This window comes from Crassostrea angulata, chromosome 2 (genome assembly GCF_025612915.1).
Source record: "Crassostrea angulata isolate pt1a10 chromosome 2, ASM2561291v2, whole genome shotgun sequence".
Classification (NCBI taxonomy): Eukaryota; Metazoa; Mollusca; class Bivalvia; order Ostreida; family Ostreidae; genus Magallana; species Magallana angulata.
The window spans coordinates 23,073,447-23,145,535 of NC_069112.1; the positions used below are offsets into that span (position 1 = coordinate 23,073,447).

Here is a 72,089-nt window from a genome sequence, read left to right on the forward strand (position 1 = left end):
TTTGCTAGTTGATTGACTGAACAAAATAGCATTTTTTTTGTAAATTCTATATGTTTTACTTCAAGGACCTCCTAGTATGTATGTAACGGTGTGGTGTTTGCACGTAAATATAATCTAGATTTTTATTGATTCTATGATCAATAAGTGATAAACTCTGCCGTGTCATATATTTGTAGGACTTTGTACTAAGACATTCGTAACGGGAAATTATAGTTACTTGTCGCGCATGATGAAGCGATACCACGCAAATGGTGTAAAAAAAGAGTTTATATAATTAGACTATGATTTTTAATAGCTTGTCAACGTTAACTTATTAGTTCCACTACAGCGCGATACTAAATCACCTCGGCCACGGATTTCGTTCATTGGTTTCTTGCACATTGTAGATTAATTAGTGTTTTTCGTTTATTGCCTAGTTGGGAAGGATTGACTTTTCTTACAATATAGAACACAGGCAAAAGAAAAACAGATGAAAGTATTGAATGATTAAAAATTAAAAGAAAGGAAAATACACCTAATGATCAAAGGGTTAATGTCTTGTTGTAACATTCTTTGAATTAAACATTTCTTAACTGCTTCGGTAATTCAATAGTTTATGTTTTGATAATATTTGAGACCAAAATTAGATAAGTATAAATTTTACAAGCACGGTTAAACATTCGGAAATTCTTTTAAAAACGTTTTCCATTGCACAGGTTCTTTGCTTATGAATGTGTTTTGTATATTATTATTAGAATAAAGAGTTTTTGATAATTTTGGATTTTTTGTGCGTTTTTTTATGTAAGTAAAACATCAATGCTTTATTTTGGGCAAAGTTTAATAGTTTAATTTTGATATGGCTCCTACTTGAAAAAAAAGGTACAAGTCAGGGTTACTGGAGTATCGACTTGCTTTGAGATATCTGCAGAACTGTAGTTATACCAGAGTTCCGTGTTGGCGGACTGTATAGCTACAGTTCTATCCATCCAAAATATGCATACTTATTGAGCACAACATGTTGCGCATGGTTTTGTACTTATAAACCAAATTTAGGAATATTTTGTGTCAAAATGTTAATGCTACCAATGCCTGAGACATTTTTTTTATTTTTTTGAGTCATTACTTTCCTTGCAATTGTATATCTTTAAGACCAAAAATCTGAAATGGTTTGTATCGAATACAGGTAAAGAAGGCGACTCTTGAACCCGACGTGAATTTAACAATTTCTCTTTTTCCAAGGTTGGTAAGGGTGTTCAGTTCAAACTGCAATTTAAATCCGATTCATGGTATAGTTATATTTTATACATTTAGAATTGCAATTTGTAAGAAAAAAGTATTTGATTATTCATTGACATGTTGACCTGAGTCTTAATTTTTTTTTATTATCCTGGACCCATATTGTATTGCTATTTACCGTCAGTGTGACTTAAATCGTTACACAACATTGTAACGCAGTATACCATATTATTGCAATTCAATGGAATTACGTAACATTGATGTGTTTTTTATATTGCGTAATACTAATACCATTTGAATAGTAGTTTATTATTATGTACAAATGTACGTATTATTAATTGGCTTTATTTAAAAAAAAACTGAAATAGAAATATTGGTTAGGTATTAAGGTCAAACAAATTCCTTTTGGTCTGAAAATTTCACATATTGTTATAAAAGAGTGACTAGGGTAATCAGATTAGTTAAATGACGGCACCAACATTACATGACCGAAAATACCACTTACTTGAGTCTTGAGTGTATATATTGCAATTAACATGAAGTAGACTGATTAGGAAAGATATCAAACGAATATCCTAGACATTAAATATGTTATAATATTATGATATAAATCTCATTTATATCGGAGTGCCAGATGTAATTTAATAAACATTTACTTATTCTTATCGCAAACGTGTGGTGTATACTAGCCATGTGATAAACCTTTGCTTTATTAAACAAGTGATGCTTTATCAAATACTTCCGGTCCTAACTATTTTTGACACAGCCCTTCGGTTCAACGCTTCAGTGACCTATTTTCGAAAATGTCCTAGTATTTTCTGCATTAATATATCTACAACCAAAAATTGATTTAGTTCCATTTCATGAAAAAAATAGTTGGTTAAGCTCTAAAAAAATATTCAAAGGTAAAAAAAAATTCAAGGTTTATTTTAAAAAAATGTTACATTAAAACAGTTAGATTTATCTCCAAAATGACGTACTATATTGTTCTCCGCAAGGTCATATGCACATTATCAGAATAACACAACGTTGCATCATCCTTTAATCTTTGACGAAAAAAAAAACAATTTATAAAGGGTCTGTCTGAAAAGCTTCATAACATAAATCGTATTGTATGAGATAAATATAATATCTAAAGCTCGTTGAAATGGTTATATCGCTCTGCAAGCCTCGCGAATATATTCATCATTTCAACTTGTTGGATAAAGCAAATATAAAATTACACAATATAGATATCCTCTATACATGTATATACAATAATTTTAATGGAAACATACATAGTCGAGTTTAATCTCAACCGAATTCACGGGATGGAAGCTTCATGATAGTTGGTTAACTGGCCCAGTCTACCTGCTTATAAGAATTTATACCATTAAATGTTTCAAGGAACACAAGCCACATTTGTATATCTTGCTTTATTTTGATGGAAACTCTACGTTTGTGATAAGGCTTGCTAAGCCCTGCAGTGGCATCATACAAGCCTTACGAATGCTGGGCCTGCTGGAATAGCTCTAATGCAGAAATTAAATAGGCCAGTTAGTGATTGGATTTTATTAAGGGTCACCTTTTTACGCTATAGAAAATAGTTAAGTTGATGACGTAATCGACCCAGTTTGTCTGAGGGAAAACTAACCGTCTCTACAACTGTATCGATTTCGAGACCTAAAAACACTAACTTTATTGTAGGACCCAAGGTTATGTACTGGGTTACTGGAACTCCTAGTTAAAAAAAACGGTTAATTTTGACACTAGACAATAAAATTCTTGAGTCCCAAAAAAGCTAGTAGAAAATCATCAAAGTAGTACACTACATTATAAGATTGACACAGGGTTTTTAATACTCATTCCAAAAAAGAAGCAAATTTTTCAAATTTTGCACAACTTACTAGGCATGGAATACACTTGTCAGTATAAATTATTCTTGTAACCCAGTAGCTGAAAATAAGATGAATGAACCAGAAGTAAGAGAAACGCACTCTTGACGTCCAAAGCACCTGCGCCTATCTTTTCTAACATTTAAAGGGCTTCGTCAAATGGGGGTATAAACAATATTTGTGATCAATATATAACTGGGTAATACAAATGATGAATTAGGCGGAATGTATCATCCTTCTTTGACACAATAGCTATCGTGGAAAGTATAAAGTTATGAAGTGGAGAGTAAGGAAAAAGGCGAGCAGCCCTGCCCATATTTATTTCTTTGTTAATTAATTGCATGGCCTCTGTAGTAAGTAACTTAAGGGTGTTACAGGTGTATGGCCGTCTAGGACTGTCATAACATAATTTAAAACCAAATTGTAACCCCTCTAGTAATTTCAGGGCATTTTCCCTATTAGGGCATTTTGCCAAATATTTGAATATTGCTGGGGGTTCGGTTGAGTCAAGCAACGTTACTGCCTTCTAGTAGGCAAGGGAAGGGGGGCTCTGTTACTGATTTTGCTGGTATGGCTGTTGACTGAGGAGGCCAGGTTGACTGGAAGTTTCCAGATCTAAAAACCAAGGAATTTCTAGTAGAGTTTCTACACAGAGTGTATGGGTTGGGCTGTGAAAATAATATACACAAATTGCTTTAATGACAATTTTGCCTTGCACATGAGCCCCTGTAATTGAAACTAAAGCATTTAAGAGGCTGGGGTTGGTGTACCAAATGCTGTGGGTACGGTGTTGTACACGTAAAGCAGCCATAGCTCCTGATCCACTATAGCAACTGAAATTGAAAGATTGTACTATTTATTAAGTCTGAATTGGATATTGTAATCGCGCCACCCTAAACCATTGACCCAACTTGCCTCAAGCCGTAGTGTGTGAACATATTAAACAGGGCTGTGCGGTGATCCAAAGCAAAGATGCATAAACAAGGAAAGCATCCGTAAAGACCTGAATATTAGTGATGGGCCTTAATTTGGATTTAGATAGAGCCAAGCTATCAATGTGAAGTGAGAAATACTTTGTATCATCATTTGGGTCAGTTCCGGTTTATTGTTCATCAAAAATGTCAAATTTACATATTCGCGTTTAAAGATATTAATTTTGATATTGTTTGGTGCATAATGTCTTAATTTATCATCGGAACTGGCTACACGTGCATTCAAAAGTTCAAAACCAGACTGAGATATACCTTCTTCCTGATACTGAAGACCCCCTCTGTCTTTTAAGATGACAGATAGCCGATCCGCCAGGTCTTGCAGTTGGTGAGGAGGTTGCGGCTCCACGGGGTAAATTTCCTGTGCACTCTAAGTGTAAGAAGGACAAGGGATGGATTGGGACAGTTCAGGTGCCAGATTCATCTGAACTTCGCAAGGATCCGTAGTCGAAGGGGCTGAAGGAGGCTCTAGGAGAGACGGTTGCTTCACTGATCGTTTCCGAGGTTGATAGGGTTGGCTCTCGCCGCTCTGTTTTTATCTTCACCATTTCTTTTCTCAAAATTATAAATTTAAGATACCAATCAGTTATAATGAGCAATCACCCAATCAAATGTACATAAAACTATTATAGTATCATGCGAACTTAAAAATGTTGGTGCACAGCATAGACAACCCCAATCATAACCAAACACATTCACAAACATTCTGCGCATCGACAACAAAACAAATTTTTAAAAATATTGGTTAACAAAACGTTATAAATTTGTGATTTTCCAAAAAAAAAAATTGGCCTTTATTTATAGGAATGCTAAAGTCGTCTCCACGTCAGGGCGAATTTTAATATGACGTTTTGGCGAAAATTACGCTGTACCCTATCGTGTCTCTACGAAAGCCGAGAAGGATCATTCGAGATTCGAAATTCGAAATACGAGATTCGAAATACAAGATTCGAGATTCGAAATTCGAGATTCAATATCTAAATTAACCAATCAAATCAAGGATCTGAAAATATGTATCCTAGCGACATCAAACTGTTCTAAATAAAAATCATACGTACATGCTCTTATATACAAATAAATGCTATGTTCACTTCTCCCTACCTAACTAAATAATTATTTGTATTTACTTTTACACAGAATATCTAAGTAGACTAGTAATAATGCAGTGTGCTTCGCGGATCTAAGTGATTTTGTTTGCCCTGGTGCATTTCCACCTGATGCGTTTGAACCCTAAGGTATTTCACCACCAGTAATAGTTTAAAACCCGGGTTTATTCACCCCTTTTGTGTAAAAATGCGGTTATGGTAGAGAACTTCATAAGCGTAGCTAATTTTGTCTGTAGGGGGTCCTAGGCCAATTTAAAAAAAATTTACTATGTAAATTTAATAAGCTCCGATTTTACCGAGGAGGGGGTCCAGATCCCCTGACCCCTCCTTTCTAGATCCCCGCATAAAGATTAGTACATGTATCTAAATAATCTAAATATAAATAATTTGTCCTGTTTCACTAATAAATATAAGCATTACTTATCGTTTTTATGTATGCATACAGTGATACACTAGTACTATGATTATAAACAAATCATTGAGATATTATCACATCATACGGAATTATTAATAAATACAATTTTTTTTTCCCTTTTCCTCAGTAAACAACTTATTATGAGTCTTACTTTTGGAATTGTTTTCAATATAGAAGGATACCTACTCTCTACAATTAAAGGTAGGGATGATAGGGTGCCAATTTGTTCACATTGCCGATTTCTTGTGCAGAGGACAGTAAAACCCTTTATTTAATTGTGCATGAATATTTCAAAATTAATTGTTGTACATATATTTTGTTATAATTCATTCATTGATATATCAACAAGAAAGAATAAAAGCATATGTTTCACAGCCAAGTTAAGTTTCTCTGTAATTGTCCTACCCCCCTACGCACCAAAATTGACAATAATTACATATAAGTCATACAAATGTTTACTTTTTTTGTAAGTAGATCTCTAAAGATGTAAATAAGCACTGCAAACAAAGATGTGTGTATTTAATGTGTGTATTTAATACATTACACTTAGCCAGATAAAATGTAATCAGGATGAAGCTACAAGGGGTGAGTGGTGCAAATTTACCAATTTGTCGCCATAAACACAGAACACCAAATAAAGAAACTGTGAGTGGTGTGTGGAATGCATAAAAGATGGCGGCAAATTATCTCAAATAATCAGTGCAAAAACCCACAAATAGGCTGTTATTTGTTACATATCCTGCAAAAACATTGATTAAAAATGTTATCGTCCCATAACATAGCCGATTAAGTTAATGTGCACATATGGTCAACGTACATATAATTCTAATATACAAGAAGGCGGACGTATCGGGCGGGGATCCAGAAAATCAAATTTCAAAAATGATCGGTTGAATTACATCAAATGCTTTGAAAATTGTTTTAAACTATCGCACGGGTCAAAATGCGTGATAGAAGCTATGTACAGTGTAATTGGAAACTTTCATTTTATATCAATATGTAGTATTACCTATTATAACAAATGAGAGTATAGCACAACTGCCACAAGCAATACATGTCCTTTACCGGCTCCACCTCCCTCCCCATAAAAAAATGAAACAATTGTCGTTTTATTTGCTAAAATGTGTGTGGTTCAAGATTTTTCTAAAGGACATACCCGATTAGAATTGAAAAAAAGAGTCGTACGTTTAAAACTAATTTTGTCAAAACTTTTAGATTCATTTGGTTATATTTTGGTCCATTTGGGTAAATATATGCACCAGCGCAGCTCTAATTTATATATAATCAGGCCATAAATTCAAAATATTTTCAAAAATTAATAGCTTTAAATCCAGTGGATGAAAGAAAAGGAAAGCAAGTCGAACTTGATTAGTGCTAATACCTGTGTTGAATGAATGGTACAGTAGGATATGCGCAAAAAAGTCCCGTCTACTCTTTCCTACCCTATAATTATTGGAATATTAAATCCGATTATAAGAGTCATATTAAAAATCAAGTACGGATATGTACCTGTTTATCAAAAGTAAAACTACTCATAATTTATCTACAGTGCATCGTTATGGAGCTACACAGAAAGTTTTGCCGAGCCAAATAAAAAAAAAACCTGGAAAACGAAGTGGGGACAGATTAACTGACAAATTAATTAGGACTATATAGCTGCCCCCCCCCCCCCCTCCCTTGAAATGTATATACTGAAAACAGATTATTGGCGTATAACATCCGCACACAATTTAAAGAAAATTTCATGGTTTTTTATCATTTTCGCTAGCTAATGTAAGACATCACAAATACCCCAAGCCCCCTCACGGAAAAGGAAATGCTGGGTGATGAGAGAGAGAGAGAGAGAGAGAGAGAGAGAGAGAGAGAGAGAGAGAGAGAGAGAGAGAGAGAGAGAGAACGAGAGAGAGAGAGAGAGTCGATGTAAATCACAGGTGCGCTAACACCGTTAAAATTAAAGCTTGCTAGTTGGTCTGCCCTACGCTAGCTACCTCCTCTCTTTTCTCGTTTTAGAGGCTTAATTATTGTCTATATATGCTTGTAACAAATCAAATTAATTTCAAATTCTAAATCAAACTGAATTTGACACTACAAAACTCTCTCTGTGTCTGTCTGTCTGTCTGTCTGTCTGTCTGCCTGCCTGCCTGCCTGCCTGCCTGCCTGTCTGTCTCTCTCTCTCTCTCTCTCTCTCTCTCTCTCTCTCTCTCTCTCTCTCTCTCTCTCTCTCATATCGACAATGGCATTGCCATACCCTACAATACCCTATTCTTATCTGGATTTTTGTCTTTGAGGTTGTAAATCATTATATCTTCTATGGTTTAAAACTTTATCATAACCTATATTTTGACATGTCGATTATTTTTTTGAGTTTCGTTTCATAGCGAAAACATTTAGATTAAACAGATCTTTCTTCGCGAGCCGATTTTTACACAGTTGGGGCGAATACACTTCGGGTTAAAATTGTTCGGGGGGAAATACATACAGGGCAAACAAAACCACTTAGATTTGCAAAGCCAACAGTGTTATTTCTAATTTAATTGTTTATACTGTGTGGGGTTAATTCATCAATGTTAATTTAACCATTTTATAACCACTATATAAGAGCTATTAAAACATTTATTTGTAGGAAATAGCATGTACGAATGATCTTTATTTAGAACAGTTTGATGTTGCTAGGATACAGGTTTCAGATCCATGATTTGATTGGTTAATTTAGATATTGAATCTCGAATTTCGAATCTCGTATTTCGAATCTCGTATTTTGAATCTCGAATCTCGAATGATCCTTCTCGGCTTTCGTATGTCTCTCATTAAATATATCAAAATGACTAGCGTAGACTAAGTTTGATCTAAAATCGGACCAGCAGTAACAATAATTTAATAATGAATAAAAATATAGCTCCAATAAGAACTTTGAATTCATTTTCCCTAAGGGATAATAATTTTTAGAGAAATATATATATACACTGTAAATTAACCGTGCTTAACGTTAAAATCTTCTGTTTTGACTGATGTTGTAAATGCGTACTATAATGACGTCAGTAATTCATGATGTTCTGACTTATTTTTGCGCACAAAGTCATTAAAGCTCAAATAACAAATATGGTTTGTTTACTTTGATAAATTGATGTAACCTTAAACGTCGAAATTCCCGTGATAAAGTAATCGGTCTTGACACGCGGCAATTTACATTTCAAAATTATACCAGTTATGCAACAACCTTGTAAATATGCAGACAGAATTAGCACAATGCTAGCAACAAAGCAAAATTCAGGAACATGTTAAAGGGACATGAACAAAAGCGCCGAACACATTTAGTTGAAATAATGTTATAGGACAAACAAATAATATGATAAAACAAAGCGAGTTCTGTCATATGAATAAAAACGGTCACCTAACCAATCTGATTGATTTGTAAAAAGGAAAATGTACTCTTAGGGAAATTTTGTCAATGGCATATATCCCGACTTTTACATAATGCACATCGTCTTTTAAGGCTAACCTTTACTAATATTAATGAACTCCAGTATCATGAAAATAAACTTTTACTCTAAATTATAACCAACTCGATGCCTGATAAAACTATACCTGGTTATTTTATCATGTGAAAAACACAATGCTCATACCTTTGTTGTGTATAGTTTGTACTTCTCATAGCTAAACCATTATTCCATTACCCTGTTCTTTAAAACCGTTTTTCTATATCAACTTATCAAAAATGCTTTATAAAAAAAGCTGAAATGTCAAAAATATGTGCACATTTGGTGGAGAGTAACACTAAAGAGGAATCTGAAAGAATGGCGGCCACATATCTAATTAAAAGTTAACTGTGTTCGTAAATTAAACAAAAAGTATCAGATAGGAATGTTTCTACGCTAAAATCTGGTGGACATTTATAGTGTTTTAAAGTCGCATGAATGGTAAAGGGGGTTTAGAAACGAAACTAGCGATATTGATGGTTAAATGCTCATCAAGTGTTGCTTCTTCAAAATCTACAACGAACGTAATTCTTGGAATTGTACGTCTAAACGAACAGTTTTGTCTGTATGAAATATATTTCATAACCTACCATTTCCTGTAAATCATTCATTTAAGCGCAGGGGATTACAATAAAGGAATTCTCTAAATTTTAAGTAAAGCAGATGTTTCTGCAAAAAATATTGTTTAAAAAATGGACCAGTCCATGTACATCAAACAAATAGTGCAGGGGGAAAAAATCTGTAAATCAAACCAATTACAATTGGGGATTGCAGTAAGGGAATTCTCTGACTTATTAGTAATACATTTTTTTGTTTGAAATATTGTACCATTCCCTGTACATCAATCAAATCAGTGCAGAGAAATGGAATAAAAATATCTTTACATCATAGAAATTAGCGCAATCCGTGTACATCAATCAAAATAGCGCAGTTTATTGCATTAAAAATATCTGTAAATCAATTAAATCACCAGAGGGGAATGCAATAAAGAAAAAAATTGTGTTTTAAGGAAAACGAAAATGTGTTTTCTGTATAAAATATTCATTTAAAATGTATCGCTTCGTGAAAATGAATCAAATAAATCACTATTGATGCAAATGACGTCAATGAAATAATTAATTTCAAATAAATAGTCGTATGTTTCTTGTACATTAAGGATTGTGCTTTAAAATTAAAATATATACAGAAGTGAACATTTTGTATGTGTCCATAAGATTTTGTTATTCAATACACAATAATGAAAGCTTCCATCCAAACAAGAAACCAATTAAAATTTAAAAGATTGATTTCTCAATTTTTGTGGCGCGTTGTTGAGGTCTATATTGCTGATATTAGAATGTGATAGGAAATCAATAATCTGTATTGTATAATTGGAGAACACCCCAAGTTTTAACATGTTTTAATAAGCATCAACAGTAATCGTTTTGCCTCCAATGTTTATACCGAAAAACAGGCTGGCTCGCCAGGGTGAGGAAAAGATATGTTTACACTTTGAGAAGGTCAACGCCAGATGTCTAGTTTAAAAACAAATAAGACCAATATATTAAATATAGCATTATACAAAGTCGGTATGATACATAGATGGGCTATATATTGACAACTGTACAATTGGTACATGTATTTATTAACAAACCCGAACTGTCTCTTTTGGGTTAATACAATTACACGCAACGCTTACTTTTGAAAACCACTGAGAGTTTTGTAAAGCAACGAACCGTGTTATGTTCAAAACTTAGAGGAAGCATAAGATTTATTATTTAAAGCATAAATTATTTACATTTTGAAATTATCTTTCTGAAAAGAAATATGGGAATGGCACTCAATAACAAGAATGAAATTTATCAGGATCTTATAGACCAAACAAAAAGTTGGGATATGCACGTGTTCGGACCTATGAAAGTTGGGCTTGCACATCTCCAGATCTAGACTTATCGTAAAGATCTAGTAGTTTTGAGATTATATGCATGTAAGCATTTATTATGGTTTGATAACGTTAACGTTTATGATATATGTCGACGAATGGCCACGAATAGTCAGCCAGGAACATGAAGGGGAATTTATCATATATAATAGCTTTTCTGTGAGGGCAATCTGGCTATGAAAAGGGAAAGTCCAAATATTCAGTTTCTTTCCATCGAAAAAATCGTTTATAAAGCTGTTGTTACGGTGTAGGTGAAATTGATTTAAAATTATTTACCTGAGAATGACTGGGGACATAATCAGTTTACAACGCCGTTTATCATGAAGAAGTTTGTTTTCATCTTTTCCTCACATACATAGTTATTTCGCGACAAATTAATATAAACGTATATTTTGGTAAGCGCATTACATTCAGCCTTGCATTCTATAAAAGGCTGCTGGTTCCAACTCTATATCAAATTTAATACACAATTTAAAACGATGGCTTTATTCATTAGGTGGAAACACGTAAATATAATATGCATTAAAGTCATTTTCGCAGTCATTTACATACAACCAATATTGGGATGGGAAAACGATATTCGGTTGTTTTTTTTTAACAAAACATCCTTAACATAAAAGAGTAACTTATTGTCTGCTCCTTATAAAGATACGCCATCGATTCCGAAGCCGGTATGATTGTACCAAGACTTTGGCATAAGCTATAGATAATGGATATTAGTTTTTTGTTTTTTCTAAATATATGGCAAACTAGACATAAACATGTGTAATCTTTAAGTAAATAATCTTTCTGAAGTTTATTGTGTTTACAATCTACATCAGATGCGGGCAAAACAATCCCAAGCAATCGGATATGTAACCAAACGTTACCCCTTCTATAACACACCCATATTGCAATGGCTTTGTTCTTATATCTTTGTTCCTATAAATATATGTATTTTTTACTTACTTTAAATATTTCAATTTATGAATAGATACCGATTCTGCTGCTGAAAATAGGTTATCAATAACATATCTAAATTTTAAAAGATAATTAGTTTCTTTTCAAAATTAGTTTGTACAATAATTGAAGTACTACAAAAATCGGACCAATTAGCATTTAGCGTTTCTAATTTGTTGACTTATTTGTTGAAAGTCAGTATCTGCTAAATGTAATAGCGTAAATAATAATCTAACACCTACAATGTGATTTGCTTGACTTAAAAAATGTTCAATGTACATATTTAAGAAAATATATATAACGACAGTAAACGAAATCGGTTGTATTAAAATTTAATATTAAATTAAACTTCGATTAACATTCAATAGGAATAATTTATAGCTTACAATTTCAACGTTACTAAAACCGATATTGACATTGCCCCTTTTTTTTCGTCGCAGCATCGTGTAGGCATTGCTGAGAGCGCATGCGTTAGATGTTATTTTTTCTTTATATTTCTAAATACTGCCTACACAACGACAACAGCTTCATTACATCGTCGACTGTCGTATAAAAACGGTTTTCAAATAATAACCAGGAGTTTTTTTTAAATAATGTTTAGTTTTTTCTTTAATATTCTAATTATCCTATCGGTATTAACTGCCCAGATCGAGGTTCCGTTAAGGGACATTTTCTTCTCCCCAAATAACTTGACTCAGTTAACAAACTACAGTGTTGCATTGTTTGAACTTCAGCGTGTAAGTGTTATTCAATGTGCAGCTCTCTGTTTTTGCAACAATTGTTGTAAGGAATTCATATATAACTCCAAGAGTCAACAGTGTATTGGACTTCATTTTCCAGACTTTGATAGCAATTCGAATTTAATGACTATTCCAATATATGAAGGAAATGTGACATATCAAAAAGGTATAGTTCAGCGACATTTTTTCTTTCTTAATAGTCTATTTACTTGGATTATCAGGAATACTTTATATGTTAATGTATAATTTAAGAGTGTTTTTAATGTTGCTCACTACAGCTTGAAATAGTGTCTCAAATCAGCAGAAAATAAATTAATATTTGTGATAAATAGCATTATGGATATCAGTTATACATGTCAAATAAGGGGGAAATTGCAATTACGTATTTTAAACAATTTAGCATTAAAAAAAATGTACAAAAGCCCCAGGCGGATTCAAACCCGTGATCTGCGGCTTAAAAGCCCGATACTTTATTCACTGAGCTATGAAGACGTACAGTTGATACAAATAATTTTACAAAACATTTAAATTGCATTCTTGTGACGTAGTGCCTTAAAAAGTAAAAGTCTAGGTGCAGTGAAGTACCTTAAGCATTGTCAAGTCTCTTAATATAGTGAAATGTTAACCATAAAATAACAGTACTTTAAAGATCAAATATTATTGTTTCACGGTCAGCATTCAGCTGAGTTTTAAATTAGCTAAAGACAAAGTCATCCAAGATTATTGTTTACGCAAAGCTAGGATAAATGAATAAACGAGTAGATCGTAGTTAATTGTATGCATTGTGAATAGAACAAGAGTAGACCCAACACTCCCATCCACCACCCCCCCCCCCAAAAAAAAAATAAATAAAAAAATAAATAAATTATAGCAATGATAATAACGTTAATAATGTAAAAAAAATGGCGATGGTCATTTATTGTATATGCTTGTTTAATACTTGAAACAAACAATGTTACCATCATAATTACTATTTAAGGGCATCAACCTTTTAGTGTGAAAAATTAATAAATATATTAACTTTTATGTTTTGAAGGGATAAAACCGTTTTTGTGAAACCACTATACATTGTGACTTTTTAAAGCATCATATAAATTTATATTGTAGGATGCGAGAATGACTGGCTAGAGTTCGGCGGTCATTGTTATCTTCTACTTGAAACAAAATCCACCTGGGCTGAAGCACGGGTAAAAAAAACAGTGTCAATTGAAAGATAAGATAATTCCATTAATATTATTGTGGTGCATGTATATGATCACCTCTTGTATATACCTGTCCAAGTGTAGTCGAAATATTGCATTGTACGTTAAAAATATGGATTAAGAAAACTTACACCTCCTAAAATATGACTTAATAAGTTAGAGTTGGTGGAAAATATATACAGCTAGTCTAACCCTTTTAATATCAGTTATAATATATTTTATGAGGTATTAAAACTATAATTATTTTCTTTTACGTTTTACATTCTCAATTTTTACCGTCATATCAAAAGTCTGCTTAATTAAATAAAAAGATATCTTGATATCATATCAAGCGTGTAAATATCCTTGTTAGATATATATTTTTTTTATTCTATTGTCTCTTTATTGACCAGGGATAGAGTCAATAACATTGGGAAGTAGTTGATTAAACTACAACTACTTGCTCAAAACCTTCAATAATATAACTATTACTATTACAGGAATTTGCAAATGTAATTACGATGTATTTAGATTACTATTAATTTGCAAGTAATAAATTTAATTACAAATTACATTTGAAAAACATATTTATTGAAATTCAAACAAAGCATAAACATGGATGGCAATCTACAAATCTGTCTAGAACCCATTAATCAGTTACAACATTTTTTAACTATACGCAAACAAATCGTTAGCATGTATGAAAATGTACAGTATGTCATGAACCTATTTTTAGTTTTTACGGTATTTGTTATATATTTGAAGCTTGAACATTTCCCCTTCTTCGTTACAAATTCAGACATTTTTTATCTTTTTCCTTTCTCACATGAGAATCTGATCCCCCTGCATTTTTAGAATTTAGAATAAACTAGAGACGAGCTCGTTGCAAGCAACGATTAGGTTTTCCGTCGAAGCTGCGTCATACTTGTGACGTATTACAAAAATTGATAGCTGACCATAGTACAATATTAGATGTGTAAACACTGAGAAACAAAGTATTATATTTCTGTGACCTCGTAGATTTTACGGTGATAGAGAATTCGTCTGGATCTGCATCGGTCGTGTGCAGTACGAACCGGGTGAGGGAATGTTGGCGTAAAGTGAATTAGGTAAAAGGTTGGGGCGCGCTGTGGGCCGTAAGCTAAAACGAAGGGTAGGTTTGCCGTATTCCCGAAGGTCCACCAGTATACAGTTCCAGAGATATAAACAGGCAATTGATGCAGGATTCCACATTATTGGACGAGACTCAACGATGGCAACATTATAACAATTTAACAGACAGACATGTTACAAACAAGTCGGATATGGCCAGAAGTGGCCTCCGGACACAAGACTCTGGGAGAGTCGGACGTGGCCAGGGCTGGCCGCCATATTCCAGACTGCGCATTGACAATCGTACATAACTATTTATAAGAATCTTAACAATGAGTATAAATTGACAGGTAATTATATAAGTAAGCTGAGTGAAAGGTTCACAGATATAAAATAATTAAATAAACTCAATGAGTCTTTGATGTCCAAGAAATGAAAATCTGATAATTACAAAATGTTGTTTTAAGAGATTAACAGTCCTTGAGACATGACACTCTGTCTCTTTGAAATCACATAAAAAGTCTGAAAAGTGTCAATCACTAAATAAAAAAGTAACTATGTAAGAAATAAACTGTGAGAAAAAATTACGAAACAGATGTTGAATTTTACAAGTAAAGTAAAAAAAAAAAACTATAATTAAACAGTGCATTTTGCACGATGATACTACATGTTTATAAGCAAATACAAATCTTAACACGTTGTCTCTAGTTTGATTCGCAGCATTTTATTCACAGAGTGGGACTGTGGTTATGACCGGTACGAAGGTAAACAGACCATTAGCAAACGTTTTACACGCAGTGTTATCGAACGCAAGCGCCAATGAATCTTTTAGTATATATGCGGAGATCCTGGAAATTTTACAAGGGGTTTTGAAGAATAATTTTGTATTTCGAGGAGGGGGAACATGCGCGGATCAGAATTTTTTTTCGGGGTGGGGTATTTGAGTTTGCCAAGGGATGTCCGAGGCATATTTGGTAAGTTTATAATGTACATGTAGTTGAAAGAAATTTCGCTGGGGGGAGGGGGGTCTGGAACCCTTCCCCTTCTAGATCCGCGCACGAAGAAGACCGATGCCGGTAATTTTACTGTAATTTTAACCATTTTTATTTAATTATTCATGTTCATAATTATCAGAAAACCAATATTACCTTTCAAAGCAGTTAAAACTTAAAACTTAAGATACGAACCATTTAGTCTCGGTGAGTATTGCGTCCGCGTACGAAAATAATGGCAATTTTCAAGAAATTCGGATGGACGATCTGTGTCCTAGGTCGTCCATCCGATTCTTTTTCTGACTAAAAGCTACATACCTGCAGATAGAGATTGTCAAACTCTTATTGATTATGTCAATTTGTTTGTCTCAAAGAATCATTTTTTAAATCAATAAAGTTTTACCTTAAAAAAAAGAAAGAAATCGGGCTCAATTTTCAATGTTAGCATTTTACAATTTTATGGTCTAATAGAATTTCAAGAAACAACTCTTCATAGCTTTATCCGAAATATTGCATGAAAAAAATTTACATCGCATTTTTTAAATTACAAAAGGATATTCAAAATGAACTTGGATTAACCGCTATCAAACAGGCATAAAGAGAGACTGAGAACCAATTTCTTCTATTTTCTTTTTTTTTTACATCAAAAGAAATTCAATCAAAATATATTTTTCCTTTGTATGCGTTAATGAAAATGTAGATCAGCAAGGGGTTCTTTTTCGTGCAAGCACCTACTTAACAGATTGTTTCACGGTTCTACAACGATGACAAATATCGAAAAGGCAATATTGTGAGTGAAGGATGAATGTGTAGTTTGTTTTTTTAAGTTTATTTTTGATACATGTAATTATATTTATCTGGATCGGTTATGTTTGTTAGTTTGTTTTGTTTATTAAAGAGGGGAATAAAGAAATGAGTAATTTCCAAGCATGTAGCGTGGGGGGGGGGGGGGGCACTCATCCAACAAATCTTGAGTAGCAAAAAAAGAAAAAAAATTGAATTTTCCAAAATTTCACTCATAATTTCATGATTTTGATACCATTTTTTTACATGCTAACAAAATTGGGGGGGGGGGGGGCAACTCCATGATAATTCAATTTTTTTATGTAAATTTTATAAAAATAGTTGCTTCCAGAAAAAGTGGGGAGAGGACATCTTAATGTCATATAACATGTGAAACTGATTTCATTCCACCCACAAACTTGAAATAATGAAATAATTTTAATGAAAACAATATAAATTGACGTCATAAATCCCACATCAAACGACAAATTACCACTTGATTCTGCGCGTCTTTTTAATGAATTTATAAACAGCGGCAAATTCTAAAATGTATTTTTAAAGGTAGTGTTAGCTGCAAGTCTGTAGACCTTGTTTGAAAAATTTCGGATGGTAGTCAATTTTTCCGGGATACAGACCGAGCGATACATATATGCAGCTAAGGTAACTAAGAATGATTCCAATAAAATACTTTGTTGAGTAATGCAAGCTTTTAAGAAAGCCATACTTATATTTGTTTAAAATATAACACCCAAACACTTCGTCTTACATTCGCTATTTGAAGAACAAGCAGAACCAGTATCAGTCTGACAAATATACATTGTTGGAATTTTATTGTCCTAGCATTGCATTGCTCTGCATGTACACAATTTCTTTTAAAAATTAAACACTTAAAGTGTTCATCTATATGGCAACACATAACGTACACACGTGATTCAAAATAACCAACACGGAAAACGGTAAAGAAATCAGTCATTAAGTCTACATTTTATAGAACTAGTAAAAAAACACATTGCGGGTCTGAATGTTTGTTGATATGTCAATCTATCAATATACAGTTTGTTAATTATTTCCGAATGCTAAGGCTACAGCGTATTTGATGAACATTGAACAACATTTTTTCCACGCCACTTTTTTCCATGGAAGATAGCGAATGCAAGTATAAACCATTTATAAAATTTATTTCATTACCTCTTTAGAATTGTGTATGGAATAAATAATTTATAAGTTGCTGCTGAAGGTTGTTTGGTATTTTCGTTTGTAGATGTTTTGCAAGTAAAAAACCTGAAACGCGGGGCAAGTCATAATTAATATCCCTAATAACCGTAACTTAAAACTAGCGGCTTTGGATTCAAATATTATCGTATACGAATATTAAGTTCACTTTTTAAAATCATCTACACGATGATAATTAAATTAGATCCATCGCAAAACGGGTTTTTTTTTTTTTTGTTTTAAAAGAATTGTTCTATCGGGAGCAATCCTGCGTTCGTTTAAATTGCCAGCGTACATTTGTCATGTCAGTAATACACATTGTGCTTTATATGACGGCCGTGTATACGTATTGTAGAAAAGTTGAGTTTAATTACCATGCATTGGAACCATTTTATTAACACATCTCCCAGTACTGAAACAATTCAAAATGTATCTGTTATAGTAACACAGTGGGGCGTTAATCGTGTACGTCCAGCTCTACAAGCACATGCACTGTCGTCTGGGCGACGGCCTGAATACAGCTAACGGCTCTACTATCGATCGGTTACCTGAGTCTCGTAATGCATCTAAATATAGACAGGGGCACAGTTATGAAACAAACAACAAAAATAAGGTCGAAGAGGTTTATCTATATGAAATGAAAATGTACATATGTATAAAAACATTTGGAAATTTTATGTGGAATTATTTTTGCGCGCTACATGTATCAGTTAGTGCATTACAAGAAGCCCTTTCATAACCTCATAAACGTGCGCACCCCCACAAAAAATGGACCGAACTGGCAACAATTGTTTCTGCAAATACTGACTATCATTAAATTGAATACTATAAAAGGATTCAAAATTAATTTCTTTACAACTTTGCTTCAATAATGCATTAGAAATGTTTATTCCTTTTTAAGTTATTGACAAGAAACTTTGGACGCCTCTAACTCCCTAATTATAAGGGCCAGCCCCTTTTTCGGTATACCGAATGAAAGGTCTGGGTAAGACCAAGAACTTTTAATATACATGTTATAACAAATTATTATCAGGTAGAAAACTAACGCAGAAAATACGCGAATTTTTTTGATTTTTTTTCTTACCTTTGTTTCAACATCTATACCACCCATTTTAATTGCATTTAAATAATAAATAAAATATATCTCGCACAAATTCAATGTATTAGCTTCCAAACCAGCCCATCTTTGAGACTCTTACAGTCATCGTTAAAGCTAAACCCCCAGGACAAAAGAAGTCGTGAAATTTTGCTAAAAGGGGAATAACTCAAAACCGGATAGGGATTTTCCTCAACTCAAATATGCAACGACATCATCACGCGGCATGTTATCAGTCCTGAAAATTTCAAAACAATCGGTGAACAAACGAGCGAGATATTAAGGATTAAAGTTGGCGTCTAAAAGAAAAAAAAAATAAGAAGAAATTTTAAAAATTTTCAGAATAATAGTAAGGTTTTCCGCTGAGAGCGGAAAACCTTAATTACTTTGTGGTTTATTTGTATCATTTGAGGGAAGTGATGAGATTTTTTGGAGAAATAAGTAAATGATACATGTATATACATACATACCTTCATATGTGTTACAAAATGTGATCTCACTTCAAACTTCATCATATTTTTATCAAACAGTGGATGCATTTGGCCTTAAATTGCCCTTTTTCAGAATTTTGAGGTTTATCAAATGCTCAAAAACATTTAAACTTGCCATACTAGCAGTTTGTGGTAACTACCCTACACAAATATTTTTGAGTAAAAAAAAATAATTCAAAAATATTTAGCAAAGTTCACTGAATAGTTTTAGGTCTACCTGTATATGAACCTAGGGCTCTTATTTGTACTTGTTTATAACAAATAACCCAACCTGTGAACAAATAAATGGCAAACAAAGAATAATCAAAGTACCGAAGAACTGACGGGAGTTGATTTTATCGATGTTTATTCATTTTAAAATCAAAAATATGTTATTTTGCATGACAAGAACAGGCAGTTTCTAATCTGTATTTGAATTACGCACATTTTTATAATATGAATTTTCCTACTTTTTCGACACAAAAATGTTGATGAAAAAAACCATATGAATCTTGTTAAGTAATATTTAAAGATAGAATTAGTTCGATCAAACTATGAATCAGTGATAGAAGTATTTCTGAAAAATTTATGGATCCAAGCAATATTGAATTCTCGTCTCGTTCAACCATCCGCTCGGCTGTAGCCGTTAATCCCCGACAAGCTAGAGAGACTCTCTGTTTGTCGGAGATTTACAGAGACAGCCGAGCGCCGAGTTTAACGAGACTTTTTTGAACTACATACAACTACACGTATAAATAATATCTAAATTGTTCGTACCATTTATAATCTGACTATTTTCAAGGTATTTATAAATATGTTTCTTTGTAAACAATGCTTTAGCATACATTATTTCGAATTTATCAATTATTCTCAAGAACTAATTCTTGTCAGCGGCGATGATTTGTGCTTTGGTCCAAACACTCTTTCACTTTCGGTTCGTCAGAGTAACTGCATAGGAGAGTTGATTAAAATCAACTCCCAAAAACCCTAATAAAAGCCATATCCTTATGTATTTTAACGGTCAATTCATAAGAATAATTTAATAGTTTAAACAACATAAACATGTTAATGTGTGGACAATGGGTTGCAGATAACTTTGTAATTATAAAGAACATGTATTTTTTTTTTGTAGAATAAACAAATATAATTAATGATTCAATAAGTACAAGAAACATTACCCCATCCCTGATATCGATATCGTTTAGGTCGATACAGTATTTGAACTCGTTACTCTAAAAAAGAAAATTGTGTGTATCTACAATTTACAGAGGTCAGTTGGTTTAGGAAAGCTGTAAAACAATTTTAATGATCAATTCAAAAATGTATCTTATTAATCAAGAAGAACGAATTTCTAAGTGATTGTTTATTTCATTACACAGTTGAAATGTCGGAAAATGTGTTCATACATGGTGGAAATGGAGAGTGCTGTCGAAGCTGAATGGATCGCTAAAACATTTATTGATAAAGGTAAATCAATCGTAAGTGAAAGTGTGCTACGGATTTAGTTTGTATATTCGTGTATTGCGCCAATCCTTTGTATATGATAGATGTGTCATCTTTCTTTCTGAACAAACACCCTAAAGCATAGCTTAATGTGAATCAAGAATGTCTTTTTACTTTGTCAGTCATCTTTTTTTTAAAATGCGCGTGTACAAAACACAATTTATTTGATATAAACTTTTGGGTTAATATTTAAAAAAAACACCTCTAATTTGACAATTTAAATGTGCTTCATTAAATTCTGTAAAAATCCCAAAAGGTGCCTTTAAAAGGTGTCTTAAGTACTATTTTCAAACAGCTTTATGAAACTGTATTAGTACACTAAGTGAATAAAGTTACGTTCGGTAGGTAGGATTATTTTTGGAATAATAATTAAGAATATCATTTTTGACCATTTTACAAAAAAAACCCAGAAAATCTTGAATGCGTGTAATGAAAATCAAATTGCTTGTGGGCCTTTCAAGAGAAAGCGTACACATTTGTATTGGTCAGTTTTGGAACAAAAAGGTGGAATGCTTATTTCTGTATCCCTTTTTTAACAAGAGGAATAGATCATGACATGTTAGAAAATTGATCCATTCCTAAAAAGAATATACTGTGTGATTTTAATTAACTTTACATACGCATCTAACAAGTAATACAATGTATTAGGAAATGATTCAATAATTTTCTTTATAATTATCATCATCACTTAATTCTAAGTGTAAGGTTTACTTTTCTATAAATAATAATAATAATATTGATTTGTAAGACCGCTCCATGTGCAATACACATGTAAATGTCCAGAATTGTAGCTGCCAACCAACCGATTGCATTCTTCTCTACTTCAAAGTTCTACCAAATAAGATAACATTTTCTGATATTCCAGCTTTGTGAAAAATTTATTATTTATAAAACAAAAATATTATCAAACAAATATAACTTCACAATATAAAAAATCACCTATGATGCGGTTTTTTTTTAATCAAAAGAAATTTCTGACATTGCCATAACGTAAAAAAAAACAAACAATAAATACAAAATATATGACATAACAATAGATTTTTCTTAAAAATATTTATGATTTCATGACAATAATCTCCTGCGCCGTTGCGATTTTTTAGTTTGCAATGATAGGATACGAACATCATGTGATAAAAATGTACATATAACGTCACAAAAATACATCTGATATAATGTTTAACACTGCTGTCAATTTATGCTATTACGATTTTAAGAAATACCCCCGGTCATAGTATTTTTTCGGTTATTCAAAAAATTCCGTTTTCATTCGTAATTTAGCTCCGGGACACCTTAACATTGCTTCGTATAAATAAAAAAATTACCGAGTGAGGTAGTTAACATACTTTTACGGTTCAATGTCACAATCACCGTAACTTTTTAATGGTTTTGACGTTGCATTGGCATCATAAAACGTCATATATTTTTTTGTTGAAAAGTTTTCACTAAAAACGGAGAAAACATCAACTTGCAACTGGTTTTAAGCTACATGTATAACATGTCATCTCTTTACAATTTTGAGATGTGTTATATCTTTTTCTGTAAAAAATCTCAAAAAAGGTAGAGGCACCCTTTTTCGATGGCCGCAATCAAATATAAATGCTACATTTTTGCAAACTCATCGCAAAACCAATGTTGGAATTTTTTGTACACCACGTGTAAAACAGCAAGCATGTATTATATGTTGGTCTTAATACCTTTTAAGGTTGTTGTTTTTTGGGGGGTTGGGTTGTTTTTTTTTGGTTTTTGTTTTTGTTTTTTTTTTGCTTTCAGAGATAAGTATTCTTTTTGAAGTGGAATAGCTAATTTATTGTACCTTCTCATTAAAATCTATGATGTGTCTTTAGCGTGACCCAAGGTGATCAAATTATTTTAGTTTATGGGTTACTAAGAGGTTTTTAACAATAAAAAAGCTTTGTTTAGACGCAGTCTTATTGATTTTTTTAAATTATGTATAATTTTTCATTAGTTTGTCGAACTTTCCTCTTTTCAGATTGGTTTTTGTTATATAATATTATCTTTTTAACGACCCTATTCTCTTAATTTACATTTTCTTTGTTCTCGAGATGCCCCACTGTTTAATAAATCAAATGTTGCTAATGCAGTTTGTTAATTAATTATGTATATGCATTTACTTATGCAACGTCCAACTTTTTGTTCTTTGTTAGATAGAGACAAATCGTCTTTAAAGATACACATTATTCCGTTGGTTGTTAATTAACGTGTTACTTACTTTAGAGTACCTACACTTTTGAATAGCGTATCGTATGAAAAATGAGAAAAAAAACCTTTTTTTTGTATCTAGATGATTGAAAGAATGCGCACGGTAAATAAAATGTTTATTGTTAGCAATGATGAAAGTATGTTTTAGAATCTAAAGTATTCACCTTATCCCCGCCCTTTTCTCTCTCAAGCAGTATTAGACTCGAACATCGTACTCTAATTATAACTTGTAATATGTTGCTTCTTCTATGACTATTTACTTCTACATCGTAAGCATCCTTTCTTGCAGTAAACCATTTTATGTGATGATATATTAATACCCATTTTGTCGTTCTGAGATGTAAAAAAATCAAATGCTGATTCAGAAAATAAAATAATAACAACGATGATAAAAAATTGATTGATTTATATTGTAACGATTTAATGTGTATAAAGTTGATGCAGAAATCATAATAATGTGTATAAGATCAAGTACATCACAAAAATCGATATGTTCAGAAAATGACCTATTACCCATAATTCTCTTAATTCTGTATTTTCTCCCCAATTTTGAATGATTGTCAACGGCTTCTCAAATGATAAAAAAGGGATGGATAATAAAATTATAGGCATTGCAATTGGTGATAATCAAAGACACACTTCTTTAAGGTCATTCATTTTGCGTAAACTTGGGTTTGGGGCAAAATGACACATTTACCTGATGTAACGCGTTTGTTTTAAAATATATAAAACTGATTGTTAATTCAACAGTTGACAAGTTGAAGCCCTGCAATTAATTTACCTTTAATTTATAACCAGGTGAACATTTCATGGACTGATTTAAAAATCAAATTTAGGAGAAGAAACCATACATAGAAACATCCTATTTTTACCCTTTTTGGTAAATAGTTTAAAATATTTATAACGTAAGCAGATTTCATTTAAATAAATTTAAAAAGATGAAGCAGATATACTGTAGAAGCAGAAATATTCGTTTAGGATTTAATTTTGTTATTTTTGGTGGCAGTATAAATCAACGAAATAAAATCCATAACGATTTGTTTATCCCAAGTATTAATGATTACAAAGAGATAACAATGTGACGAAATTAAATGCCAACGAAATCTTATTTCGTTTAAAAATAACAAAATTGTTAAGATACAATTTGTTATTCTTGCACTGACAGGACCGAAACGATAGTGATGTAGAAATTATTCACTTTTAAACGAGATTAATATTTAATGACGATAATATATAGCTAAAGCATACCTGAAGCAGCAAAGTCGATTCTTTTGCTGTGTTATCTTGTTCTGCCGTAACCTTTTGTAGACAATCTCTTGTTGAGAACGTTGGCGAACGTTTGTCTTCACATTTTTTTTAATATTGCAAACAAAGACTACTGCTTCACTTTTGTAGACCGTCTGAGAGATACGGTTTCGGAAAAATAGAAACTTGTAGTTTTTTTTACAACAATGTTCAACTTGTTCGATAGTATTCATCATCGCCTACTAATACTAACAATACTGACAGTTCAGATCCAGGCTCAGTTTATTGAAGTTTTCTTCTCACAGACCAAATTATCTGAATCAAGAGACGACAGGATTGCAATGTTCGAACGTCAAGATGTGAGTGTTGTTGAATGTGCAGTCCTGAGTTTAAGGGAACTGTGTTGCAAGGAATTTATTTACGATACGACGAATAACCAATGTTTTGGACTCCATTTCTCAGACTTTAATAGCACTTCAAATTTAAAGGCTACTCAAATATATAAGGATATGGTGATTTATCAAAAAGGTAAACTTTTTTAGGTATTTCATTTTCCTTAATTTTGTAAATGATAAAAATGATGCTTTAAAGTTGGGAAGAATTATGATACAACAATTTCGAAACGGTAAAAAAGAGGATGACTCTGGAGATACTTGACATCTCCGACAAAAAAAAACCCAGATTTGCAAAAATTTTGTTTTATATATAGTATAGTCTTTTTTAAAAGCCTGAAGGTTTATTGTTGGTAGTTTTTTTTTTATCAATTAGTAGTTTTGATACGCAATGCATTAGAAAACCGTAGTTACTTACCTGTATGTGAAATATGTGAACAAGGTTAAATATTGTCTGTTCTGTAATTGTTTAACACATTATATCAACAACTACTGTACATTGTAGGGTGCGAGAATGGCTGGCTAGAGTTCGGCGGTCATTGTTATATCCTACTTGAAACGAAATTCCCTTGGGCTGAAGCACGGGTAATAAAGTTGCAATTGTAAATAAAATAATATCATCCCTTATTTTAAATGATGATAAATCAATTGATACATGAATTCGTTATCAACAAATATCCATACACAAATTTATAAGACAAAACTATTACACATAACGCATTGAACTCAAATAAAATATGAGTCGATATGTTTGACTTAAAGGAAAAATGTGACTAATTTTATTTTTCAAAGCGTATACATGTATGTACCATTTCAAAAAATCATCAACATTATTTGTATTAGGTGTTTTATTATTATTTTCATTTCTTTTAAGTTTAATTCTCAATTTTTCCACCAAAAGTCTGCTTTTGTTTAGAATATATATATGTTTACTTTCTTGCAAAATTTTCAAACTTATTTTGTAATATTATTTGTTTAGCATTGTTGTTTCTATATTTTAATGTCAATGCGATAAAAAGACTCAAAACTGAATATTTCTGTCTGTATTGACTACTGACAGATCATCTAATTTATAATTGTAACTAAATATTTATTTTTAAAAAAAAGTACTGGCGCGTTTTAATCAGAAAAAACTCTGAACATGAGTACGTTTATAACGCAGATGGAATGTCAGAAAATGTGTTCATACTTGGTTGAAACTGAGAGTACGATGGAAGCTGAATGGATCGGTAAAACATTTCTTGATAAAGGTAGATACATTTTTCCACGATATTTGAAAAAATGAATACGTTTTTGTAAATATTTTGTAATGATAATTTTATTAACCGTACCCACTACACAAACAGATAATATTTCACTGAGACTTAATTACTCTTGAATATAGATCCCGCTTTGATAAACAAATTGATAAAGCAATATAAAATAAAAGCTGGGAGAAGTCCAACTATTTTTTTTAAATTTAGTTTAACCCTGGTAGCTCTTTACAAAAGAACTTACGAAAAAGTCGTAAATATTATCCATCTCATGGATTGATTTTAAAAGGGAAAAAAAATATATAAACTCATTTATTTACAACTATTTTGACTTTTGACTGCCATAATTACATTTCACAGCCATTAGAATAAAACATTGGTTAGTTCGTGATTAATCATCATAAATGAATTTGATTCTAAGTCGTAAGTTCTTTTGTAAAACGCACCCCTGATCACTTTGCTCGTAAACCTTAAATCCTATTAACTTCAAGGCATAGCAATAAGCTCGAAGACTTTCTTTGTTGATGGTATGCCTTATTGCTAGTCCTAGAAGGCAAAATGATCATAGTTACCATAGCAGGGGTTAAACTTAAAAGTAAAGTAGCAATTCGCGAAAAATAGCTAACACAATAAACAGCATTGTTTAAACATACGTATGTATCAAAATTACCCCCCCCCCCCCCAAAAAAAAAAAAAAATAAAAAATAAAAAAATCAACCATTAGATCTAGAATTTGTCATCCTTTAATGTTTAACGATTGTTTAAGAGACTTAATATAAAACTGTGACATGTACTTCTGAAGATGGTTTACAAACGATTTTGATTAACTTGATATGAATTTTGTTATATAATTGCTCTGAATATTGATACTCTCATTTTCAGCAAGCTGTGGAGCAAACCCGTATGATTGTACAGCGTGGACTGGTTTGAATGACCTAGATATCGAGGGACAATATAGATGGGACCACTCGAACACACCTTTGAATTTCTCCAACTGGTATCCCGGCCAACCTAGTTTAGAGCGCCCAGACCAAGCTTTGGATAGAGACTGTATCGATATGTTCAGGAATGGTGCTTGGAATGACCGATTCTGTTCGTTTCTCAACTTGGTCATATGTGAAAAATCCTTCATTTATGAATTTTGAATTTCAAAAACTGTTCTTATTATTTTTTTTTTCCGGGGGGGGGGCACGATGAAGCGAAGATCATAAATTATGGATGTATATAATTTGATATAGATGGTAATATAGAGATTGATATGCGCTATATAGGAGATATTTTGTGCTGAGACACAATGTAGGGAAGAAAAATTAATGGTCCCTTGATGGAAAAACTTGTCCAACCTTGACAATAAGTACTAAATGTAAACTACATTAATTTTGTAATTACATGATTGCTAGGATGAATGACATTGATATTATATAACTGTCTCCTTATTCTTATGTTTAGACAATTGTTTCTCTAAAAATACATTTTGTTGCATTTGTTTTCTAAATTTGCATTTGTTTTAAGAAAATTATCCAGTAACAGTATGGTCCACATGCATCAAACGGTATGCGAATCAGGTGTAATAGGTTATTTTGATACAGGGTCAATAACTGATATCGATTTTATCGGTGCACTTCGAGCAAATTCAATACAGCTAAGGGTAAATAGTTGTTATGAACACATGCTGCCGCTTATTTTTGAATTTTGTTGATATCACAAAACGCATAAAAAATACAAAAATGTTTAATTGCTTACAGAGAAGTATCTTTTTCACCAACTTGAAGTACCGGTATTTTGATACAATATATAAATTCTAATGGTCAAACATTTTTTAATCAACATAAAAATAATAAATTTATTAAGCCGTAATTTTAAGACAATGCGTTAAGTCATACATGTAAACGACTAATAAGATAGGCTATGACTGCAATATAAAATAAGAGTAACAGACAAAAAGGGTAAAATATGAAAGTATTGGAATGTATGCATGATTAACCACTTAAAAAGAACGACTGCAAAGATTGGCCTTTGCTTATTAGACTGTCGAATTTCTTCTTCTTTAATTTTGAATGCAGACCTCACTAAAAAAGTTTTTCGGGTATGACCACACCTATAATAATTTCTGAAGTCCATCACAAGATATTTATGTTGCACATAGATTTTGATACAAATACACATACTAGTATAAGTGAAAGAAGTGCAAATAAAATTGATGAAGGGGACAATTACCAAGGTATCTCCATTGAAACATTAACACTTTACTCAGAAAAATTCACAAGAATGGAAACCGTTTTCTTACGTAAATTTTTGATGGGGAATGTTTACATCTTTTTTTCTAGTTGGAAGTCACTCGGAATCCATCGTACAATTTTCTAACGTAATCACCCGGGTACTTTCATCTCTTTTAGATAGGAAAATCCCTGTACATTTTTTATTTTAAGCCGGGTATTGAAACCTACAAGCTAAAAGGGGCGATTCAATGGGGAAATCTTAAGATCTCTTCATCTTAAGATGTGCAATTTTTTAAAAATGGGATTAAAGTAACAACATGCTAACTCCAATTTTCCTAGACAGCAGACTACAGATTGCTAAATCTTTAACTACGTTTCTATTCATTATGAAACATATGTTTGCATATATCAATCGTCTGAATGCAAAATGTATGTCACTGAATAGAAGAAAAAACTAGATGCTGTCATTAGACAGTAATACCCGCACCATGTGTTTGCCCCTAATTAACACTGTTTTGTACCAGTTTAATTAAAAATGAAGGCTACATGCAAACTCCGGTAATACATTTAAAAATTAAAATTTTCATAACTGAAGGATGAGATCCCTGCCCATATGATAATACACATCGTGACATGAGCAGCACTTTATGTGCAATTTGGGGTATAACTGTTTGCAGTGAATTTTCAGTTAATCAATAATCTTAACATTTTATGTCATAGGAAGTATAATGGTCTATATAATTATTACAAACAAAATTAAAAATTAAATTATGCCCCCTCCCCGTGGCGGTTGCCGGTTTTAGATTTGCTTCTGTGTGCCTACATGAACATCATCGTGTGCACAGATTTAGAGAAGGGGTGGGAGTGAGGGGTCCAGACCCCCCCCCCCCCTCCCCATGAAAATTCGTAAATTACCAAAAATACACCTTGGACCCCAATGCTCTTACAGACATGTAAACGCTCTAATCCATTGCGCTTCAATGTTAGGTAACATTATTTGGGGGGTAAATATTTAATCAATACTCAACATACTTTATTGTTTATCTCAATAGGAAGTATACATGTACATCACAATATGCAGGTGTCCTGCACCACCTTAAAGCTGTTATTTACCTAATAAAATAGTGCAAGTGGATTTGAAGAATAGGTCATAGAAATACATGCATGTTACAAATGACTGATCTTTGTCTGAAGTTACGTACACAACACCGGTTTGCATGTCTCATTAGCGGGTACTAGTTTTACCCAGCTCTTCGATTAGATGGGTTCACGTGTATACATACATGGGTGTTGCTAAAACGCGGAACGGAAAACGGAACGGAAGGAAAACGGAAAATCTTATCTAATGTTATTTACCTCATAGATTTGTTAAGTATGCTAAAACGATATACTTTATGTACCTTTTTAATTTTTTTTGAAAGATTAGCAATATTAGATTATTTATTCAAGAATATTTATTTCCTCAAAATTAACAGTACATGCATTGACCACTATATTCTGTCCCAAAATATCCTCGATTCAATTTTTGCTGTATATTTATATATACCTCAGGGTTCAAGCGATTCTCTTTTAGAAGCATTAAACATTCTCATTATTCTTTCTTTAAAACGTCCTCTCTAGCTTATCAGCTGGTATAAATACACGGCTAAAAATAAAGAAGTCTACGGGGTTTTGCATTTTAACAGACCCGGATAATAGTGTTGAAAAATTGTGCAAGGTCTTCTGAGTGACTTCCAAATGGAGAAAAGATGTCAACATTTTCCATTATAAATCGTCCAAATGTGCTGCATGAATATTTTGGGATCGACAGACTATAGTCCCAATATATAATCGGAAAATCAAACCAGGCAACGTCTAGAGCTCTCTATTCGGATCATATGTACTGTAAAACGAGAAAATTTGGCTCATACGTATTTTAGCGCAAACGCAATTGCCAGTACATTAGCGCAATTATATTTTAGCGCATGCATCTTTTTTTTTTAAATAAAACAAAAAATGTTGTTGTTTGATAAACGATCACGCCTAACATTTAGTTCTGTGTTCACTCAAGCACGTGAACACAACGACTTTGATTTCTATCTCGCATGCACGGTAAACTGTCATTGAGAACAATACACTTACTTTTGTGTTAATCGTCAGTAGATAGATATGAAAACTTCATTTATTGGCGATGATGTGTAATTTTTGTTGGTAAACAAATTTGAGTTATCGGACTTTGAATTCAACGTGTCGACTTGGATAACACTAGAAGAGTCCCGATAATAAAAGTGAAATCGAATGCTACATTTACCATGAGTTTCGATCACCATGAGAGAATCTTTTCCACAGTAATTTTACTTTTAAAAAAAATAGGTATCGTCTTGTTATCTTTATATCGACTAATCAGAGATCAAAGAAATTATGATCAATCGGCTGATTCTCCGAACGCCTACTGCCCAATTATCAGTATTCAATTTTACTGGGCAATTATGGGGCCTTCTAAAGGGGCACAGGTAAACTTTACCTGTGTTTCCTTGAATGAATGAAAAATAAAATAATAGTTTGTAATTTTTGTTAAATTTTGAATGTCTTTATAATTAAAATTGTTGCATAAATGAAAAGAAAACATTGAATCAATTTTAATATATTTATTTAATTTATTAGCACTACATATAATTTAAAGCAATAAAATAATGTTTTTTAAAATTACATAACATTTTATATACAGTTTTTTTTTTACACATAACACTGTTTTATAACAAACTCATCAATACATGGTTGTCTAAAACATAAATAACAATTCAAAATGACATTAAGTTTTAAAAAGTATAATTCATACCAGTATAATTACAATATTTACACATACACGAGTATGGGCACGGAGTCTGTCATAATGTCCTTTCTCTTTCACTGTCACGATGTCAATGTCCTAAATGAAGAAGTTCCGAAGCTGAATCTGCGTAGGTCATAAGGTCGATGATCCCGTCTTGGTATCGCTCCTTTAGGGTCTGCAGTCTCCTCTTGATGTTCGCGTACTTCTTTGTTTCTGGATCTGTAGAATTTCTTTGCCGTTCTGGATGTCCTTGAAGATCGATATCTTGATGACAGTGTAGATGTTTGGGTGCAAGTTGTTATTGGTCCGTGGTCCATTGGTTCCGAAGTGATTCCAAATAAGTCTGTCACAATTCACCCACTGTTCTGTCACATAGTCTGTAAAGGTCCCTCTCACTTCCGTCAGGTCGGCTTAATCGCGGTCTTCCAGGGCTTCTTATCAGTTTCTTCACTTTAATTCATTCACAGCTTGGACAAATTTGTTGAAGAAAGTGATTTTTTTCATAATTTTATCTCAGTCATAATTTAGATAATCATCATTTTAAATCTCTTAATTTTAATTTATACCTTAAGAAATAATGTTTTATTCTTATTTTGTTAAGATGTAAATTTAAAAATGAAGAAAGATGTTTATTTTTTTTTATTCAATGATTATTTTATTTCAGTGTAACATTTAGGCTATTAAAAAAATATGGTATTTTTAATATATGTCAGGTACATGCAGCCATTAACACTATTTATTGCATCTTTTTTTATTTTTTAAAATTAAAAATAAGACAATGTCGTATACCTGTGATTCAAAGTATATACAGGTAAAGTCTACCTGTGTCACAAAGTATGTACAGGTAAAGTCTACCTGTGTCACAAAGTATGTACAGGTAAAGTCTACCTGTGTCCCCATAGAGGGCCCCATAATTGCCTTGACCAATTATTATTTTTAATTGAGGAGTAGGCAATCGGAGAATGTATTGTCAGCGTTAACGATCGCCACGCTTAATCACATGTTCACCTCGAGGCGCTAAATGAAAGTGGCATGGGGAGAAGCCCTATTTTCAAGGTGCTAATGGGAGATATTAAAAAGCAATTAAAACTGAATTAATCAATCCATGTTTAGGCACTTATACCCGATAACCCATACCGTTTATCTGTGTAATTGTTTAAACAAACAGAACCGACAGCATCTGATATTTAAATGAATCCTTCTATACAGCCTTAAAAATGGACTGACGTTATTGTTTTGCAACTTGAAGAAATTTAATACATATAAAAAATCGTTGGCGCACTATTAATTTTAGCGCTCAGAGGCAGTTGCGCCAAATGCGCAAAAATTTGTAGTGCGCCATATTTTCTCGTTTTACAGTATATAGCTGCTGGAATAAACAACTGCATGCTTTGTAATGCAAACGTAAACAAAATTGCATTGCTAAAAATACTAGTTTCACAACTTACTAGTTTCACAAATTCCAGGGTATTTTAATGTTTACTGTATTTTAATTGTTTAATGTCGTCAGTCCTACAGTTTTTTTTCTTCCATCTCAATGATACTGTATCGTCTGTATGATAAAAGATCGTCTAGAACACCGAAAATTCAATTTTGATGTAAGTATATACATGTACATCATATTTGAAAATAATATAAAAATACTCAAAACACGCATAAAACGCTTTCACTAACTGTGTACGTTACGCTAATATGCCAGCAATATCATATAAGAGAAATAAGTAAAAAGTTATAGCTAATTTGCTCGTTTAATCATGTTAATGTTTCACAGTTCGTATACATTTGATTTTTCCGTTTCGTACTAAACTAAAGCCGAATGTATACAATGCTATAATTGATAGACATTCATATGAATATTATAAGATAGCAACATGTTGACAATCATTCATTAGATATAAATAAAAGATACAAAATAAATCGTTTCTGGCCAGTCTATACCCTTTTTAAGCGATAAACGTGATGATATTTTCCATTCCGTTCCGTTTTCCGTTCCGCGTTTTAGCAACACCCATACATACATGTCTGTGTTTTCCGTATGCAGAAAAGGATTACGGTAGTTAAGATCAGCTAAAGGAATTCATTATTGTGTTTTAATTGGATTATCATTATGATGTTGACCAATTCAGGTAAGCATAATACATGTAGTAGCAGTAGCACAATATAATAAGATGCCAGCATGGGAATCCTGCCAGCATACATACACATGTATATAAGTTCTACTTTCACTTTCTAAATGTAATCTCCCTTTGACAGCATACTGTATCATCATCTTTTAATATTTAAATAAGCTTATCATCGTTACCTATCCTAGTTATTTTTTTCATTTGTCAGACTGCATGCACTGTTGAGTTGACCCCATATTGACCCTGTATAAACAATTTCTTATTAAATTTGTGTATTACATATGTAAGTAAGTGTAGACACTTATATTTTTTATATGAGTAATAATAGGAAGGAAGGAGTATTTCTTTCTTAATGTATTATAATGCATCAAATACAATGTAGGTCATGACCTTATGGGACTGTTCTGACCCCACGAAACAGGAAAATACAAAATATCTTCTAAAGTCATTATGATGCATCAACTGGTGTAAAGTACATTAATGACCCCCAGGTGTTGTCTTAACCCCCCCCCCCCCCCCCCCCCCCCCCCCCCCCCCCCCCCCCGCCTTTATGAAATAGGAAATGATATGATACATGGTATATTTTGTTAACTTCTGAGATCTGAGATCCTCATCCCTAAACCGTTTAATTTGTTTTTGCTCTTTGTGTCATTGCGCGTAAAATTGTATTGTAAGATCATGCCCCCTTGGAGACACCCTGACATTTTAGAACTAGAAATAATAATGTATTTTATCTTATTCATATGTTATACAGTAGTGTTTGATCCATGTGGGTAATTCCTAGCCTAATGATGTCACTGCTTTGTTTAGGAGACTTTACAATTGCCCCAAATAGGTGAATACACATGGCAGTGATGCATATAACATTTTGTTTATAAATCTTAAAAATTGAATTAAGCAATTTCCAAAATGTTAATGTGAATCACGAGAGAAAAGGCAATCAAGAAATGATTAAAAATTAGCTACTGTACACATGTAAGAATGTATTAAGAAGACTGAATCTTTATAAGCAGGTTAGATTAGGGGGGGGGGATGAATGTGGAGTATAAACATTTATAATTTGAATCATTTATTGTTATTAATTAATTTTAACTTGTCAATGAATACTACTTATTGATCCCAAGGTAGAAATATGACCTCTGATTGTATCTCAATAGATCATTTGTCAATTATGCAAGGTGTAATGTAATTTTTTTTAAGAATAACATTTTTTACCAGTTTATAAAAGTTTTTAGACACCCAAGTTATATTTTGATTTTAATAGATTATTCGACAAGGAAGGGGGGGGGGGGGGGGAGAGAGAACAGTTTATATTTGAGTTTGTTTGGGAGTGGGGGTTCCAAGTCATATATTTGACAATTTTTTAATGTAATTTAAAATAAGACTAAGCCATACTACAGTCATGAACATGAATAGTATAGAACAAAACACAAACTAATACATGTACATGTATATATACATAGGAAGTATTACAAAACAGATGATTGATCTATATCTGGGTTCTTAAATTGAATCATATATCATGTACATATTATATTATTGTTTCTTTGTTCAAGGCATTTAAGATGGTATGTAGGTCATGATCCCAAGTGCTCTTCCTGAAATTATCAAATATCATAAAAACCATTGAGATCCCCACCTTAATCCAAAGATATAATTCCTCCTTATGTCATGCAGGCGCATCAGATCATTATGGCATGTAAGTCATGACCCTAAGGGGTCATCCTGACCCCCTTAGAATCAGAAATTGTCAATTATCTTTAAATTATTGATGTTTGATGATCCTATCTCTATTTAATCTTTATTAATTATTAAGTCTCCTGAATGAAGTTTGGAGACTTATTGTTTTTGTACGGTTCTTAATACATGTATATATTCTTCATCTTCTTTTTCTTCTTTCCCGCTCTGAACTTGTTTCTCAGAGATGGCTGAACATAATTGTACAAAACTCTAGGATATGATAGGCCTGCAAATCTGGTTGTGCACCCTGGTTTGATTTTTCTCATTTTGGGTTAGACAACCACTTTTCGGGGGAGGGGGGGGGGGGGAGGGGGGTGTCAAAAGGGTGTGGGGTCTAACATTGAACCTTGTAGGAAGAATCATACTAGACTCTATTGTAAATGGTAACTTGAAAACGGACAAAGATAATAATATAGGGTTTTCATTATATAAATAGTGCCTGTTTGGGAGGGTAACAGTTGAAATTGACACCCCGAGAAAACCATTGTCAACCGACGCGAAGGGGAGGTTGACAATGGTTTTCACGTCGGTTGACAATGGTTTTCGAGGGGTGTCAATTTCAACTGTTATCCTCCCAAACAGGCACTATTTATTTTGTTATACTGAATGTCTTTTTTAAAATTTTTAAGAAAATTTTACTGCTTTTATATAGGAATAACGTGAATTCTACAGCGAACCGTACGCGCATAATTTTCGCGCATGTAACATTTTTTAATGTTACCCGTTGCCAAGTGCGTTGCTAACGCTGAGGGTAATAGTAAATATTATTAACTGCGTCTTAACCAATCAGATTTCAGTATTTAACATGAAAGTATAACAAAATCATATATTGGCTGTTACTGGTAATATATAGGGTTTATTAGATCTGACCCCTGGGGTCATCCCCACCCACCCCCCCCCCCCCCCCTCATGAATTTGAAATTACCATATATCTCAGAAACTGTTATAATCATGACCCCTAAACCATATATATTCATGTTTCTGATGTCAAGGGGCATCAAATGTTATGTAGGTCATAGGCCCTGTGGGTGGTCCTGACGCCCTCAAACAGCAAGTCCCTTAATATCTTCAAAACAGTTGAGATCCCCACCCTTAAACCATATATATTCTTGTTCCTTGTGTCAAGGGGCATCAAACGGTATGTAGGTCATGGGCCCCGGGGGTGGTCATGACCCCCCTTGAACAGGAAGTGCACGAATATCTGGAAAACGGTTGAGATCCCCACCCCTTAACCATATATATTCTTGATCCTTAAAGGGCATCAAAAGGTATGTACCGGTAGGTAATGGGCCTCAGGGTTAAATTTAATTTTTCAAAACCGTAATGCACATCTATGGAACAGTTCCTTTCATATCCCAAGATATGATGTGTCTATCCATTAAATCATAAAAGGAGTTCTAGGATCTATGGTTTTTTTTAAGTGATAAACGTCAATTTTCTGCAACATTTTGACTCCCTGGATGAAATTTAAATTTTGAAAACCTTACTGCACATCTATAGAACAGTCCCTATCATATCCCAAGATATGATTGTCTATCCATTAAATCATAAGAGGAGCTCTTGGATCAATGATTGTTTTTTTAAGTGATAAACGTCAATTTTCTGCTACTATTTGACTCCCAGGATGAAATTTAAATTTTTAAAACCTTATTGCACATCTATAGGACAGCCCCAATTATATCCCAAGAGATGACGTAGCTACTCCAAAAGTTGTAAGAGGAGTTCTGGGAACCATATTTTTTTTGCCAAAAAACGTCATTTTTTGTTGCCCACTGATCCCCTTAATTAGAAAAAAAAATTCTGGAACCTGATCATGCCTCAATATGACACCCCCAATCATATTCTAGAAGATCATTTGGTTACTGCTTAAAAAAAGGACGTTTTTTAAACCAATTTTTTTGTAAAAAAACGTAATTTTTTAGCCATTAAATGACCCCCAGGACAAAATTGAAAATTCCGAAACCTTATTGCGCATCTATAGGATACCCTAAAACATATTCCAAAAGATGATTTGTCTACTTTTGAAAATGTAGGAGGAGTTCGAGGAAGAAGGTTTTTTGTGAAAAAACGTCATTTTTTACCAATTATTTGACCCCCAGGACTAACAGAGAATTTTTGAAACCTTTTTACAAAACAACATGATACCCCAAATCAAACTCCAAGAGTTCAGTTTCCTGGTTTATAAGATGTAAGAGCAGTTTGAGAAAGTAAAACGTGACAGACGGACGGACTGACGGACGGACAGACGGACGGACGGACGGAACAGGGTAACAACAATATACCCGAACTTTCTTTAGAAAGTGCGGGTATAAAAATAAACGAGCAAACTATAACACAAATGCTGTGTTTTTCCGGGAAGAATCGATGAAATTGCACAACCACGTAAATGCATCTGCTCTCCCCCCTCCTTTATATACACCCGTGGGGATAATGCCATATTGCAATTTTTGAATTTGCCGTTGGCAGTAAATATAAAATTTACAACATGACAACATTTTTTGTGATCTCAATTACATGATGTATCCCTGCCGCCACAATATCCCATATCATGAGGGGATTTTCAGCTTTGCGGTGTTCTTGTATTAATATTTTCTTGATTTCTTATATATCAGAGGCTCTCTTTATACTTCAAAGAAGGTCAACGTCTAGAATTTGGGTGTTGACAAGGAAACTACAAACAATTGGTGTTTAGAAACCCTTTATTTTAGAAATAAGGATGTTATCAATATTTTTAAGTGCCTTTCATTTACAGTTATTCTGTATTAAGTCTGCTAATTCATGAAACATAGCATGTGCCGTTACCAACATAAAAGGAATTAAAATTCAGGAACATCATTTCAGAGTGAAAGAGTGAGAATTGAAAGGGATACCTGTATGCAGAAACTTTACAGTCTTTTCTACTTAATGAGGTGCAAACAGGTTTTTTGAAATGGTAGCAGAGGTGTTTCATTTTTATTCACGAGATACATGTTATGCGTATTTCCCTAACTACATACACATAAACCCTAAGGTGTTAAAAAAACCTATGTGGTATATAAAACATCAAATATGTTATTGTCAAAGCTTCTTCATCATTCCTGAATTTTATTAATCATTATATTGTAGTAACTATTATTTATACGTAGTAGAGATGAGAATCAGTTAGAACATCTGTAACTTACTTCTTACGGGCGGTAAAATCTCACCAGTGACCGTTTGATGCCGAGGTTTTTAGGAAATGAACTTTGCGCAAAATTGAATTCGTGAATTCTATGTTGAGCTGAAAAAATTATCCGCTTCGCGTCGGGCAATGTTTTGTCTCTCGAGGGCTTATATATAACCAATATTGCCCTCTACCCCAGTCAATATTTGTGTAATATTTTATACGAAACCTTGAAATATGGTTAATCATGTGGAAATATGTGTAAGCAGTGCGGCATAAAAACACTAAACATTTAACAAAAATTATTTCCATTACCGTATGCTTTTATCTCCCTACATTGAAAGTCAACCAGAAAAAAAGAAAGAAAATATTGTCCCCACAACCATTTGTTGTAGCAATATAAATATGAGTCTTAAAACTATTTGTTAAACTTTGATAATGTCATTTATCGATTATTAATAAAATGTTCAATGGCCATTTGTCAAACACGGAAATCCCTATCTGCCTGTCAGTAATTTAAATTTGTAAAGAAACATACGTTTGGCTGTTCCATCGGCATTATTAATATGAAACATCTCAATTTAATTTGATTGGCATTCTTAACCTGGAAAATGCTCTCCGAAAGATAATTTGATTATAATAACCTTATGCCTAACCCGTTCTCGATTTATTGAAATAAAATTCATTAAATGGAGTGAACTCCGCCTCCTGCAACAAAATAGATATCTATTCTGACTAATCAACGTTTCTTCGAAACATTAGAACTACTTTGCTTTACCAATAACGATTCACTTTATAATAGAACTATTTTAACAAAAGCTTGGACTTTGGGTAGTTGTGTCAAACAGCAATGTGACGTAGGCTTGTCTATTTCACTGCTTGTCACTCAGCCATGGCTCTTTGGAATCAACAAGATTTATCTGGCTTTTGAGCTAAGACTACGCAATAGGTGCATATTTCGCCTGAGACTGCGTCATTTCTAAAATGTTTTGACGCAAGGAATAGATAGTTTAGCCCAAGGTTTTGTTTAATTGGTTCTTATTGATTGCTATTAAACTGTTAATTCATATAATCTATCTTACCAGTCCTTTTTAAAAGCTCTTTTGACAATTGCCATATCCTTTATTTCAAATTTACTGCGTATGACTTTATACACAATTAGATATAGAAACGGTGTATTTACACAAACTCAGTGAATTTAGAACTGATAAGATTTTGCATAATCATTAGAAGAGTTGTTTCTAAATATTTAGAAAAATACAGCAATCATTTAATTTAACTTTTTAAATTTGTTTCCCCCTGAAATTTCGGTAAATAATAAAGACAGATGACAGGACACTTGTACTTTTCACGCATACTCTTTGCTAACAGAACTCTAGAAACACAATTCATATAGAAAACTAATACGGATCGTCATTTTATTTTATTGTGAAAATGATGTCATGCTGAAACTCAGCATTTTTCTAATAAAGAACCTAATTAAGACTCGTTAATTTTAATATACATAATAATTTCTCCATATAAGACTGTAAGTTAAAAACCAAATTTGTACATGTATATACATGTGGAATGACAAAAGAGAACAATTCTGCTTAAACAGTCTCTAAACAGATTTAATTAACAAAAGTGTATCAATCAAATTTGCTTCCATCACTGGAGTGATTCATTTTTTCCAGAAAAATAAAATAAAATTCTCAAGGAAGATAATGCACTCATATAGCTGTAGATGCCGGACCTTACAATAGATTTTCAGAATCATATCAGAATTAAACATATGTACACGTATGGCATTTGCTTAAGAAATGTTTTGTCTGACAAGACAAACATTTGTTTTGAAAATATAACCAGATTAAAAAAACTAACAGTTGCTTATTTATTTAAGAAATGAATTCAATAGTCATAAGTTTTATACGATATAAAATTGTTTTTGTCAGTTTACGCTTTATAAAAGCGTAAACAATCCAAAACCATTTTTTGTATAAAAATGAAAAAATATTGAAATCATTGTTAAAAAAATAATAGGTTTGCTAATAATTGAAGAAAAAAACCCAGTCATTTCACGTTTCAAATAACGTCAACTTTTTTTTAGTTTTTAGCCAATCAGAAAGCGCGTTATAATCGAAATTAATTGTTCTTGCTGTTAAGGAAATATCCCGACCTCTCAGAATAAGATTTTGTCAACTTCCCTGACATTTTTTATTGTATTTTATTGACATATGACAAGTGTATATCAAAAAGGTGACAAACACTAGAAAAACAATATTAAGTATGGTTTACTATCTGTCCCCAATTTTAACAAATTTTTAAAGAGTGTCGTATAAAAATCAAATATCCATAAATCACTGTACAGAGGATCCCTATCACTGTAATCTTGATTTTACTAATCATTATATTTTTGCTGTTTATCTATTACGTCACATAAATGACCGTCATTTTGCAAAAAAAATGAAAATAAAAATAAAATCATTTTTTCTATATATTTTGCATTTGGAAGTATAGAGCGCAGGTTTGCTCAAGTATGATTTTAACGTATGTTTTTCTTCCCATAATTATACACATCATACTAAAAAAATTTCATGACGCCATTTCTACATTATGACGTCACTGTGGTGATAACATTTCACAAACTGATTTTCAATATGATTTCAACTATCTGCCACCTTATTTTTAAAGCTCTTTAAAAATTTTGGGGGCGAAAAATGCAAAATACCGCACATAGTCCATTTCCCATCAAAGGAAAGTGGAGGTGATGGTGGTTATTCAAATTACATTGAAATTATGAACCTTTTTGTACTTTGTTCTAGTACACTTGAAAACAAGTCAACTTTTTCCTTTTAGGTACGTATGAAGATTCGAACAGTTAAGAACAGTAAAAGCTGTCTTTGTTAACCTTCAAATGAAAATCATGCCCTTAAAAATATGGAAGTCTATCATTCATGTGTGTCCAAAAGAGTTGCTAGCCCGACTCGCCCGTTCCATCCATAATGAAAGGTCACCATATAATACAGAACTCATAGTTTTCATAAAAAAAAATAATGTAATCGTACAAATAAACATTAAAAAATTTTCATCCACGTCGGCGTATGAGAGAATTACCATTTAAAACTGGGACTTTCAATTTTCAATGTTTATCATTATTCTTTGCTACACAACTAAACAATGATCGATACATTGTTTTTTCGAGTGTAAATTCCAATTAAAATTCCATTTAAAAAGATCTTTTCAGAGTTTTGTGTTTCACCATATAAAATTTATGACAATTTACAGCCAGTTGGGTAAGATGATGCCGAAATCATTTTACACGTTAGTCATAAAATGGACCAAAATGGAGTAAATTTGAAATGAATTTACTTGCAAATTTGTTAAAGATTAAATTTTAAATATATGGCTCATAGAAAACGGTTAATGCATAAATGAATATATTAGGTTCAATGCTGCAATGCATGATTTGATAGACTGACGTTATACTGGGGTGTGATTAAACTATCTAACTTATGCAGTCGTCATTATAAAAAAAAAATGTCAAACATTCAACAAATTTAATGCCTATTTTTTTTGGCTTTATCTTTTTGTATGAGTAAAATTACGAGTAAAATTACATTGTGTTTTTATATGCATCTATAATTTTTCTGTTATTCATATGCAGGAAATGTTAACAGTCTTTTATACGACAAAAAAGTATTTATAATTCCATCACGATATTAACTTGTACATGTACCAATTATCTAAGCCCATAGTCTTGTTTTGTGTTGTTTCCATCATTTCTCTGGATAATAATGTGTTGAAAAAACCTTAACCAATATTTAACATTTTAACTCAGTTTTAATAGACTTTATGGAAAAAACAAACAGCAAATGCTTGAAACATTAATAGTTCAGTTTTTAGCATTTTTAAGAAAAGGATCCTTTTCAAAGAAAGAACTATCTTTTGACTTAGATCTGTCTAAAGACCAAAATGTGTTGAAAGATATTACAATAGTTGTTTCTCAAAATGGTAATATCTTATGATTATCTTAAGATCTGTCGTATTTTATTATATGCAGATACAAATCTCGATAGCTCGAAGTCTACGAAACCGAGAAAAAATTTCGAGGGATAAAGATTTTGAGTTTTTAAGAGTTTGGAAGTAACCGGGTTGACCGACGGGTTTTTAATTTAGTATTACCGGAAATATCTTATTGCCGAAATATTTTAGTGATAAATGAAATTTACTGATCTGGGTGGTTTAAATAAAAACACAATTGTTAAAAGTTATATTGTTTTCCCTATTCATCGTAACATGACTAAATTGCTGAGTACTAATGCACTAAATAAGTACTAATGACTTAAAATTGTCGTCTCGTCTCATAATAAATATTAATAATTGATTAGGTAATGCTGAGAACAATCAAGCATCGATCAAGTATCACTACACAAGACACGTGCTGCCTGAATAAACACCCTGTTAAACGAGTCATGCGTTTTACGCGTTAAGCCATTTAAAAGACCAAGTATGGCTATTAAATAGGTAATGCTTGCATATATATTGCCACTTTGGAGTATCGAGAGAAATCCACATTTATTAATAATAACCAGGACAGCAGTATGACTTCGAGAGATCAAGGGTATTGAGAGATTAAGAGTCAAAGAAAGCAAGCGTTACTTTTATTGCGAAAGAATTTGGGACTGGATACTCACTCCGAGAGACCGAAGTTCGAGCCATCAGGAGTTACCTGTATGAGTGACTGTTTCCTATCATAATTACAAACTGTATCGCTTGTAATGATGAATTCGATAACAATCTAAGTTCTCAGAAATCAACATTTTTTGTCTGGTGTAAAATCGAAAAAAAAAGTAATACTACAATTTTTTGTGTATAGCAAAGAAATTTTCAAGCCAAGACGTGTATAGCTTTTTAAAGGCAATACATTAACTTAAAATTGACTGCAAGGTGACAGATACATTTTCACTCCATGAAAGACTAAAACTTTAAATCAAAATATCCTCGAAACTGTAATTGTTGATAAAAATACGAACATGTCTGTTTACGAGTATTCATGAAACTAAAGGAAGGCGATTTTGTTCATTTCAAATCCACGGATATTACACACATTTCATTTTAAAACAAAGTATTGCTTTTACACTTGTTCTTTTGACGCTTTCATTAAGTTGTGTTTTGCATATAAATTATTTGATATTCTCTTGACTATAAGGCAGTGATCAGCAGTTTTGGCAGGTAAAACAAAACAAAGCATACTGCGAAAGAATTAGGGGAATAAAACTGCAACGCTGATTGTAAAAGGAGTGATGTTTTATCGATAATATATAAACTTTAACCTTTTTTTCTACTTTTTTTTGTTTTGTCATTTTACTTCTTATATTTATTATTATAGATATTTTTATGTGAGACAAATACTGCCCTTAGATATTTTTTAAAGAATTGTATCCTTAGACAAACAAAAATCAATGATTTTTAGCCGGGCTCTGCTGAAAGCAGAGTCCTGGCTATAGGCAGGCAAATCGCCAATGTTACTATAAATAGCACCAGTAAACAAAAAACCAAACAGCGTCAAGGTAAAGCTTCCGCTATACCAAATAGTTACACAAAGAGCCACGTTTTGTCAAAAGTGTTGGCATTTTGTTTCTTTTTTTTAAAATTTCGAATGTATTGTCTATCTTTTTAAGTTTTCTTATCAATAACGTGTTTTTAAAACATTATTATGCGTTTTGGACACATACAATGCGCATGGATTTCCATGAACTACTTTGCTGCCCGATGAAGAAATGGGGATTGAATATATAATGCTTGTTGCAAAATTCAAGGCAGCAACTGTTGAACTTTTTTACTTCTACTAGACAGAAATATTTTTTGTTTATAGCCGCTTACAAACTCTCTGATGCTTTGCCGACATTAAAAGCATGAGAAAGAGAGAGAGAGAGAGAGAGAGAGAGAGAGAGAGAGAGAGAGAGAGAGAGAGAGAGAGAGAGAGAGAGAGAGAGAGATTTTCAGTCTTTACTACACAATATGCATAAAGACACACCAAAAGAGCCCGGCTTTCAGTACTTCAGTACTTTGATTTTCTATTCTACTCTACTTCAAATAGAGTGTCTTATGTTAAAAAAAAAATACAATCAGTTTGCAATCCATGTTTTTATATTATTCGGATTTTGTAGGATAAATTCCTCCTAATTCCTAACATATCTAACAAATTGATATAAAGACCATTTTCCAAAATTTAAAACTAATTTTTTTTAGAACTTAACCATTTCGGCTTAATGTGTTTTGGTTGTTGGAATGAAATGATTAGAAAAAAATGCATTTTCTTTTTAATATTTTCAATAATATTTCACCAAAACATAAAAATAGTTAAATGTAAACTATATTATTTCTACGAGTGTTGCGTCATGTTTGAGTTTTCATTATTGATGTCTGAATGCCAAAGTAAATAAATAATTTGTTTTAATAGAGTCCAACTCAAAATAAGAATAAAACATGCTTCATGTTAGAATGAAAAGAAATACCGCTGAAATTCTACCTTATGCATTATATGTATGAAATCGAACGTTATCTTTTTTATGGTCCCCTTTCATGAGAAAGCAATCAATACTTTTATCAATTTGCTGAATGCTTAAATATAGAAAATATGCACGGTTATTTCATTTCAAATATTGAAGTGTATGCACAGTAAGGACCATGTTTAGAACATTGTCGTGGTTTTTTGCTGCTCTCCTATTTTCAGTCCATTGTCTGCAAAGACAGTTTTGGTATTCCAGATTGTACAAAGAAGTGACCAACTCATCCCTAGCCATCCTTTATGGAGATGATTGCAGTCTTGTTCATTGTGCAGGACTTTGTTCTGGAGACGACTATTGTATGGAGTTCCTTTACAGCGAAATAAGTAGACACTGTATTGGACTTCACTGTGTAAAGAAGGACAATTATTTGTATCAGTATATGGGCCCGGAATCTTCACACATGTTACGTTATGAGAAAGGTAACTTGTCTTGTTTGAATAAAAACACATTCAGATGATAACCTATTATTTTAGTGGGGTTTTTTTTTTTTAGATACGTAACCACACACAGGACCGTTAGCTTCAACCGAAAATATCCTGTAAAACATTCAGAATTATTGTTTTCAAATTCAAGTTTTAGGTACGCTATAAGTATTAAATATTCTTTTGAAAAATTAAACAGACTATCTATTTTAATTTTTAATTTGAAGAGTAATGTCAATATTTATTTTCGAATTTTGTCACAGGTCTTGTTTTCAGTAATTCCAGTTTAATGTAAATTTCACTTTAGATATTTTTTCATATGTTTGTGGTGTTTGTAATTTATATGAAAGACAATATGAGAATTATAGCAAAGGATAGATACTAAAACATTCAAGAATCGATTATTGTCGTATTTGTGCTATGTTTAATATTTCTTTTAAGTAAGACTAAAATAAAGTAAGTCTAACATTATATTTGATGCAATTAGCATTCTTTTGTTAAGTACTACTAGTGTTACAGTACCATCAGACCAAACCTAACAAAGAGTAAACCCCAAATAAACTCAGTGTTTACTTTTTGAGGTTTATTTGGAGTTTACTATGGATTTTTCTTTTGAATATTTGGGTCCACTCTGAGTTTAATTTGGATTTACTCGTTGTTTACTTTGGGTTTACTTGGACATTGCTTTTGAGGTCAACTATACGCACTGAGGTGTGAAGAAGACCTCTCTTTTATCTTAACAGCTTACTGCCTGTAATTCCTGGCTCTGGTTTACTTTCTGTTAGGGTGGGTCTGATCAGTACTGTATGAATCTATGTAAAAGACACCATAAAAATTAAAATGCATAACCTTATATCAACAAAGGAAAAAATATTAATCATTGCAAATTTTTGGATAAAGTGAACACGACAATCTTTTGAGTGCTTTTCAGTCTTTTTTCGGTGCACTTGAAAAAAAATAAGATTAATGTCCTAAGATTTAATTCGTTTTTTTATTTTCTTCATAGTTCTATATATTAGATTACATTTAGTCTGTTTTAACTATTTTAATGACATTGTTTCTTACAGAGTTTAACTTGGTAGAGTATTTGGGTCACTATTATTTCTATGGAGAGGAGAAATTCACATGGGAAGACGCCAAGGTATCATCCTTAGTTAAGCATTGAATGTTTTTTTTATATGTCCTGTAACACACCAAGAGTTGCAGACAAATTGAATATCGCGTGTAAGGGCGGTATGATAATTTGTTAACTGAAAAAAAAGTAAATGTTCAATTGCTTTCGTTTATACTCATTTTAAAAACAAATGAAAAACTCAATAGTATGCACGGGGTCAAAATTAGATTAGCTCTTAACTTTAAATAGTTTTCTGCAATGATCGCTATTTTAATAGTCCGTATGAATTATGATAAGCTTTCATTGTTCATATTTACAGCCTTCTATGATTGTTCTTAAGTTTCGTTAATGGTACATGTACAATAACAGTAGAAAAAAGAAAATTAGCGTCTATGTCGATCAGCATGTTACATGTATTTAAGGTTAATGAGTCCATACATGTTAAGGTACACTCGGTGCTGAGAAGCCCGTTTACAACCTTTTTTAAGTCCTTGATCTTTAATTGTACCGAAAGTATTGATATATCTTGATGTATCACACGCGCTCTTAACGTCAAAATATAGACCAATACAAAAAAGACGTAAATAAAATTAATCGAATGCTATTTGAACTTTGGAAAGTTTAGGCTTTATAAACCGCTACGTGAAAGCCTCTTTTAAATAGAAGAAAGAATATTTACATGTACATTTATAAACGGACAATCTGATTCAAATATCTAAATTATAGTTTGTTAACATTACGATACCAATCGAAGTTTGTAAGAGACAGAAGTCAAACTTTTAAATAGTCTATATCAAAATATTTGTAAACAACGATAGTTTAAGAAAGTGAACTCAATATAAATCATATTTCATACAGTTTTGTTAAATGCTAGGAAAGCGCAGTGACGTTCACTTTTTAAAGTACAAAAATGACCACTAACATCCATCCCTCTAAATATTAATGATAATATCAAAACATGAATTTCGTAAATCAGGAAAAGTAACTCTTTTTTAATCTTTTTTTTATTTACAAACAGCTGGAATGCCAGAAAAAATGTGCACACTTGGTTGAAATTGAAACGAAAGAGAAATCCGATTGGCTTATGACTAAATTTCTTTTGAAAGGTAAATTGTCTTCGTGTTACATAGAACATATTTCGTTTACTTAATACTTAAATACAGTGTAGACTGTAATATCATTATAGGGTTGAATATCATATGTAAGCATTTTCAGTAGATAGAACAACTCGTTTTTAACCAATTCTTCCGAAGTACCATTTTCGCCAGTGCAGTGTTACGTCACTTTATCAGCACAGAAAATAATAAATAATATAATGACGTTACAGTGCACTGGCGAAAATGGTAATTGGTAAGAATTGATCCTAACTCAGTATTGAATACTTCAACAATTCGAATTTAACGTACTGTAAAAATGTATGACCAGCAAGTCTAAATAATTTTATATCAACTACAAATCCTCTGTCTTTCTCTATCAAACGGAGATTATTCTAATCAACGTTTAATAATGAACGTTTCTGAGGGAGCTGAATATCACCAAGAAATTATTAAAAAGGATTATTTTCTCATTCATTCCCTGCACTTCTTCGTAAAGTAATAAAATAAAATATCCACAATTCTCTGAAAAAAATTTAGGAAAATTTTATCCTTAAGCACTGAATTAATTTATTAGTACCTTGTGGCCAGAAAAACTGATTATGACACTATAAGCGTATATGATTTAATTGTGTTTGGCTTTATACTGTATTAAAACTTTATTTTACACATATTGTTGTGTCCAATATTGATTATACATTAATTGAAATCATTTTTTTTCTTTTCTAGAAGATTGCGGTTATATTTTTGAAACGTGTACAGCTTGGACTGGACTAAACGATCGTCACATTGAAGGTCACTACGTGTGGGACCATTCGAACACGTCCATGGTCTTTACCAACTGGTACAAGTTCGTGCCAAGCAAGGGTGATGCACGGGACTGCGTCGACATTCTGAGGAATGGTGAATGGAACGACAGACCATGCTCGTTTTTAAACGCATTTATTTGTGAGAAAAGTATTCGGCAATAATAGGTAAAATGGTGCGTGGAACCGCTCATACAGAACAATGTGCTTCTCTAATGGACTAGATATAAGCCCAACATAGATTTCTTTATTCATGTTTTAAATCATGCTCTTTTTTCGACCAATGGATTTTTGAAAAATTACCTAATTAATTTGAAAACATGCTTTCACAGCTCTCTACATTGACGTTACAATGTATATTCGTAATTTAAAAAAAGTATTGGTATTTATCGTATGTTGTTAAACTGATTGAATTCTGTATTAAAGCTTAACTGCAGTCATCAAATTATTTTGTTTTAAGCATTCTTCAGTGGCTTCAGAGGTATATCGAAGGCTCTATAAATTTACGGCCGGCTGTTTTCCAAACAAGTCACCTTGCAGAGTTCATAAATTTATTCACAGCGAATTGGCATTTTACAAACGATAGTTAATAGCCGTACAAAAAACCAAGTAACAAACTGTGTTTTTTTTTTATCAGAGGTTTCTCAAAAACTAAACTTTAAAAAGTTTAAAGAAAAGTTCAACTTTGAATTCAATGTTGCTTAATGAGTGAACACTAGGAAACATGTCAACTTAACCTAAAATTAGTAGCAGAACAATATTATATCCCATTTCATTTACTTTTGTTTGGTTTAATCATTGCGTTCCAAAATTTTATAGATACACTGCGAGATGAATTTACAAATAATCTGGAATAAGGAATATCATAATTTATCAAGGAAACAATCTTCAATAATTATGGATGGGAATAATGCAATTTTTTTTATAAAAACGAAAACTATGTATATCATCAAAATACAACTTTTTTTATGAAATAGGATATCGATATGTATATGAGGATATGAATAGTGATTGGTCAGTGTTCAATTTTGTTAATGTCCAGAGGACTTAATGCTACAATAATTTAGCACCCGTATTAAAATCCTAATATACAATTAAAGGGATATTTGATTTCTATATTTACATTTGTGTTAAGTTAAAACAACAAAATACAGTACCGATCAGACCCAACCTAACACTAGAGTAAACCCCAACTAAACCCCGGGTTTACTTTCTGGGTTAACTTTGGGTTTACTTTTTGAAAATTTAGGTCCACTCGGTGTTTACTTTGGGTTTCCTCGGGGTTTACTTTGGGTTTACTCGAGAATTGCTTTTGGAGTCAACTATACGCACTGAAGTGTGAAGCAGACCCGTCTTATCTTACCATCCTACTGCCTGTGATTCCTGCCCCTTGTATATTCGGAATACACATGAAGTGTCTGCTTTCAGGGTATACTTCTGATTGAGGTTTACTCTCTGTGTCCACTCTAGGTTTACTTGGGGTTACCTTGGGTTTACTCTGGGTCCACTCTAGTAAACCCAGAGTAAACCCAGAAAGTAAACCAAGGGTTTAGTTGGGGTTTACTTTGTGTTAGGTCTGATCGGCACTGTATGTGCATTGCATTACTCATATGCTGCACTAGAAAGCCGCCTCATTTAATTTGACGTGACAAAATAAAAGTTCCACAATGTTGCAAGAATCATTTTAATTTACATATCAAGACGAAATATCTGTCTAAATTGAACGAAAAAATGAAATGATTTAAATGAAAAGTTTACCGAAAAAAATGAAAATTAAAGATTTATCACTCTTTCCGTTATACAGTACCGATCACACTCAACCTAACAGAAAGTAAACCCCTAACTTAACCCTGAGTTTACTCTGGGTTTACTAGAGTGGATCCAGCGTACACCAAAAGTAAACCCGGAGTGGACACAGAGAGTAAACCCAGTCAGAAGAATACCCCTGAAAGTAGACGCTAACTGTGTATTCAGAATATACAGGGTGCAGGAATTACAGGCAGTGGGACGGCAAGAAAAAAGACGGGTCTGCTTCACACTTCAGTGCGTACAATTGACCTCAAAAGCAATTTACAAGTAAACCCAAAGTAAACCCCGGGTGGACCCAAATTTTCAAAAAGTAAACACAGAGTAAACACCAAAAGTACATGAAAACCCGGGGTTTAGTTGGGGTTAACCCTGGTGTTAGGTAACTCTGTAACTCTGATCGGTACTGTTGTTAAAGTCAGTTTAAAAGTATTTGAAACAAATTTACATAGTAATTTATCAATGAAATTGTATTGCAGTTACATGTACAAGAACCAGTATTAAGCAGGCGTTGTTCTATTTCTAAAAACTATGATACTAGAGATACGGGGGTTTTTTTATTTGCTGTTGGAGCGAAACGGACATAAAGGCAAAATGAACTAGAGTTGACATTCGGTATACACGGATTGTGAATGCATCACAAACAAATTGTTCTTGGCATTGCTATCGTTGTTTTTGGTCAGGGTTTGTATGAAAACCCGGCCAGACATGAACTGAATGATTTGCTAAATTCACAGATAGCGAACGTACATTTCTCAAATAGGTTTCCTTGTTACGAACTAGACCCAAAAACATCCTAATCTATGAAGAACTATAGATCCCTGTATTCAAAACATCACTAAACGTCTGCCATCCATTGATGATAATTAAATGCTAAATAATTGATAAATATTTCTTGTATTCATTTTTGTACAAGGGTCATATATATATTTGCACCAATTGTTATCTTATTACAAATACATGTAGTGATGATTAATAGAAATTTTCCGTGATTTTTTTACGCAACCTCGCTCGTGTCAAAACTCAGTTTATATCGCATTAATAACGAAAATTTCATTTCGAACCACCTGTCAATGATTGTTTTGTGAAAAAAGAATGGAAATTTGTTATGTTGTCATTAACAAAAAAATTAAAGAGTGTAATAATGATTAGATAGACTACATTTTTGTCATTGACAGGGTAATTATGATCTTAAGAATTCCTTCAGATGTTACAACATCATTTAGAAGCTTAAAAGGATTTCACTCGCATTGATTTTTCTGTTACCTTGTGATATATCTCGAAATTTTTGGTTTTGTATGTTTAATCTTAGCATTAGAATCATAAAAATTGACACACGTTGAAGAAAATGTTGCAAACAACATCCTGTTTTCTCGTTCTTTTATTGTCTACGGTCAATGGTCAGCAACAGAGACAAGTTCTGTATTCTAGACTGGTGGACGAGGTGACTGACTACTCTTTATCTGTGCTCTATGGGAGAGAAGAGCATTTTCCCCATTGTGCAGAACTGTGTTTTGAGGATGACTACTGCATGGAGTTCCTTTACAGCGAAACAAGTAGACAGTGCATTGGACTTCATTATTTTAAAAAGAGAAACTACTCTTACAAGAATGTTGTCCCGCTTTCTACCCGAATGCTACACTTTAAAAGAGGTAAATTGTAATTTAGGTGCATGGTATTTGAATACCAGAAATCTGAAAGTTTTTACAGTAGTCAAATTTTTAGCAAATTTGTGCATGTTCTGCATTTGCATTTATTTTCATAAAAATTAATCAACAGTAGAAAAAAAATGTTAATAAAAATTTTGCCGAAGGCTGATCTCTACTCTTTCTTATATTAACACGTTCCGTTAATAGTACTCATTTGAAAACCCTGTTTATATTACTAGGTAATTACCCACTGTAGCCTGCGTGGGGAGAGGAGCTTAACAAACAATCGATATCTTTGATTGACCGACAGCATATTGTTCATCTTAAATCATTTTTTTTATATAAAATAGAAAGATTATTACTAGTTAAACACGTTTAGACGTTTATTTTCACATTTTTAAACTGATTAAAACCAAAAATAAAGGGGGGACGTAAGTCAAAAGTCGGAAGTGTTCTGAAAGTTATTGCTACCATCTCAAAATGGATATCAATCTATTCACAAAAGTAGTATCACCACAATCGTTAGATTTGTTGGTTAAAATCAAAATCCAACCAACGAGCTCGAGATCAACTTGATTATCTTGTTGCAGTATTTCTAGAGGCGGCGGTAATATACGATAATCGAAGGTTACCGAACATTGTGTTTGTCAATATTTGTGACATTGAATATTTGAGTGCTTTTTAATTTTAGCGCCGATGAAAATTCGCAAAAATTTAACATTTGAAAATTAATCTATAACTTGATGACTAAGATTCGATAAAATTAATCGGCAAAAAACATTCTAGATGCCATTATACGGAAGTCTGTTTTCTTAAATAGGGACACTTCAGCAATACAATGGGTATTTTAAAATTATAATTACTTTTCAATTCTTTATAATTTGATATTCATTATTTGCCATTTATACAAAGGTAGACGGTAAGATATGATTGATACATGGTTTGCAGCAGACCTAATCAGGTTTATACGTGGTTAGTAAATTCCATATGGGACGAGAGCGTATAAACCACATAAAGTCCACTAAAGTAAACAGCATATGTAAATGCCACTTTGTGTGGTCCTCTTAATTGACAGTCACGTTTCACTAGATATGTGGTGTTATTTTCCCGAATAAATTTCATAAACTATTTTCAATACAAGGACATATCTTTATTTGGTTTAAAAATTCAAATAATGAATGATAAATAAATTATACTATCTAGTAGAAAAACGATGAAGTTTTGTATAGAGTTCCTCTGGTATTAGAATAAACATCAAGGAAATAATCTCAGGTTGAAACTTGTATGTCCTTCGGTTAAGATTATGCGTATTTATAAATTCATTATATAGATTTCTTTAAAACATCAGCACTTTTTAATAATCGAAACATTATCTTTATTCAAATTGTGTTAATGATCTTATCTTTAATAAACCAGTTTAGATACTAGTAGCTCCAAATGTCAAACACATCGAACTTGTAAACACTTTAAACACTTTACCAAAAAAATAGACTAGTACGCATTCATTAAAAGAAATAATTTGCTGGATCAATGCAAGCATACTGAATTTATTTAATGGAATGGTACTTATTTGTAGATATTACTTCGTTTATTGATAAAATGCATTCTCTCATGTTAAAAAAAATGATTGATCCGCCTCTATCTACGCATAGCATGCGTAAAAATTTAAATTTGCAAATGAATGTGACATCACATCGACAAGTGCGTGATGATCATTCAGTTGCTTATATTTAACGTTGTTGGACTTTGACTACAAAGTTGCACACGTAGGAAACTTTTAATGTATTTTAATACCTTTGTACAGATAACCGCGAATTACCTCATATTCTTAGGACGACTTTAGGTCGTGATTTGGATTTCCCTCTAGTTATCGAGTTATGAATTACAATAATTTCCGTAAGAAATGGAGGGACAATGTTTGCAAAAACTTGAAAGTATAACGATATCATTTTTGTCTAATCAATAAAATTAATTACAAACATCAGAGAAACTTTATTAATTGCTTATTACTTAAAATCACATAATTGGCTTGTTATACTTCATACTTACTTTCCTGAACGCTGGAAGCACATCATAGTCTTACAATCAATATATTATTTTTCACCACATGAATCTAATATCATTTGTGTATCTTTTTAGGACAAGTTTGTGGTTTCTTAAAATACTAATAACACCAACATATACAATGTACACATACATGTATACAATCCTTTTCTATTTAAGAGAATTTGATCTGTAAAATCTATATACAAAACAAAATAAATTGTTTGGTGCCATTATGTCTTTTGTTTTCTGGGTTTTAATGTTTTCAACCGGTAATTAAATTTTGTTTTAATTGTTTTTAAGTTTTTGTATGCGGAATATGCTTTGATGACAAGGGATTCCCTTTTTTAGGTGGGTGTTAATCCATTCCGATTTTTTATAATAAACATGTTTGGCCATATACCCTCTACTTAAATATTTTAACTTTTTAATTGTCCTCCTTTAATTTAATGCATTCGATGGTTGTTTGATATGTCATGTGTATTTTAACACAGCCCTAAAAACGCCTACGCGTTGAACAATTTCGTGAATGAAAATGCTCTTGACTATCTTTATTCAATACTTTTCAAACGGTATATACTTGAGCTTCAACTCCACATAGTTTTAAGCTTATCATCTTTCAGTTTAATAGAACCTGTCGCTGGCCACTGTTGTTAAAATTGTTGGTGAGGGAATGAATTAATATAGACCTTATATAGAAGTTTGCACAAAGCTCGGTCATTCGGTTATACATATGTTTACTAAATTGGGAAGTTAATGGGTTTAATAAAGTACCTTATGAAACAGTTAGATGATGGAAAGAAATTTTTGACTGGCACACAGTCCGTCAAAGATTCAGCAAAATCTGGCCAACCTGTGACTGTAACAAGAAAGGCAAACGTCTTAAAAGTCAGAAAAATGTAAAATATAATGGTGATCACGATTCACGACAATGCCAAAGCTATTGGTATATTGTTACTGCGAGCGCATTTTACTTCGAATTGAACTTTGAAAGTTGACAAGACTAAAGATAGATACGAGTACAAACCGCTAATCAATTGCTTAAAAGGTTTCCCAAAGACATTTACTAAATATCGTTACTAGTGAGAAACATGGAATCATTATTTTGAACAAGAAACAACATTTGGTAACAAAAAATGGCTTATAAAACACAATAGAAGGCCTTTATTTACAAAAAGAACCAGAAACACAAAAAGGTTCGTTATTGCATAGTCTACTCATGTGATGGTGCAACCGTACAAATTCCGGTGCCGAAAAGTCTTATAGATCGGTATTACCGATATGTTATACAATTAAGCACGCCCTGTGTAAGGATTTAGGCATGTTCTTCTACTTCATGATTATGCATTATTACATGCATCTGAGCTTTGCGCGGGTATGATAAGGCAACTCACAGCGATCAAATTCCTATGATCGATATGACGTCACAATAAGCAGCATGATGTCATATTTTACTCAGAAACATGTCGACTTTAACTTTATCTCTGGTTTATATTATAAAAATTACAGACATAAAATATCACTAGAAACTCTTCTAACTGAATATATCTTCGATTTCTCTCTATTACGTATAATTATCCTTGATGACGTCACAAGCATGTTTAAAAGAGAAGATCATGTCGGGAGCCAAATTATCAGAATGCAGTGTAAACAATGCCAAAATAAGACTTATTTTATACAGATACCCAAGATTTAGATGAGTGTCAGTTCGAATATAATCAGGATAATTCAGGCATGGATATTTTGTTAAATCAGCGAGTGTTATAAGGTAAGCGGATCGACATTTATATGGCTTGACCAGCCTTTCCTCTGTCAGTGTGTACAAAAAATTGCAAAAGTGTAACACTACCCTGGATATTAGGAAAGATGATTTTGGTAAATATCAACGGTATATGACCCAAGCTACATGAAAAGTGCTGCTAGAATTCTGTGCTTTGTTGTTTTAAACGAAAAATACGTAGTATTTTCAATGAAATTTTAGAAGTTGAGAGGGTTTCCGATAAATGTTTCCAATATTAATTTTATGCGATGTACAATAGGATTCTAGCAGTAATACTAAAAAACATGAACTAATTTCCAATCGAATTATTGTAGAAACCATACAAATGAACTTCGGGGTAGTGTTACACTTTTTGATTTTTTGTTAAGGTAAAAAAGTGATCTATTTTTAACTGTCACGTGATACCATGGCACGGCAGCTTCAAAGATTGAGTCGATTCCGAAGTAGAAAATTAATATCTTGGTGAACTCTTTCACTTGGTATTAATATCCAGCGCTGTTTTCATAAAAATAAACATTATTTAAATTGATCATAATTTTGACGGTCATTAAACTATGAGTTGCCTAAACCTACCCGCGTGAAAGCAATTTTTGAGGTCGGAGAAGGTTACCGTTTTGCAACTCTTACCATACTTTTCAGATTTACCCTCATTTGACTGTTACTTTTTCCAAAAGTTCTTATTTAGTCGTTGCTTTTTTCTTAAGCAGCAATCAATGCCTCAGAGGTCTACCAAAATCAGCGTACCGTAACGCATTCCAGTAATGGAGATTAAAATTACGTAGCCCTCCTATACAAACAAAATGGCTAAAATTCTAATTTTTTTTAGCTTACCTGAGCTGAAAGCGCAAGTGAGCTTTTCTAATCAAAATTTGTCCGTTGTCTGACGTCGTTGGCGTTGGCTTTGGCGGCGTTGTTGTAAAGTGTTCACACTTTCATCTTCTTCTCCAGAACCACTGGGCAAATTTCAACCAAACTTGGCTCAAAGCATCACTGGGTGAAAGTGATTCAAGTTTGTTCAAATGAAGGGTCACACCCTCTTTAAAGGGGAGATAATTGAGAAAAATTGAAAATTTGTGGGTATTTTTCAAAAATCTTCTCTAAAACTGTCAAGCCTGAAAAGCTGTAACTTGTATGGAAGTATCCTCAGGTAGTGTAGATTCAATTGTGTTCAAATCATGGTCCCCAGGGGTAGGGCAGGGCCACAATGGGGGAATGGGTTTTTAATTAAGAATATATTCAGATCTTCTCAAAAACTATTAGGCCAGAAAAGCTCAAACTTGTGTGGAGGCATCCTCAGGTAGTGTAGATTCAAGTTTGTTCAAATCACGACCCCGGGGGTTGGGTGGGGCCACAATGGGGGAATGGTATTTTACATAGGAATGTATAGAGAAAATCTTTTGAAATCTTCTTCTCAAAAACTAATTGGCCAGGAAATCCTAAATTTGAGTGGAAACATTGTCAGGTAGTGTAAATTCAAATTTGTTCAAACCATGGTCCTCAGGGAAAGGGCGGGGCTACAATGGGGGAATGTTTTTTCCAAGGAATATATAGAGAAATTCTTTAAAAATCTTATTCTCAAAAACAATGAGGCCAAGAAAGCTCAAATTTTAGTGGAAGCATTATTAGATAGTGTAGATTCAGGTTTCTTCAAATCATGGTCCCCAGGAGTAGGGCGGGGTCACAATGGGGAAATGGATTTTAACATAGGAATATTTAGAGAAATTCTTTAAAAATCTTCTTCTCAAAAACAATTAGACCAGAAAAACATAAACTTGTCTGGAGGCATCCTCGGGTAGTGTAGATTCAAGTTTGTTCAAATCATGGTCCCCGGGGGTTGGGTTGGGCTACAATGGGGGAATCAAGTTTTACATAGGAATATATAGAGAAAAATATTTTTAAAAAATCTTCTTTTAAAACCTATTAGGCCAGGAAAGCTCCAATTTGAGTGGAAGCATTGTCAGGTAGTGTTTAATCAAGTTTGTTCAAATCATGGTCCCCAGGGGTGGGGCGGGGTCCCAATGGGGAAATGGATTTTTACATACGAATTTATAGAGAAAATCTTTAAAAATCTTCTTCTCAAAAATAATGAGGCCAAGAAAGCTCAAATTTGAGTGAAAGGATCCTCAGATAGTGTAAATTCAAGTTTGTTCAAATCATGGCCCCTCGGGGAAGGGCTGGGCCACAATAAGGGGTAAATTTTTCCATAGGAATATATAGAGAAAATGTTTAAAAAATCTTCTTTTCAAAACTTTTAGGCGGGGAAAGCTCAGATTGGTGTAGTAGCATCCTCAAATACTTTAGATTCCAGTTTGTTCAAATCGTAGTCCCTGGTCCCTTGCAATTTCACTGTGTTAAGTCAACACAACAGTCATAGAAGCATGTTTCGCATTTTACTTCTGATTCTCATGTACCTAACATATGGGGCCTACATATTGCATATTAATTTCAACAAGAGACAGCCCTCTAACTTTTGATAATCATTAAAATTTATTTCATGAATTTAAGCAACACTCATAAGCCTTCAAGTACAGCAATTCTCAATTTTACAAAACTATTGACGGGTACTTTATCCGAAACTGTCCCTTGCTACCCTAGAGAAAAGTGGGGCCACAAAATGGGAGAGGGTTATATAGGAATAGAGAAAAATCTTACATTTACAGGTACAACAACAAAAGGGACTTGGTATTTACCAAAAACATATGTGGATCAAAATTGGCAGATTTTTAATTTTTTTAGCGAGATCTACTGTTCTTAGTCAAGATATTTTGATTTTGATATTGTAATGTTAATTTGATCAGAGTTGAGGCAATTGTTGCTCAGGTTAGTGATGTGGCCCCTGGGCCTCTTGTTTAATTAGCTTCCACTGTTGGATCGATATAACAGTAAAACATTAAACTTACAATTACATACTACTCTCATTATCAGAGAAAACATCGTAAAAACATAAACTAATCAGCGAAGTTTGGAGTTTAAACCGAGATATTAAAATATTTGTTCGTTCCACTTAGTAAAGATACGTGGTCCACTTTTACATTTATTGCTGAAATATAATGTAAGTACTCTGCGACGTCAAACATCAACATTTTTTGTTGCTATGCTTACGTTTCTTTACAAGCAGTTGAAATGTGTATTCGTGTAAACGTACACGAAACTTGTGCCACAAGGTGTTTAAGTTTATTAATCCTGGGACCTGGAAAAATCCTAAGCGGTTTTAAAGTAAATGAAATTGACAAAATCGCTTAGAAATGCATTTTGTGAATTAGTAGTCTAACAGCATTGAAACTATTCCGACGAGTAAAAAACACCCGACCGATCGAAATGGAAGTCAAAATGCTGAACGACACAATTTCGTAAGACGGACGTTAGACAACAAATGACACAGGGTAAGTTCGGAGTCAACAGATCGTTTATAGTTAGAAAATATCCGAAAAAACAAAACTAGAAATGTATATTAAATGTGCACTAAGACTACATGTTTAAAGAATTTTTTCCCATGACATTTTCGAGATAAAAAAAACATGAATGTCGTGATCGTAAACGAGGTGCAGGGTATAGCAACAACGTAAAGACTAAAAATTTTCGACGTCGCACATTTCGCCGACTGGCAAAACCTGTTGTTACAAATTATTAATTTTCTCAATAAAAAATAAAGTATAGATTTGAACCTTTATGTAATGTGGTCCAAAGGGTCATTAAATAAAACATAGAAGTCAAATGGAATTTAAGTTATGTGCTCTGTGAACGCAAGTTTGGGACATCATTGGTCAATCATTTTTTTGTTATAGCACTACAGACGTTCGAAAAAAATGTTATGAGGCTTCCATTTTTATCTTTGTGATTCTTGTTAAATTTGAAGGTTATTAGCTTGTTTTTTTGTTTGTTTGTTTTTTTTTTTTCTTTTTCTTTTTTCTGCACACGGAGTTTTAGCATCCTCTTCATTTATTGTTATTTTGCACCCGCGATAAAAGGTTAATAGTTGAAAGTAAAAGAAAGTCGTGATATGGATGTAAAAATCAAATTTAGAAAAAAAAGCATGGCACAATCTAAGCGATCCCAGTCAATATCGCAGATTCATTTATTACAGAGTTTAACTGGATAGAGCATTCTGGGCACTTTTATTACTATGGAGGTAAAGACAATAAACTCACATGGCCAAAGGCAAAGGTAACGTATGAATATTGTCAACATTACAGGATAGATTTATGTTCTTCAGTCATTCGAATGTTAACGTAAAAGTTTAAAACTTTGATTAAATTGCTACATGTTTATCTCAACATTCGATCAATTTTCTTTCAGTTAACATCATTTATCTATCTTATGATATGCAAAGAGTATTTTTTTTAAACGCAAGTCTTATAATGTCCACATAAGGTGATTTATGATATAACTGTAAATGAGAAAATATTGACTCATACGTATTTAAATGCAAACGCATGTGCTTATACATTGGCGCGAATTAATTAAACCAACACAGCCATTTTAAGCGAAACAAAATATTTTTAGATATAATTGTGTGTTCGCTCAAGCACGTAAACACATAGACTTTGACTTCTAACTCATGTAAACAAGTAACAAAATAAACTGTTAATAGAGACAATAAAAATGTTTTGTTTCAGTATTCATTTGTTAAGAGAGAGAAAAAAACGTCTTTTGTCGGCGATGTTGTGTTGTCGATAAATAAGTTTGAGTTATCTGACGTTGATCTTATTGCGACTGTTATAAAACTAGAGGAATACCTAAACTCAAAGGTGGGGGAAATTGAATGCCACCAGTGGACACATGTATAAGTTTCGTTCATCATGAGCAAATAGTATTTAAACATTGTCTTCAATGAACAGCAGTTTGTTCGTTTAAATATTTCATAAAAACACACAGAGGTATAGTTTCATTTTATATCAACCAATTAAAGCAACAAATTAATGAATCATGTATTGCCAGTGTGGACGATTGCCACGCTCCATCGCATTTTCATCTGCAGGCACTAAAAAGATGTGTGCAGGAGAGACACCAATTTCGGAGGTGCTATGGATAGGTACCTATTAGCAATATTAATAAAATTAAATCTGTCAAACCATTATATTGAATTGGCAGAACTTACTCGATTAACTGTATAGTTTAGTTGAACGATGGTTAAACATGAAGATTCGACTTTCCAAAATAACAGAAGAGCAAAGATCCTATAATTAAAAGTGGCTGAGACATCAATAAAATGAACATATATGGAAAACCATTGGCACATTCTAACTTTTAGCGCTGAGGGGAAATTGTGACAAACGTGTAGATCATTGTAGTGCGACCTATTTTCTCGTTTTAAAGTATTTTTGTATGAGTGTCTTATTAAAGAAAATATCATAACTATATACGTGAGTTTCTCATTGACAAATCAATAAAAATAGTTTTAAGTTTTTAAAATATGTACGGTTTCATACTGCGTTCTATTAAGATGACTCTTTATTTAAATTCGAAGAAAATAATTCCAACTATATCGTGATCAAATATTTGCCATTGTTGATAGACAGAGTAATTTTTTTTACGAAAAATTCATATAATTTACATGTACTTTATAGTTTGAATGCAAGAAAATGGGTGCACACTTGGTGGAAATTGAAGGCAAAGAAGAATCTGATTGGCTAGCGTCTGAATTTATCATGAGAGGTTGGTGGCAACACAGTTTGTAAATATCACACATTTTGAAAAACATTTATGGACAAATACAACACGCTTTGAAAATATATCTTTAAAATTAGTTGACAGTATGATTATCTTTACACTATACATTGAGAATAGGGGGCACCCAAAGATATAGTCGCACTATTAGTAAGTTTGATTGATTACAAGAAAAACAGTGGACCCTTCTTCCTGTGCATATTACATTTAACAAGCGTGTTCAAACGCAAATAGTATAAATACAGATAAATTCGAAATTTAAGAAAGTGATATACAAAAAGCTGCAAAAACTACATTTTTACTCTTAGTATGTTTCAAACTTTGCACGTTTCTAAACATAAACATTAACCTACATTTTATTTTCAGACCAAATATATATGTAAATCGTGTTACTGTAATGTTTTGCTAATACACACAGACCAATGTTTTGAATTTTAAAAAATCGTTCTTTAATAAATAAACGTGATGCATAAATATTTGAAAGCTAAAATTAAGCTCAAAGAACATCTTATGGCTGAGTGATGCTGTTCATTTCTATCCTGTTAATTAAAATACCTCAAGTGGTTTTAATTGTGTAAACGTAAACTGTATATCTATACAAGCTTATATTATAACTCTGAGAAACTGACCATCAAATTATCTAGCAATCCTATTTTTGGTCCTGTTTATATACTATATACTATAGCTGGGTTAAAAAGATTTTTGTCTTATCTAAAAGTATTCAAAATATAAATTATTTTGACAAAAACCTGCAAATTTAGTTTTGAAAGCTAGTTAATATCGAATATATCAGCGCGTGGATAAAAACAGAAAGTGCATTTAGTTGGTCCCAATATTAAATACACTATATATTTTACATAGTCCAATGTCATGAAACATTTTACCTTTGTTTTGCATAAATAAAATACAATTGGTTTAATTTCAGACGATTGTTCTCCTCACATGAACGAGACATGTACAGCTTGGACAGGAGGACACGATCGTTCCACTGAGGGCCAATACATGAGGGTCCATTCGAACACGTCTCTTGAGTTTACTAACTGGAATCCATCCGAACCAAGCTTTGGTAATTGGAGTGACTGCATTGATATTTTACGTAATGGAAAATGGAACGACAGACACTGCTGGTTTTTGAATTCGTTTATTTGTGAGAGAAATAGTGTTCACATTTAGATCATTATCCGTATGGGAAATTTGTTTTCGTTAATTCCTCCGGGTAAAACAGATTAAATGTCAAAGAAGACATTTGGTTGTTTTCACCTACATCGATGTCACTTCTACTTCTTTGTCAGGTATAACTCGTCAGAATTACTCCAGACGTACATTTTGTCGACGCCATTCTGCAACTTTTATCATGATCAACTACTGTACATCAGTTGTTCGTTAATTGTTAAATAATATGTTAAAGAATGTATATAATGGAATATTTGTCTACAGTTAACATATTACTTGTTTTAGTTATGCTTTATAAAATACTCGTCACAAATGCTTTTTTTTTTAAATAATTATAAAAACATGAAAATTGAAAAAATGTAATTAATGCTTTATCACTTATTTTTTTTTAAAATAACTTCTTGATTATGAGGTCAAGCGTTGGTCTATGAATGTTGAGTTTTATCAACCAACTTTTATTCTGAAGATACTAAATGGAAGACTTTATAAAAACATCTTTAGAGGGATTTAATTGAATCAATGAGTGAATCAAATGATACAGCCACCACATGTTTGGTGTGCATAATCAAATCAATCGAGTGTATAATTACTAAGCTGTTTACGTACCGAGCGCAGTGATGTATGGATTGATCTTGGTGTTTTTTTTTGTATTGATGTATGTTAATTTGTGATTAATATTTAATCCTAGCACCCCTTTCAAACAGAATATTTATTACAAAATTGACAAGCATGATCTCTAACATTCGTTTGATTTGGACTCACTAGGATTTTTTAAAGATATTTTTCTTACGATTTGCCTGTTTGTGTTCTCGAAGAATTGCATGAGTCTACGTATTTTTAAAGTCTGCATAATAAATGGAAAACCAGAAATTTCAGCTTGCATATCAGTATCAACTAGTAATACAAATGCAATGAACAAAATAAATATTTTGACATTTATATTGCTTTTCTTAATTAACCTTTTTTATGGCATGATCAGGACTTATCGGAAAAACCAGCGTTTAAAACAAACGTCAGCCATTTCGGCATATGAAGAAAATAACATTTCTTAATTCAAACTTTCAATTTTCAGTCCTTATTAATATTCTTTGTTTCACAAGTAAACAATGATTGTTCCACTGCTTTATCAATTATAACTTCTATTAATAGCAATCTTTTCAGAATTTTGTTTTTATCACATGCAAGTAATTGTAAATATACGGTCATTCTCTACGAGAATGATTTTACACGTGTTGTTATTAGAAATGAACGGTTTAATCCAGGTGTTCTTACGTTAAAAATGGGCTAAAATGGAATTAATTGAACCGAATTTACTTGCAAGTTTGCTAAAGATCAATTTCATTTAGTATAGGTAAAAAAAAACTGCTAGTTCATAAATAAATCATTTAGTTTCAGAAAGTAAGTTATGCAATGTATACTTAGATGGACAGATTATACATAGAGGTATAATTAAACGTCCTCACGCACGCAATCGTTATTATGTTACATTGTCAAACATGCAATAATAATACCCAATTTTATTTGTGTTCTATCTTTTTTTGTAAGAGTAATATTCCGTTGAAAAGTTGTCTCGATACACATCTATTATTCATTTGTTATTCATAAGCAGTGATGGTTAATAGTCTTTTAAACGACAAAATAGTATTTATATGCACCAATTATTTAAGTTAATTATCTTGTTCGATTTTGTCCTCTCTATTTCTGTGAATGATAGTTCGCTGAAAACTGTGACAAATATTTTATCATTTTAACTAACTTTTGACAAATTGTATGGATGAATTAAACAGTTAATGTTGAAAACATTCATACTTTGGTCTATTTTGTATCAATCAGTTTTTTACAACAAAGGACGCGTGTCACAAAATATCGCATGGCTAAGATCTGTCCTAAAACCTAAATATCTTAGAAGATACCACGTTAGCTGCTTCAAAAAATGTCATATTTTACAATTATCTTAAGATCTGTCTTTATCTTACGACAATTAAAAACATATTGTAAGTCAAAATTTACTTGTCGGAAGCTTATATTTTACTTTAACAGACACTGCGAAACCTGTTGCGTTTGCCTCTCCAGAACACCTATAAGTACGGTACAAGTAGTGCTGCAAAGTAGATGCAGTTCGTTCTGTGCAAAGAACGTATGAATTGGTGACATTTAGTGCCAATATTGCAGGAGGCAGTTTTATACATCACAAAAAATGGGGGCGGTTCAGTTAAAGTTTTCCTTTCCCTTGCCATTCCAGCACCAAGTACGTGCCCTTATGCAAATGTTAATACGGAAATGAGTTCAATTGAATGTACAGTTAATGATGACAATGCTCGAATGTCTCGTGAAATCCTTCTTCATCTGCAAACATCATTCTTCCTGAATGCATATATATTGATTCTCATAACTATTTAATGGATCTTAATATATGTTAGTTTGCATTCATTCATGACACTTTATTATGTAGAAAGGTCCAGAGTTCTTTCTAGGACAATACTAGAGTTAAGTTGTGTCTTTTAATTTATTGTTGTTTTGATTTGATTATTTTGTTCGTCTATCGGTTAGTGGATTTCTCTCCACAATATCTTTGGTTTATAGTTAAGTCTATGTCACGAGTTTAAAGAGCGTGGACTTTGTTAAAGTTTACAGACGTTTTTGACAATTACATCACTTCTTAGTAAGTTAATTTATAAACACTAATATTATTATCATTTCTGATATTTTTACTAAATGTCAAATCACTATTTAATCACATTTATAATTCTTTTGCCTTTCTTCATAGAATGGAGAGTGAAATAGAGGCTTTTGAAATTATGAGAACATAACTGAAGTCTTCCTATATGTGTTTTAATTGAAACTCTTTTTTATGATAGTTTAATAGTTGAATAAATAACTATATAATGCACATAAACTTGGTTCAACTTGTACACGGGGCTTTTTCCCATAGAATAGTATGTGTATATTTATGCATAGAATATCATAATAAGTTATTTGCATTATATGATTATGACAATGATTTTATGACTCAAATGAAAGTAAATGTAACTGGATATAAAGGTGATACGATATAAAGTGCAGTTTACTTATATAAGTTATCCCCCTTTATAAAGTTAAATTACTTCATCATATATTTATTTTAAATCAATATGTATACTCTGTAACTACTTAAAATTTATGTTTTATGTCCTATATTTTTATTTGTTATATTGTTATTACAGGGTCAAATTCTTCTCTGTTGTATATAAGTGGTGACAATAAATTAAAAGTCCCCTTAACAAACCCCAACAGGAGTATTGATTCTTATTTGTATGTCAAATGATAAACTGTTACAACTGAGAAACTTCTTTTTTCAATTATTATACATTATTAGAATTAGAATCTTAAAGTTTATTGTGTATGACCTGAAATTAAAAAGTGGAACGGAAATCGCTATGCTCTTTGTAAAAACAGAAACCAACACCAACCTAAGTTTCTCCTCGCTAAAAGTTCACAAATTGATGTTTTCGAACAAAACTGAAGCTAATTAGATTCTTTAAATTCTATTTTATTTCATCTTAGTTCATCTTAGCTGTTAAAGCATGAACACATACGCATCCTTATAATAACTAACATCAAACGATAAACGGAATCAAACGATAACCCCCACAATTGTTGGTATACCAAGCCCAATGAAAAAATACATATGGACAAACCATTTTCAGAAGGCGGGCGGGGATGATTATGTTACAATTAATATAATGTGGGCTGACACAAGCAAGGTTTGTGTCAAATAAACTAACAATTTTCATTAATACAAGTCAATACACAGCCAAGAACTAAGTATACTTTTGCAATGACCTTCAACTTGCCCAATTATCATAGGTACAAATCGTGAAACACCATCTGGTCAAAAACAATCTTATTGAGAAATAAGAACTTCTAATGTTTCTACGTAGAAAAAGGATACAAATCGGACTCAAATTTTGAACTTTTCGTGTCAGTGACATTGACCTTGCCCAAATCAACTTAGGTCAAGATTATGAAACACCCTCACATAATAAGCAGCCTTTGTGTGAAAAAAGAAATCTCAATGTTTCTCAAAACGGAAGATACGGACAAGACACGATTTTTGCACTTTTCCTGTCTGTGACAATGACCTTACTCTTATGACCTTGGATTAATGCCATGACACACTCCTATATTAAAAACAATCTTCTTGCGCAGTAAAAACTTCCAATGTTGATCCGTAAGAAAGATATAGAGCGGATACGAATTTTGCACTTATCCTGCCAGTAGCCTTGATCTTGCCCAAAAGACCTTAAATCAAGGTCTTTACACACCCTCTAGTCATATGTCATTTTTGTGTGAAGTAAGAACTTTCAAATTTATCTATAAGAACGATTTGGAGTGGGCAATAATTTTCCATTTTTCCTGCCAGTTACCTTGCCCAGAATACCTTTTGTCAAAACAACGACAAATTCCGGGGGTCATATGCAATCCGAGTATGAGTGAGAACTTCCAATGTTTCGCCATAAGAATGAATGGACCGGACGCGAATTTTGCAAAGAAAGACGGACGGGTGGACATACGAATGGAAGGACAAGGTAATTATTACATATCCTCATCCTTAACTTCGTTTAATTTTAAATTAGCTATGCAGAAATGTTTAAGTAAGCATGGTAAAGTGGAACTTAAGAACTGTCGTCAGATTTTTATTATTCAGGTCAGTTTGGGAAACGGAAGTAGAAGATCTGAAAAAAATCAGAAGTAAAGAATATTGCCATTATTAAGATACGTCATATGATAGATCTTACAATAGCTTTGTGAAACACGTCCCTGGATTTCTTCTCGTAACTTGTGGCATTGATATTTTCAACAACCATTTTCCTATTCCAAAAATTATGGATGTATCATATACCCGATATATAATAATATTGAAACAGAAGGTGGTTTATTTACGTGTTACAATTGTATGTGTTACAAGCTTTTCTTTTAAAAAGATTGGTGAGCTAGCGCCGTAGCCACCCTTTAACACAGAGGCAGATTTCTTAAACATTGGTCTAAATTCCTGAATTGATTAATTAACAATAAGAAGGCACAGTAGTGTACTGGACTAGTGCTGGAGTGGGGTCTCAATTAAGAATTGTGAATCAAGAATGAGCTTCACATCAGCAATGGCATAGCTGTGCCTCAATCAATTTGTTTCAATTTCGAGGTGAAAATTTTCAAGAACCATTGATACTGTTGTGTAGCAATCGTATCTTCTCGGGCCTTTCCGGCAAGCTCGAAAAACATACCCGAGGTTGTTTTCCGCTAATGTTTCAATGTAACAAAACACCTACTTACCTTAATACAGTTGATTATAAACTTCTGACTTTTTCAATATTTGGTGGCATGTCATTTAGCTTTAAGAACAGCATTTAATCTGTTTGGTAAGGATTCATATAAACCCTGTATGTATGCTGGGGTAAGGGAGGTCCAGATATGCAGGACCTCATCAACAAGTTCCTGTTTTATTTTAATAGCGTGTTGCTCTTTTGCAAGATTAATTTTTATTAATCTCTATACATTTTCTATGAGGTTTAGGTCTTGGGATTGGGATGGCCAGTCTAAGCAAGGGAAATCATTTTCTTCTTTCCAGGCTTTAGCCCTAGCTGACATGTGGGCGGGACAATTGTCGTCCTGGAACACCCAGGGGTTGTAACACAAAGTATTTGGCAACAACTTGCCACAGATTATTGTCATACAGCGTAATGTACTTATCTGTGTTTAAATTTCCATCTATTGGTGTTAGTAAGCCTACTCCTGAGTAACAGATACAGCCCCAAAATGACACAGATAGACGAACTCCGCCATTTCGGACCGAACGTAAACCAAGGCATTCCGGTCTCCATTTTCATCGGCCTTTCTCCAGACATAAACTTTATGATCAGTTCCTAAAACAACCTGAGTTTCGTCGGAAAATATAACTGTTTTCCAATTTTGATCCACAGACCAGTTTTTGTGATCACGACACCATTTAACACGCTTTACTCTGTTCACTTTTGAGATTGTTAGAGTCTTCGCAACTCTTCGGCGTTTATATTTCCAAAAATGTAATCTGTCCTGAACAGTTCGTGTTGACAAAGGGTTAGGTATAGATTTATTCAATTCTGAAGTTAAATCACTCAGACCTTTTCTACGGTCCTTCAAAACCAACCTGTTCAAGACTCGATCTGACTGATCACTCGTAAGATTTGGTCTTCCGCTTCGAGCGTTTTTGCTACATGTTGTCGGACAGCAAATCTCTTCAAAAACTTAGAAACTGTAGAACGATCATATCCGGTAATTTCGGCAATCTCAGAATTATTTCTACCTTCTTTATGAAGACGCACAATCTGTTCCCATAGGACTGGTGACATTTCACGGCGATTTGAAGTCATGTTTGTTTACGTCTCCTTCTGTATCTAAAAATAGCCCCACGCGCCATCGGGAAATCCAAAATGACTTATACACACTCTATTTTCTACCCTCCAAATATAACCGGGGAACGATGTATAATTAAAAGAGAGATATGAGAATTTTGTTCAAAAGACAATTTTATTATTTCGTCAGCATTACGTTAACGTGAAATACTTATGGCATTATACTGTATATTTATCGTCTGAATGCGAAATGTATGCCACTCAATAAAACCAAAGAAATTAAATGAGCAAACTATAACACAAATGCTGTGTTTTCCGCGAAGAATCAATGTTGCACAACCACGTAAATGCGTCTGCTCCCCACTTTTTTATACACACTAGAGCGTGTGGATAATGCCGTGTTGTAATTTTTAGACGGGGTCACGTGACCCCGTCTATTGGTTTACTGTTAGCCGAAGTCTCAAACCGGATGGCACACGTAGAACACATGAATGGAGTCTAAGCGTAAGAAAATAGTGCAGAAACTTTTCAGGCATTTCTGTAAATATTTATTATAAAAACACGCATTAAATCGTTTTAAGTCCTCTATGTGTAAACCAAATTCTATAACGAAAATAAACAAATAGCTTTATTGATCAAAATATTCTTGCTCGGGTTCAATAGTTGTAGTGTTTTGTGGAATGGAGTTACGTAACTGAATGCACAACGCCGTCAAAGATTCAGTTGGTTGACGAGCTCATAAAATCAATAGAAGAGGTTGAAGGTTGAATCGAAAGTAAAGTTCCAAAACGCAATGTGCCATTTAAGAAAAGTTATGAATTTTAATACCGAACTTCATGCGCGAGCCGAGGTTAAAATCTGGACGGGTTATACACAGATGTCCTACATATAAAATAGGTGTTTCATTGGCTTCCAGTCATCACGCCTTATGACTGCTGTTCATGTCTTAAGAAATTTTGTACATAGAAAATAAAAAAAAAGTCTGAATTCGCCTTCTCGTCCATTGACTCTTTAGTTAATTAAACTGAATTTAAATTTTGAACAATTCATTGTAAGTAAAATCTATATAGATTATACATTTTGGGTGACCAAAAGATCAATTGATATATACAATCTGATCGATTGAAGATCAAATTTATATGTTAATCTTCATGTTGTCCAACTTAGTTGGAATATACAATCATGTAATTTGTTTTAATGTTATGAGACATTTTCTATACTTTATAACAGACAAAACCAGTCATATTCATGATTTAAAAGAAATCTTCATCAATATCTTTATGCCTCTCATCAGAAACTCAGCTGATCTTTCTCCCATTGAGAAATATCTCGCAACAATATTAGACTTATGAATTCAGAGATAATGCATGGTTGTTATGTTTTAAATTTTTAATTTATCGTGTGGTAGTACATGTAAATGAATAGGACTTATCTCAATTTTTAAGAAGAAAAAAGTTCAAGTTTTTATCGTAGTTTTATAATCCGATTTACAAATCCTTTATTGAACCTCTTCGAAAAATTTGAAATGGGGGGCGGGGCGAAAAATGCATAATACCACACATAGTCCATTTGTTATTAAAGGAAAGTGGAGGTGGTGTCGGTTATTGAAATTTCATTCAAATTATATACCTTTTCTGTACTTTGTTCCAGTACACTTGAAAACATTTTTCCATTTGGATACGTTTCAAGATTCGAACAGTTAAGAACAATAAAAGCTGTCTTTGTTAACCTTCAAATAAAAATCATGCCCTTAAAAATATGGGAGTATATCATTCATGTGTGTCCAAAAGATTTGCTAGCCCGACTCGCCCGTCCCATCCATAAGGAAATGGTCACCATACAATACAGAATGCATAGTTTTCATAGGAAATTAATGTAATCGTACAAATAAACATTTAAAAAGTTTGCATCTCGACGTATGAGGGAATTGTCATTTTAAAACTGGGATTTTCAATTTCATATTCTTATCAATATTCTTTGGTATACAACTAAACAATGATTGATACATTGTTTCCTCGAGTGTAGCATCCATTTAAAAAGATCTTTTCAGATTTTTGTGTTTCACCATATAAAGTTTATGACAATTTACGACCAGTTGAGTAAAATGATGCCAAAATCAATTGATACCTTTGTCAAAAAACGGACCAAAATGGAGTAAATTTGAAATGATTTCACTTGCAAATTTGTTAAAGATTAAATTTTAAATATAATGGCTCATAGAAAACGGTTAACGCATTTGTGTGAGTAAAATTACGTTGTTTTTTATGCATCTATTATTTTTCGATCATTTATATGCAGATAATGTAACAGTCTTTTATACGACAATGAATATTTAAAATTCCATCACGATATTAACTGGTACCAATGATCGAGGCCCATATTCTTGTCCGTTTTTGTTTCCATCATTTCTGTGAATAATAATGTGTTGAAAAACCTTTACCAATATTTAACATTTTAACTCAGTTTTAATAGACTTTATGGATAAAACAAACAGCAAATGTTTGAAACATTAATATTATGGTTCAGTTTGTAGCATTTTTAAGCAAAGGATCTTTTTCACAGAGAGAACCATCTTTTGACTAAGATCTATATAAAGACCAGAATTTGTTGAAAGATATTACAATAGCTGTTTCTCAAAACGGTAATATATTATGATTATCTTAAGATCGGTCGTATTTTGTAATATCCAGATACATATCTCGATAGCTCGAAGTCCAAGAAACCGAGCAAAATGCTCGAGGGATAAACATTTCGAGTTTTCAAGAGTTTGGAATTTACCGGGTTGACCGACGGGTTTTTAATTTAGTATTACCGGACGTTCAGAAAACGATATATTTTAGTGAATACTTAAATTTACTGATCTGAATGGTTTAAAAAACTAAATACTAGGGACAAACTATTTAAAAGTTATATTTTTTTTATTCATCATAACAGGACTAGATTGCTGAGTACTGATGCATTGCGAGACAACTTGTCGTGAAATAAATAACTGCTGTACACGTCCTTCGCCAGATTAATAGAGCTATTTTTTCTGTAAGATATTAATTGTCCAGCAATAATAGTCATGATGACGATTATGCTGATACGCATAATTTTTGCTTCTTTCTTATTCATTAAGTTTTGACTTTGACTTAAAATTATTGTCTGGTCTCATAATCATTATCTCAAAGTAACTGGATCTCCATTACAAAATATGACGTCATAAGCTTCAAAATGACGCATTAAAGTAGGTCATTGAAGGCTATCATGCAGTTTTTTAGCGAAGAAAAATAAATGTCATAGATTAACGGAAAATTATAAATGAATATTTTGTTTAACATTATTATTAGTAGAATGCTACCTAAATAGTCTTGTTTTCATATTGTTATAAGTATACATCGTATAAAGAGGCAACCTTGGTTTTTATAAAATATCGTATATCTTGAAGCTGAGTACCTATAAATAAATCACTTAATTGCAAGGG

The 72,089-nt window shown here is 32.6% G+C and overlaps 4 protein-coding genes and 1 pseudogene across 5 annotated transcripts in view; 4 read left to right on the forward strand and 1 right to left on the reverse strand.

The window, feature by feature from the left end:
• Positions 1–574, forward strand: part of LOC128174038 (C-type lectin domain family 17, member A-like) — a 2,797-nt gene extending 2,223 nt beyond the window's left edge. The window contains exon 3 of the mRNA XM_052839683.1: positions 1–574. This exon is cut by the window's left edge and continues 1,062 nt beyond it. The gene's annotated coding sequence lies outside the window, so the exon portion shown is untranslated.
• Positions 575–3,605: 3,031 nt separating this feature from the next.
• On the reverse strand, positions 3,606–4,985 carry LOC128174039 (uncharacterized; annotated as a pseudogene).
• A 15,910-nt stretch (positions 4,986–20,895) lies between these two features.
• Positions 20,896–27,259, forward strand: LOC128174040 (low affinity immunoglobulin epsilon Fc receptor-like). Its single transcript, XM_052839684.1, has 4 exons — positions 20,896–20,968; positions 25,367–25,446; positions 26,024–26,111; positions 26,997–27,259. The coding sequence occupies exons 1-4, from the start codon at positions 20,896–20,898 to the stop codon at positions 27,257–27,259; spliced, it is 504 nt and encodes a 167-aa protein (XP_052695644.1).
• Positions 27,260–33,069: 5,810 nt separating this feature from the next.
• On the forward strand, positions 33,070–48,381 carry LOC128170857 (collectin-12-like). Of its 2 annotated transcripts, XM_052836610.1 has the most exons (5): positions 33,070–33,271; positions 44,903–45,123; positions 46,194–46,267; positions 47,259–47,346; positions 48,064–48,381. In XM_052836610.1, exons 2-5 carry the CDS (start codon positions 45,003–45,005, stop codon positions 48,303–48,305), a joined length of 525 nt encoding a protein of 174 aa, XP_052692570.1. In that variant the 5' UTR covers positions 33,070–33,271; positions 44,903–45,002; the 3' UTR covers positions 48,306–48,381. The 2 variants fall into 2 exon arrangements, with proteins under 2 accessions (XP_052692570.1, XP_052692569.1); XM_052836609.1 differs by lacking the exon at positions 33,070–33,271 and having other exon boundaries at positions 44,624–45,123.
• Positions 48,382–51,294: 2,913 nt separating this feature from the next.
• Positions 51,295–62,258, forward strand: LOC128174041 (collectin-10-like). Its single transcript, XM_052839685.1, has 4 exons — positions 51,295–51,598; positions 59,503–59,582; positions 60,986–61,073; positions 62,011–62,258. The coding sequence occupies exons 1-4, from the start codon at positions 51,295–51,297 to the stop codon at positions 62,256–62,258; spliced, it is 720 nt and encodes a 239-aa protein (XP_052695645.1).
• Positions 62,259–72,089: the final 9,831 nt, after the last annotated feature.

Bases quoted from the DNA above. Each gene is read 5' to 3' on its own strand.
- LOC128174040 (XM_052839684.1), top strand. From the start codon at position 20,896: ATGTGTTCATACATGGTGGAAATGGAGAGTGCTGTCGAAGCTGAATGG. The intron at 20,969-25,366 runs GTAAATCAATCG...TGTACATTGTAG, and splicing joins TAAAACATTTATTGATAAAG to GGTGCGAGAATGGCTGGCTA. The intron at 26,112-26,996 runs GTAGATACATTT...TCTCATTTTCAG, and splicing joins TAAAACATTTCTTGATAAAG to CAAGCTGTGGAGCAAACCCG.
- LOC128170857 (XM_052836609.1), top strand. From the start codon at position 44,823: ATGTTTAGAACATTGTCGTGGTTTTTTGCTGCTCTCCTATTTTCAGTC. The intron at 46,268-47,258 runs GTATCATCCTTA...ATTTACAAACAG, and splicing joins TCACATGGGAAGACGCCAAG to CTGGAATGCCAGAAAAAATG. The intron at 47,347-48,063 runs GTAAATTGTCTT...TTTCTTTTCTAG, and splicing joins GACTAAATTTCTTTTGAAAG to AAGATTGCGGTTATATTTTT.
- LOC128174041 (XM_052839685.1), top strand. From the start codon at position 51,295: ATGTTGCAAACAACATCCTGTTTTCTCGTTCTTTTATTGTCTACGGTC. The intron at 51,599-59,502 runs GTAAATTGTAAT...CATTTATTACAG, and splicing joins AATGCTACACTTTAAAAGAG to AGTTTAACTGGATAGAGCAT. The intron at 59,583-60,985 runs GTAACGTATGAA...TGTACTTTATAG, and splicing joins TCACATGGCCAAAGGCAAAG to TTTGAATGCAAGAAAATGGG.